Genomic DNA, 72,089 nt, shown 5'->3' on the forward strand with positions numbered 1-72,089 from the left:
GTCTCTAGTTGCATCCATGTTGCTGCAAATGGCATTCTTTTGTTCTTTTTTATGGTTGAGTAGTGTTCCCTAGTGTATGTATACCATGTCTTCCTAATCCAATCATCTGTCCATGGATGTTTGGATGGTTTCCATGTCTTTGCTTTTGTGAATATTGCTGCAATGAGCATGTGGTTGCATCTGTTTTTTTCAAGGAATGTTTTGTCCAGATATATCTCAAAAGTGGGATTTCTAGGTCATATGGTAGTTCTATGTATAGTTTTCTACTGTTCTCCATAGTATTTGTACCAGCTTATATTCCCACCAACAGTGCAGAAGGGTTCCCTTTTCTCTGCACCCCCTCCAGCAATTGTTATTTGTTGACTTATTAATGATGACCATTCTGACTGGTGTGAGGTAGTATCTTATGGTACTTTTCATTTGCATTTCTCTAATCAGAGATGTTGAGTCTTTTTTCATGTGCTTGTTGGCCATCTGTATATCTTCCTTGGAGAAATATCTATTGAGGTCTTTTCCCGATTTTTCACTTGGGTTGTAGACTTTTTTGCTGTTGATTTGTATAAGTTGTTTGTATATTTTAGAGATTAAGCCCTTGTAAGTTGCACACTTTGTTTCCATAATTAATTTTGTTAGAAATTATCCTTCAGAATCATCTTTGTATATGTTTCTAAACCTTCTAAGTAGTGGCAAATTGTCTCATTTAAGTAATGTGAAAAGACAGATAGGAATTTTAATAAAACCAATAATAAAATGCTGTCATATTTTAGGAAATTATAATTACATAATAGTCATTTTATTTCTTTGACAGATTTAGCAGGTATTATTTCCATTAAATACTCTAAAAACTATTAGGATGCCAACTAAACATTTATATTTGTGAATAACTGCTTGTTGTCATACAATTATTTTCAACTAAAAATAAAATGCACAGTTATATCCCTTTTATCAATTGAAAAGAGCTGCTGAGGAGTTCCCATCGTGGCGCAGTGGTTAACGAATCCGACTAGGAACCATGAGGTTGCGGGTTCGGTCCCTGCCCTTGCTCAGTGGGTTAACGATCCAGTGTTGCCGTGAGCTGTGGTGTAGGTTTCAGACACGGCTCGGATCCCGCGTTGCTGTGGCTCTGGCATAGGCCGGTGGCTACAGCTCTGATTCGACCCCTAGCCTGGGAATCTCCATATGCCGCGGGAGCGGCCCAAGAAATAGCAGCAACAACAACAACAAAAAGACAAAAGAGAAAAAAAAAATAAAATAAATAAATAAATAAATAAATAAAAAAGAGTAGGAAATCTTTAAAAAAAAAAAAAGAGCTGATGATTTAATAATTTGTAAAATACTTAAACACAAATGGAAACTTCATATATAGAAAATGTTTTGCAAATTGAAAATTTACATAAGTTGTAAATATTATTTAAAAACAAACCTCTCTTGCATGAATAAGCAAATATGCCTCTAAAATATTAATATTTGTGAAGTTCTCATTTGTGGCATGGCTGCTAACAAACCTGACTAGCATCCATGAGGATGCAGGTTTGATCCCTGGTCTCCATTAGTGGGTGGGGTCCACTGTTGCCATGCTTGGACCCGTGTTGCTGTAGCTATGGCATAGACTAGTGGCTGCAGTTCTGATTGGACTCCTAGCCTGGGAACCTCCACATGCTGAAGGTACAACTCTAAAGAAATTTATTATTTTTTAATTATTTTTAAGAAAATTAATAATTAGCACTATATATTAAAAAAAAATTCCCAATACACTGATGTTTAGATATCCAACTGGAGTGGAAGCAACACAAAAGACCATCAATGAAATTAATTAATAAGTATGATGTAATCCATGCATATAAAAGAGCATTGGTCATCCTTAAAATGGAAAGAAATTCTGACATATGTTAGAATACAAGTAACTTTGAAGATATTATAAGTAAAATAAACTACTGAAAACAACAACAAAAAAATGCTGCATGTTTTCACATATCTGATGTTGTTACTGTAGTTAATTTTATAAAGACAGAAAGTGGAATGGTGATTGGAGGGACTGAGAAAAGGGGTAATGAGGAATTATTGCTTCTCAGGTAATCGTTTTGGTCAGAGATGATGAAATCTAGGGATTAATATTGATGATGTATATAGAACAATATGAACGTATACTTAATGACACTGCATTGACAGTGTCTTTAACTTAAGATGATTACACAAAACCCTACAGTTACTAAACTACTTATTGATTTCTCAATGAGTTTAAGGTTCTAGCAATCTTCAGCAATAAAAAGAGATGTAAGTAATGGGATATAAGGCCTCAGATCAAAGAAATAATTTAAGAGGGTTTGAGAGCTTCAGAAGAATGATGCTGATGACTCTAATGAAGAATTCCATGTAGTTACTAGTAGTTCAGACTGCATATTAGATATATGAGGATGTGCAGAACACCATGGTTTAGCAAATCTGAAATGACAAGAAGGAAGTTTATTTCCTTGATGTCTAACTTAAAAAAAAAAAAAGAAAAAGCTAAAACCTGCAACTAGAATGCTTCTAATACAATGATGATGCCCAAGCAGTGAAATTAAGGATAGAGTAGGTCTTTTTCAAAGACTTTCTCCTTCTTAATTGGCAGTCTAGTGTGGGATGGATGTAATAAGTGGTGGTAAAGGGAGTGACCATGGAAGAGGTGAACTCATTCTGCCATGTACCTTCATTGAATCATACTTTACTTTAAAGACTGAATAAATAACCTCATCTCTGCATCTATGGTTGTATTTATTCAACAAGATAGAACAGTTTTGACTCCAGGATATCAGAAGCGAAAATGACTCTAAGGACTTAGAGCCTCTTGGAACTAAAGATGAAATTAAATTATCTCTATGGTTGGGTGAAAAAGTAAGAAATTTTATTTTTCTTCTTTATGCAATAAAGGTTGTATTTCTGTTACTTTGCTGGGGAACCTTCTCTCTACACAAAATGCCTTTTGCAGTTAATGAAAGACTACATCATTGTGTTACATTTGGGGGAGGGGACATTTCTAAGAAATTCATTTCCATTTTCAATGTATGTCTTGGCACTTTAAAGTAAATGCATTTACAATTTCAAAGTAAGTTATGTTTTTACCACCAACCTCAATTATTCCAGGTCCTAGGCTTAAGAAAACAAGTCCCCTCATAGTCAGATTAGTGTGGCTTTAAGGTCATAGGCTTGTAGTGAAACTCATTGGTGTTTAATCTTGGCTTCTAATATTTTTGAGCTGTGTATATTTTTGTGTATGTTATCTAACTAGAGCACAGTTTCCTGTCTTGTTAGGAGTTAATAAAACAATCAAGAAGAAAGTTTCTTAAGACAGAGATTTTCCAAGTCTGTGAACTATTACCTCTTCAGGTAAAGGACATTAAGCCTTTGTTATCTGGTCACTTAGCATTCTTTTGATTTTTAAGGTGCAGCTCTTAGAAGTTTCAATTTATTTATTATGTAAATTATAACTCAAGGGCTGAACTCATAGCCATTTATGATGGTATATAAGACTTTATATTTCCCCCATTTATCCCTAGGTTTGCTGATTTATCTCCATAGGAAATAGAAATCTATAAATTTAAATAAAAAGCAAACAAATAACCAAACAAAAAACCAATTGATTATTTTCAGATTCTATTCAGGTCTCCATTAGGTATAACTATTGGGACCAACTTGCTATCATCCTTCAGCCACCTTGTGGATAATTAACAACATGGCATTATTCTAAAACTTCACTATAACCATTGGTGTATTCTTTAAAGTAGCATACATGATTACGGGGACAAAACATACAGAAGGAAAAAAAACTTCCAAAAATAACATTAAGCATAACTTTGAAAGGTTGATATTGATTTTGTTTTACATAATTTATTAAATATTTTCTGCATTGAGCAGCTTTTTGGTTAAATACTCATTATTGTAAGAGTCAATATTCTGTATTTAAGAGCACTGATAAGCATCTAAACCCCAACTTTACCACTTATGACCTGAGGAGTAGCAAAAATTAACCTCTATCTGTGTTCTGACCTGAGGGAGGGTCTCTCTGTACAGATGTGGTTGGGGTCTCCCAGGCCCCCAGGAAGGGAAGTATGTGACCTCCTTGTTTTTATATCCAAGCAGGGTTAGCCCCTCTTTTGACCCTGTTATCACCATTGTTTAACAGTTCACAGAAGACAAGGACCAGTTATTTGCCTTGTGTCTATTGTTATCTATATCTTTGGGAATAGATAAGTGGCTGGTTGTACATGCTGTAAAGGTTCATGCTGGAGCCCTCCCATCTCTTTCTCAGGAAATATAAACAAGAGGCTAGTTGTACCAATTTCCTGCCTCAGGATGTGTAAATAAGTGGCTAATTGCAATTGTCTACCTGAAGCCCATCTATCTCCAGCCTCACTCTAACAGAAGAGGAAGTGTTGCTGGTACTATGAAAAGAGGAGAACCTATAATGCTTCATGCATAACAAGTCAGGATTAGGGAAATGTTACAGTCACTCAAGATGGGACAGAAAAAGAAAATCAGCACAGTGTTGGTATTAAAGGAGAAGTATTAAAATCTCTGAGTACTTTAAAATAAACAAAAAACAAAAAACAAAACAACAAACAGCATCTTGTTAATGGTATCATACAGAAACCCATTAAAGAGTCAAGTAAATAGAAATCAAAACAGACATCTGCCTCCAAAGACAATTTCATTGCATACAGTTGAAATTCCAGAGGAATATAAACTAACCAGCCACATAGAATTACTTATTATGCATTTTTCTAGTGTTCCAAGTTCATGAAAAATCCTTATTTATACAACTTATACCAATATTAGATACCTAACTTTCAGTACTACATTACTCATTGATGATAGCTTAGGACAATACCAACATAATTCATTCAGGGCTTTACTATGCAAATGGTGTAGTAATGGGACATACATACCATGCCACTTATTTATTCTGTCATAGTGAAGAGGCTAGAGGACACTTACATATAGATGAGAAAATATTTGCATTTGCATGGAAAATCAATCTCAAAGTTTATCATTTATTATGTAGGAGGATTTTGAGATTCCATATACTAATGCAATTTGCCAACTCCAACCAAATGCACAAGCAAAAAGATATTTGTTTCACTTTTCACAGTCATTGTGACAACAAATATGAGAGTATATGACAACAAAAAGTGACACTTATAAGTTGTGCTTCCATGTTGTTTGGATTTCCATTTGTGTTGTGGAAGATGTAAGTGAAACTTTGGAGTACATTGTGGAGAAGGCTGAGGAAAATTTAGATGACCTAATGGATTATGCTGAGAAAGTGTACGTCTATGGGAAATGTGGTAGAGGCATAAGAAGACCAGGAGCTCCAAGATTTCACCAGATGGCTTAGCTGTTTAAGGACCTGGCATCACTGCTTTGGCTGGGGTCACAGCTGCAGTACAGATTCTATCCCTGGCCCAGGACCTTCTGCATGCTGTGGACATGGCCGAAAAATATTATATAACTTTGTCTTTTAGCAGTTTGAGGACAATATGTTTAGTTTGAAGTCTCTGAATTTATTCTACTTAGACTTCATTGAGCATCTTGTATTTGTATATTCATGTTGTCCCTCAAATTTAGCACATTTCCAGCCATTATTTCTTCAAATAATCTCTGTTCTTATACGCTTTTCCTTGTAAGACTCCTGTAATTCATGCATTGGTCCATGTGATAGTGACCCACAAGTTCCTTAGGTTCTGTTCAACTTTTCTTCATTCCTTTTACTTTTTGCTCCTCAGATTTGATAATTTCAAATGATCTGTCCTTAAGTTCACAGATTCTTTTTTCTATCTGCTCAAGTCTGCTGTGGAATCCCTCAAATGAATTTTTCAGGTCAGTTACTGTATTTTGCAGCTCTAGAATATGATTTGCTTTTATAATTTCTGTCTCCTTGTGGATTTTCTCATTTTGTTCAAATGTCATTTTTATAATTTCCATTGGTTCTTTGAGCATATTTAAGATATTTCTTTTAAGGTCTTTGTCTAGTAAGTCTAAGGACTGTTTCTCTTCAGGAATGGTTTCATTTGATCCTCTAAATAAACCATGTTGCCTTTTTTTTTTTTTTTTTAAAGATGTCCACCAGAGTCTTGGAATGTTTACACATCAGTACTGAATGGTGATCACAAAGTGAACAATGCAGTGGAAGGGTGTCAAGGAAAATTTCAAAAGCTGATGATTTTGGATTATTCTTCAATGTGGAGTGTTACTGCAGTGTTAACAGATAAATGACAAGGCAATAAACAGATTCTAAGCCAGGTTCTTTGTTATCACAGTTAAATTCGGCTAGCAAATTCATGATGATTCTGCTGAAATCAAATGTGTATAAATAGAATTGTTAACATACATAAAGCAAATTATCAGGTTGTTAAATACTTGAGAGCAATTACTCATTGACTTAAGACAGACCCTGCCAAACTTCATGAAGGGGACAATCAGAATAAAATTCATCATGAATTACAATGAGAATAACATGAAATAGTAACACACATAAACTATTTTTTTTTCTTTTTGCTATTTCTTGGGCCGCTCCCATGGCATATGGAGGTTCCCAGGCTAGGGGTCCAATCGGAGCTGTAGCCACCGGCCTACACCAGAGCCACAGCAACACCAGATCCGATCCGTGTCTGCAACTTACACCACAGCTCACGGCAACACTGGATCGTTAACCCACTGAGCAAGGGCAGGGACCGAACCCGCAACCTCATGGTTCCTAGTCGGATTCGTTAACCACTGTGCCACGACGGGAACTCCCACACATAAACTTTTGATTTATACATGAGATCATGGGCCAAATGTTTCAATGACTTTCAAGGATCTTTTTGTCATGGACCAAATATCCCAATGGACATTTTAGACATGAAAAAAAAATATAGGATCTCTTGAAGTTTCAGTGTTTTAGACAGGACCAAAGGTCCTCAAAAAAAAAACAAAAACAAAACAAAACAAAAAAAAACCTCAGAAAAACTTAGGGCTTAACTTAGACATGGTATGTGACCCTAGTGGGAACCCAACTTGTCATCAGAAAAACCATCACAAATGCCAGATTAAAGCTTGGATATATGTGTGTATGTGGGTAGGTGTTACTAACTCTTCAGTAACTGTGATGTGAGGGACATGATGCTACTTTATGATTCTAAATCACATCATGCTATAGAAGCTCCAAAAGGTAAGAATATTAAACAGGCTTTAACACCATAAAGAAAACATTTCATTGAAACAAACTATGAACAACTTTTACATGTTGAAATTTCCAAGCATTGAAAAAATATATAAATGAATATAGAGTGTTTTCTTACCTAAGATATGCAAAGTCTGTAGAAATGGTGATTACAGCAGTTATTCCAGTCATTCTGGTCATTGTTGTTGCCACAATTAATTGTATGTAACATACTACATGTTCACTTATATGACTATAAGTACTGTATGTGGAGTACACCTGTTGGACAATCCGAAAAATATAGTTCTGCTAAATTTAAACTCAACCCTGAAAATGGGTCTTGTGACTACCTTACAATCTTAATATTCCTTCTTTGTTCATTTAACAACATGTTTCCCAAATACCTTTCTTTTCTTCTCAGTTATTTTTATTTTTATTTTTTTATATAATGATTTTTTTTCCAGTATAGATGGTTTACAGTGTACTGTCAATTTTCTACTGTACAACATGGTTACCCAGTTACACTACACATATAAATCCATTTTTCTCACATTATCATGCTCCATCATAAGTGACTAGACAGAGTTCCCAGTGTGACACAGCAGGATATCATAGCTAATCCATTCCAAAGGCAATAGTATGCATCTATTAATGCCAAGCTCCAAATCCATCCCACTGCCTTCCCCTCCTGCTTGGCAATCACAAGTCTATTCTCCAAGTCCATGAGTTTCTTTTCTGTGGAAAAGTTCACTTGTGCTTAGATATATTAGATTCCAGATATAAGTGATATAATATGGTATTTCTTTTTCTGACTTATTTCACTCAGTATGAGAGTTACTAGTTCCATCCATGTTGCTACAAATGGCATTATTTTGTTCTTTTTTATGGCTGAGTAGTATTCCATTGTATATATGTCCCACTTCTTCCTAATCCAATCATCTGCTGATGGACATGTGGGTTATTTCCATGTCTTGGCTCTTGTGAATAATGATGCAATGATCATGCGGGTGCATGTGTTTTTTCAAGGAAAGTTTTGTCCAGATATATGCCCAAGAGTGGGATTGCTGGGTCTTATGGTAGTTCTATGTATAGATTTCTAAGGTACCTCCATACTGTTCTCCCTAGTGGTTATACCAGTTTACATTCCCACCAACAGTGCAGAAGGGTTCCCTTTTTCTCCACACTATGTTTTCTCTCTTCCTAAAATTATAAATTATATGTATACAAAATATTTACTTTCAAGTCAAAGAATAGGTCTCATATTCACATCTTGGGCCATAAAAACATATAATTTTACACTCCTCAGTCATTAAATATCAGTAGGATTACTAAGCTGGCAAAAGTTTACACTAGAATGCTATTCATATCTGCTCCTGCAATCTAGAACAGAATTTTTTCTGATTCCTTCTTCTTTTAAGCCTCCATAACATAAGATACCATAAGATGTCACCTAAAGTAAATGCTTCTCTTATTATGATATGTACTAAGTTATTGCACTCCATAGTTAAATTTTAAGGAATTCTCTCACAAACATATGCACACCAAAAAAATCAGAAAATATGAATTTGAAAGCATACAACATATTAGAAAAGTAAAATACTTTTTTCACTATGGGGGGGAAATGCATATGAAAGAATGCCCATAAATAATAAAGACACCTATTGTTGTAAACAACTCTATTTCGCTAATGTGAATGTCCCAGTTTTCTACATTCCCTTCAAATTCTAAGATGTCACTTTACCCTTTGCTCCTCACAGAGTTTAATCATATTCTTCTGTAGAATGTGCATCTCTCTGCCTGGTGGGGAAAATCAAGGGCCTGAAAAATAGTTATATGATGCTGGGAAAGTCAATCTTCCAAGTGTCTCATTGGCCAAAATGTTAGAAGAGCAAACCCTATCTTCAAAGTTATAGGAGGATTTTTTTTGAAGGCCCTCATGATTGGAACCAGGTATCTAATAATGTTATCAAAATGTTGAGGATCTTCTCTCACTCAAGATAAATTACTCTTTATTTTGGTAACTGTGGAAGTAGGACAGGTTCCAGAATGAGAAAATGGTATTAGTTTCTGAATTTGAACATGATCAGCACATACAATTTGTTTTAGTCACTTTAATCCCTATAGCAAATTTTCCCTATATTTAAAGCAAACATGATACTAAGAACAATTATAAAATTTATGATTTTTAGTTTATTAATCTAAGATTCTAAAAGCATTTATTTTTAATTAAAAATAGCACTGACTAGTTCTCTATCTTGAGATTGAAACAATTTATTACATACACAGCATATGTTCTGACCTTGTTCTTAAAAGTACACAGAGATAAAGATTTTTACAATCTTTCAAATTAGAAGGGACCTATTTGTTGGGAGACATGTTTCTAAATCTTTTATTAGTCTCTCTGCTTCTATTTTCTATGCTGAAAACTCCATCTTGTCCTGTTTACTTTATCCCATATTCCTGCTTGAAAAACAGTTGCAGTGCTGGTAAATGACTTAAGCTTAAGAACAAAGACCAAAAGGTGTAAGTTATTCATGTGGTCAGCTGAATGAGGACATAATGCCTTGGTCTAGGCATGCCAGACCTGTGCAGATTGGCATGCCATTTGTACAGCATGATATGTCCTTTTAAGAATAAGAGGAACATGCAGCTCATGGCCCCAAGGGGTTTGTGAGAGGTCGTTAGCAGAATATGCATCAGCAAGGAGAATGAGGTACAAACCTAGGCACACAGGTTTGCCACAGATAGGCATGCTGTCTGCAGAAGCACAATGATGATTCTCTAGATGCTGTGCATAGTCAGCTAAGGCCAGGCTTCCTCAATGCTAATGATTGTTAAATGCCTAAAAATCAGAATAAAAGCTTAACCAGCTACCAGCTATGTGGCTTTTAAAATAATAAAAGAACTATATGCTGCACCTACAACCCTCTCCTCGCTTGAGGTAATCCGAAAGAGCACAATAAAAGCAGTGTGGTTTCTTGAGGTGGCGCTCTAGGTCCCTGAGAACTTGAGTTTCCTGGTTCCCAGCTTTGATTAAGATAATTGTCTCTGGGTCTTGTTTTATGTCAACTTAAGTTTCATAGCACCCATTCTTCAACCCTCACCTGTTGAGCTGGTCTTGGACCTATTATTTTCAGGGAGCCCTGAAATACACCAAATTTATGTTCATCTTTCTTTCATGGAAGTTTTCCCACAGTTTATCCAGGATGTAGAGAAGCAACTGACCCTGTGGCAACTTCATCCACTCTGCAGAAGGTGAGGTCCAGAGACAATGATTAGTGTCCCAAGATGGTTCCCTACTTTATCTTCTTACGGTTATTGGCTAATGATAAAAATCACTGCCCTTTGCAGGTAAACACTATAGATTTAGGAAAGGTAGAAAACAATATCAACAGGTATATATATAATCCTAAACCTTGTTTTAATAACTAAGTTTTTACTCAGTATGAAAAAAAATAACCTACCTGTGACACTTACCTCTTATTTTCTCCAAAGAAGAAAGGATATCTATGACAAGCTAGCAAAAATCAATACTTTTTCTTTGCAGGAGTCACCATTTTAAATGCTTAAATTGGAATAACATCAGAATTGGTGAAATTGGAAAGAATTTAAGGATGATTCTTTTGGTCCCAGCTTCACCCTTAATAGGAAATTCTGTGTGAGCTTATGAAAGTTACCTCATTTCTTTCATTTTCAGTTTGCATTGTAACTCTTCAAAACTGTATTTCCCAGGGAAAAAAAAAATGAAGAGGTCTTCTAAAATGAAATGCCATTCATTTCTAAAAATTCATACTATTTTATACGATGAAAAATTCTTAGTACCTGAGATGCATCAGGGGAAAAAAAAATCAAGATCCCTGTCCTTGTTTACATGATGAGTAAAATCTAAGGTTATGGAATAAACATCAAAATCTAATTAATTAAAAGGATATAAACAAAATTGAAAAACCAACAGTTTATGACACAGATATTTATTTATCACATAATATTTTTAACTAATTATGTAAACAAAGGTGATATAGTGGAACATAAACCTTAAAAATATTCATGGCATTTAATTCTCTGGGATTTTTGAAGAAGTACTTACTGGATGTTTGGCAAATATTTTGAAAAACCTTGCTAGACCTGGGGATTTAATCAGAGCTATCTTCAAAATAATGCAACCTGAAAACAAAGCATTACAAAACAACGTAAAACAAACAAGCCAAAAAACCCAAAGAATCACTTCTGGTGGTATTAATTATATATGAATCAGCCAATCATTTTAGTTATATTACCTTTCAATATCATGACATTATTCATTATTACAATTGTCCTGCCTTATATCATTCACTTCTATATAGAGTATCTGAAGATTTAAATGTTTTATTTTCACATAGTTATCAAAGCTGTCAACAGGACTTCGTGCAATTTGAGTAATTTTGCTTGTCAGGGATGTGCTCTCATTTCCAGGCAATATAGATATGCATACTCTCCTTCACATTGAATAATTCTCTATTTTCTTTTTTGACTAACATTCCTTTATGTCTAAAACCTTTCTTGATATTCAATAAATGGTTAATAAAATATTTAACAAGTAGCATTTATATCATCCATGTTACTATTTTATATTTACATATTTTTTCATTTATTATGTAAGTGAAATAAATGGAAGAAATGGTTCAGTTAATTTTATGCATATATACCTCACCCTCATAGATACCCCAGAGGGGATCTAACTGCCACTCAATGTGGAAAGTCAGATCCTCTGTAGAGCAGCCTAGCAGGCATATAGTAGAAAATGAACATAGATGTTCAGCATGCTACTCTCAGAGGGACATTTTTCCCCAGGTCATTACCAGGGTTAAAAAGCTGGCAGCTGCATATTGTGCCACATGCTTCCCTCATTTGGAAAGTGATCAACTAATAACAAAGTTTGGCATAAAATCACAGGAACAGAAATCTGAAGACATGGTTTTCAGGTTTTCATCTGCCTCTTTCTTGCTTAGGATAGGCAATAGTTTGCTCTAAACATCAACTTCTCTATCTCCCATGAGCTAATTCCTTCTCAAAATATTTGGCAGAACTTTTTTTTTTTTTTTTTTTCTTTTTGTCTTTTTGCCATTTCTAGGGCTGCTCCCAGGGCATATGGTGGTTCCCAGGCTAGGGGTCGAATCAGAGCTATAGCTGCTGGCCTACGCCAGAGCCACAGTAACGTGGGATCTGAGCCACATCTGCAACCTACACTACAGCTCACGGCAATGCCAGATCCTTAACACACTGAGCAAGGCCAGGAACCGAACCCGCAACCTCAGCATTCCTAGTTGGATTTGTTAACCACTGAGCCATGACGGGAACTCCCTTGGCAGAAATTTTTGAAGATCAAAATTAAAATGAGATAAGGCATTTGAACATGCTTTGCAAAATGGCAACCATCTTTTTTCTACAATAAAGTATAGTACCTGACATCTTGCAATTATACAATTGGTATTTTAAATTAATTTTTAATCACTATAATTTATTACTTCCATTCTCAAATTAATACATTATATTTTCATAAAGATCAAAAAGTGATGACCCAAAATTTTCTTATATATGAATTTGTTATTATAACTGAGAAAAAAATTCCCAGTCATTTTCATAAAATAGAATGTGTCCCTTGAGTGAGAAGTGAGGACATGCACTATATATGATATGATTTAATTGTTTAAATTGTATTAAAGTATAGCATACAATAGCAAAGTACACACATAACAGGTGGCAAGATAAATCATCACAAATTGAACATACCCATGCAACAACCACCTATATGTGGAATAGACTCTTGTTTTGGCCTCTTTTAATTCTTTTTTTTTTTAAATTAAAATATAGTTGACTTACAGTGCTGTACCAACTTTTGCTGTGAAGCATATATTTTTTTTTTCTAATTACTATTTTCCATCATGTTATATCCCAAAAAGCTGGATATAATTCCTTGTTCATTATAGTTCCACCTCATTGCTTATCCATTCCAAATGTAAACTCAAAGTCCCCTCTTCCTATGTCCCAATCCCTAGCTTTTATAATATCTCTAGGAAGCAAATACATCTCCATTACTTGCTGTTTTTCAAATACTTCTTTATCAATAACCCATGTTAATTGTAACTTTTAAACATGAAAATGATTCATCTTGGAAATGTAGCAACAAAAGTCAAATGGCAACACAGATCTGACAGGACAGACTGAGAGGAAATTAGAAAGAAGGTACCAATGCCCAGGACTGAAAGGACATGTGAATGATTAAGTGAAAGATTTTGTGGATAGAGAGATGAGAAGAGGGCCTAACAAAGGCAGGGAGGAGAAAGTAGTAAGTATAATTGGCAGAAATTCAAAGGAATTAAGAATATGAAATTGAATTGAAATGACATTGAGGGTATTTTATAAATGAATCCTGGCTAGTTACTTTACTTGAAGAGATCAGTTCATACAAGTCATTCTTCCATCTCTTTTCTATTTGTTTTAAGGTGAGATCCAGTTTGTGAGAGCCTTTCCAGGCAAAACTAATCTTGTGATTATCATTTTGATGGCAGTATGTTTGACTTGCATCAACATCTATGGAGGAAATGTTTTTAAGTCTGTGTTGACACTAGAATAACATAATGGTGAGTAACCTTTTTATAATCTTTTGTCAACTGCAAAACCACTAAAAAGTGAATCCAACATAGTCTAACTCCTATTGATAGACAAAATAAATTCTAAGTAAATCAAAACATCTTTATTTTTCGTATTTCAACATCTTACACACAGTAGGAAGTTAAGGCTAGGTAAATAATTGGTGAATCATGAATGATTGCAGTCTTATTTAATAAATATTCTTTCATAATCATGCATCTATCAAAACACCACCCTTAACCAAAAGCTAATTAAGATAAGAAATATGGAGTTCCCTTCCTGGCATACCCAACTAGAAACCATGAGGTTGTTGGTTGGATCCCTGACCTCAATCAGTGGGTTGGGGATCCAGCATTGCCCTGAGCTGTGGGGTGGGTCACAGACATGGCTCGGATCTGGCATTGCTGTGGCTGTGGCACAGGCCGGCAGCAACAGCTCCGATTAGACCCCTAGGCTGGGAACTTCCATAGGCTGTAGTTGTGGCCCTAAAAAGGCAAAAAAAAAAAAAAAAAAAAAAAAAAAGATGAGAAATTTTTGTGTTCCAGTCTAATTGATGGAATATTGAAAGACAGGAGAATTGACCAAGAGAGCTGGGTTTACTAATGAAAGCTCTTGGCTTATACATTCTCTGCTCATCTATATCCATCTTATTAGGGAATGAATGGAAGTTCCTTAAGTAGAACTGTAGAAATGCTACTATCTTAGTAATAGAAGTCAATTTTAATCAATCAGTACATATTTATTGATTTCCAGGCACACAGTAGACTCCATGTACATAACTACCTATAGTTTAATTTCAGAGGTTAGAGAACACAGACCTACATAATACATAAATAAGAATACAGAACCCCAAAATCAATTGAATTGTCTTCACAAGACTATTTAAAATAAATCTGGTCCATATTATCACTAGAAAAAAAATTATTTTGGATGTTTGACATTATATCAGCAAGGACATGACAGTAGTTCCTTGCAGTCTCTGTTCAAAAATTTGTCAGTAATTCAGACACAAAAGATACATGAACTCATGTAATATATAAAAATACCTACTTAGGACATTCAAAGGTATGCTTGGCCTGCCTCGGATGATATATTTTGGCCATGCCTTTCAGCAGGGAGAAGTTCCCTGGGCCAGAGATCAAACCTGAGCCAGAGCAGTAACCAGAGCCACAGCAGGGACTACACTGAGTTCTTACTTGCTGGCCCCCAGAGAACTCCAGGCCTGGGATAATTTACAATGTTACTTGAGGAAAATGCTTTCATGAAGATGTCTGCCAGTGAATTCAATCACAAGTTGGCTGATCCTCAGATACTGACTGTCTTCAGCTATAGTTCTTAAATGATGCTGACAAAGAGATAATTTTGCCTGATGTAATTTAGGATTGTCAAAATTATTATATTTGAGAACCAAGAACATCTTCTCTGGAATGAATATGTGCCATTGGTCAGAGCACAAAGGATGTTTGTACCTGGTCTCTGCTCATATTTCCTGGGCACATCCTCCACTCTGACTTTCTAGGAGGAAGCATATCTCCCCATTTCCTTAGAGCTGTGGACACGTCTTTATTTCTTAAGCTGTAGATGAGAGAGTTGAGCATTGGGGTAAAAATGGTATAGAAGTCAGATAAAACTTTGTCCTTCTCTGGTGTGTAATATTAATGTGGCAGCACATTGGTGTAGAAGGCTTCCCCATAGAAAATGATCACCACCATAATATGGGAGGAACAATTTGCAAAGGCTTTGTGCTAGCCCTCAGAGAGTTCATCTGGTGTACAGTGAGCAGGATTCAAGAGTAGGAGACAAAGATGATGGATATAGGGATGAGCAGCATCAGTATACAGCAGGCATACATCAGGGTCTCCATAGAGCAATGCATCAATGCATGATAGCTTCAGCCCTGCTGGGATCTCACAGAAAATGTGATTAAACTTTTGGGACCCACAGTAGTGGAAACTAATAATAAAGGAAGAAGCATGAATCCATCTAGAGAACTGCCAACCTAGGAGCCCACCAAAGTAAACAAGCAAACCCTGTGGTTCATGAGGAAAGGGTATCGAAGAGGGATGAAATAGTCACATACCAATCATAGGCCATGAGGCCCAGAAGGAAGAATTCCCCTCCAATCAGGGTCAGGTAGAGGAAAATCTGAACTTCACAGCCCAGGAAGGACATGGCCTTTTCCTTGGACAAAAGGCTTGCAGTATACTGGGGACAGTGATGCAAACGTAGACAGTCCATGATGGAGAGATGGCTGAACAAGAAGCACATGGGTGTGTGAAAACAGGAATCTGTGTGGATGAGCATAATCATGACCACATTGGCTGTTACAGCCACCAAAAAGATGGAGAAGACCACTGCAAAAATAAGCCCTGGGAATGTAGGATGTGTGATGAGGCCCAAGAGGATGAAGTCAGTGGAGTTCTGGTGAAATACTGCCATGTTCACATCACATGTTAGCTCTAGAGCTGTAAAGACAGAAAGTTGTGGAGTTAATGAATAAACCAAAATAGGAGTTCCTGTCATGGCACAGTGGTTTATGAATCCGACTAGGAACCATGAGGTTGCAGGTTCTGTCCCTGGCCTTGTTCAGTGGGTTAAGGATCTGGCGTTGCCTTGAGCTGTGGTGTAGGTTGCAGACATGGCTTGGATCCTGCGTTGCTGTGGCTCTGGGGTAGGCTGGCATCTACAGCTCCAATTAGATCCCTAGCCTGGGAACCTCCATATGCCATATGCCATGGGAGCAGCCCTAGAAAAGGGAAAAAGATAAAAAAAAAAAAGGAGGAAGAAACCAAAATGTAATACATAGACATTCATCTGTTATTTCATTAGCTGATAGAAAATAAACATGAGGAGGAGTTCCTGCCATGGGTCAGTGCAAACGAACATGAGTAGCATCCATAAGGACACAGGTTCAATCCCTGACCTTGCTCAGTGGGTCGGGGATCCAGTGTTGCCGTGAGCTGTGGTATAAACCACAGATGCGGCTCGGATCCCACGTTGCTGTGGCTGTGGTGTAGGCCATCAGGTCCAGCTCCAATTCGACCCCTAGACTGGGAACCTCCATATGCCATAAGTGCAGCCCTAAGGAGCCAAAAGACATTAAAATAAAATAAAATAAAATAAAATAAAATAAAATAAAATAAAATAAAATAAAATAAAATAAAATAAAATAAAATAAAATAAAAAGAAACATGAAGCCAATAAACATAGGTAAATTTAATCTTTTTTGACTTCTGTTGTTATTAAGCTGCTCTGCAAATGGTTGGACTATCAGGGATTAACAAAGCAGTACTACAAACTTTAATTAAGGAGCAGGATATACTGGCCTATGGACACATGTTGTTCTACCAAGAAATCTCAAGTTTAAGGCACAGTTCACAATGTGGACTTGGATTTGTTTTTCTCACAGGATAATTTGTGGTTATAAATCTCGTATGAGGACCACCTTAACTTTATTACACAAACAAGGCTTTGGGTTCTTCATAAGGGTGGTCTTTCTGATTGACACCATTGAGTAGGTTGAGATTTTATGACTTAGTATGGCCTCAAATCATTTCATGGTTTAAGCTACTCTTAAATAATTGTTCAGCCAAACATTAAGAGAGTTTCTCTGACATTATGAAGTTATCAAAATGTTATAAAGTCCTAGGAATTCATCGTTAGTTTGCTTTTAAAATATTCCTTATTTATTGTTCTACCTTGTTAGTTGTTCTTTATTTAATCAGTAAAGGTAACTCCAGATGGAAAAGAGATTCCTTAATGTAGAGGGGAAAAAATACATTAATATTAAAATTCCCTTGAATAAATTGAAATACTTCTTATAATTTTTATTCTTGAGAAATTTAATGTCCATTAATTTGATATATTCAGGGACATTTAAGGATGAATTTATTATTATTATTATTTTTTTATTGTTTATTATTTTCTACTTTAATCTCTCTCCTTGTTTCAGTGACTGAATTACTGAAGTAATATATTTTCATAAAATCCACTCCCTACATTGAAGTATCAAGAACAAATAAACCCTCTTTTTTGCTGAGGCAAAACTATTAGGAATAATAGACATTTTTCTCCAGTGAGTTATTCAAACATGGAGTCAAACTATGAGTAATATTCTAGATAAGTAAAATTCCATAAGGGGAAAATAAAAAGCAATTTTATGTTGGGCTGTGCTGAAACTTAAATTTACTCAGTTGAGGGGGAGAAAAACAAATGCCTGCATGCTTAATAAAATCTACCTGAATATCAAATATTGGATCTCAACAAGTTTGATGAAAGTTAGCTACTTCTGCCTTTATTTTAATTTATTTTATTTTATTTTATTTTATTTTATTTGCTTTTTAGGGCTACACCCTAGGAGTTTCCCAGGCTAAGGGTGGATTCAGAGCTACCGCTGCTGGCCTACACCACAGCCATAGCAACACATGGTCTGAGCCTGGTCTGCAAATTACACCAGAGTTCATGTCAACACCAGATCCTTAACCCACTGAGTGAGGCCAGGGATTGAACCCACAACCTCATGGTTACTAGTCAGATTCATTTCTGATGTGCCAGTTCACCTGAAGAAAGGGCTCAAAATTCAACAATAATTTCATATGCTCACTGTATATTGATCCTTCTCAAAGAAAATATGGCCATACACCAGAGTGGATTTTTCAGCTTTTTAGCTTGTTACTTAACAAAATATCATAGACAGGGTAGATTAAAAAAACAAACAGATATTTATTTTCTCAGACTTCTGGATGTTTGCAAGTCTAAGACCAACGTGCTAGGTAACTTTGTTCTCAGTAAGGCCTCTTCTTATATTTTAGAAGCCTTCCTTATCTCTATTTCCTCACATTGTCTTTCCTTAATGTTGGTAAAGAGAGAGAAAGGGTGAACCCTGGTTTCCTTCTTCTTAGATCAAAGACCTACCTTTATGGGATTTTGGGTTTAGGATATCCAATATAGTAATGAAATCCAAGCCATAGCACAGAGAATGTGCACTCTAGGGTAAGCAAAATCCTTATATATTTTTATAGGGATCTTTTACAGTCTAATTAGCCCTAAAGTGTGCTGTTATAATGCAATGCAGTCCCTTGCTACACTGACTCACTACAATTGGTACTTTCTATTAAGTTTACTTTAATCTCTTTAGGATAGAATTCCAGGTTCCCAGTTTAGGACTGATGTACTTATCAGAGGCACATAGCAGTCTCTCTAAATCAAAAGCAAGGCCTGCCAGATGATGCTTTGAACTCCTCATTCCAGCATGCTCCTTGTGGGCAGGTGGAAAACTACTGCGAAATTTTATACTGGAAGGAAACTATATCTTTATTGAGCTCATCAACTCATTAGGCATGTTCTGTGAGCCCCATCATATGATTCACCTGGTATATGCTACAGGAAACCAACTTCTATGACTGGCAATCAAGGGACCCCTTCATTTAGAATTATTATTCAGTGTGATTCATGGATTATTCCATTGATTACCCCCTCTGTCCCCTTTCAGTACTGAAGTATATGTTCTCCAGTTCCTTGCTATTATTTATGCATTTTATTATATAAACACAAATAAATGTATACATATAAAATTATAAAATATAGATGCAAATTAATTGAAACTCATAACATTACTAATTCTCTCAAAAAGTTCAAAAAGGAAAAATAATAGCTGAATTCTACCTGGATTTGACAATATGTTGTCTTTCAACACTTTTAACCCTTATGAAAGTTTAAGCAACTAAGGCCAGAATCAGATTAGACTCCCCCTTAGTGTATTTTTACATCATCTCTTTCCAAATATTTATTTACATTTTTTATAAATAATTCTCTCTTATTTTAATGAATCATTATATTCTGAAATGCTGTATTTTGAAGTGTTAAGAATCTGTAAAAATCCTTGAAAATTAAACATCCCTGAAATCCAAAGAGTCATGCTGATGCAGGTCTGACATTTAATAGGATAGTAATTTTAGAACAACATGGCAAAAGGCCACACCCCTTAAGAGGTCGCTGCAGACACTCATATGAGCAAGACCAGAGGCTGCAAGACCAAAAGAGCCTTCGTGCACTCAGAGGCACATTAGGAGGATGTCCTACAGAGGGGATGCACATCCAAGTTATTGGAGTTCATCATCTTATGTAAGTTGTACTAATCTTTTAATATTTATTAGTTTTGCTTATGGTGTTTGAACTCTAGAAAGTCCGTATTTATACCTTTTCCTCTGTATTTTCCTCCAAGTAAAATCCATTGGACTATCTATTCTGCAATCTGAAGGATTTAAATAAAAGTTGGCTGACCAAGTCATCAGGTTAAAACACTTGTAATAACTTGCCAATTCCATCAAATAAGTGATTTGTCTCTTTTTTCATAGAAGATTGATTAATTATCAGTATTTCAGGGGGAAATTTATAGTTTTCATTGTGAGGGCACAAAGGATCAGAAAAATATAGAAAGAGGAGTTCCCGTCCTGGTGCAGTGGTTAACGAATCCGACTAGGAACCATGAGGTTGCGGGTTCGATCCCTGCCCTTGCTCAGGGGGTCAAGGTTCCGGCGTTGCCCTGAGCTGTGGTGTAGGTTGCAGACGCAGCTCGGATCCTGCATTGCTGTGGCTCTGGCGTAGGCTGGGGGCTACAGCTCGATTCGACCCCTAGCCTGGGAACCTCCATATGCCGCGAGAGCGGCCCAAGAAATGGCAAAAAGACAAAAAAAAAAAAAAAAAAAAAAAAGAAAAATATAGAAAGAAAAATTATAGATAGTTTTAAATAGTCTATGATTACTCTATGAAAAAAAAGAGGGGTTATATTTACACCTTCTGGTAGTATTGCAAAAGAGATGAGTTTGTAATTTAAAGTAAAAATATCACAATTTCAGCATTGTCCTATGTGAACAACTATGAGACAGAAGAAAAGATAGAAGATATCTAGTGTTCTGAAACTATAGCGAAGAAAGAAGAAAATATTCATTTTTACTGTATTAAGTATTCCTACTCCTATTCTAATAAGTTAGAAGTGAGCTTTTACACTTCTACCTAATGTTACATTCATTATTTTACTTTCAAGATGACTTAATTACTCTTTTAAAAGTTTTACCACACTTTGTATCATAATTAATTTTGTCAGAAATTTTCCCTCAGAATCCTCTTTGCATAGGTTTCCAAACATTCTAAATTGTGACAAATTGTCTCACTTAAGTAATGTGGAAAGATAGATAGATAGCAATTGTAATCAGACAAATAATAAAATGCTATCATATTTTAGGAAAATAAAATCATCTCCCACTCATTTTGTTTAATTGACCTATTTAGCTAATATTTCCATTAAATAATCTAAATCCTATTAGAATGCTCACTAGTCATTTATATTCATGATGAACTGCTTGTTTTTCATACATTTATTTTCACCTAAAAAAACAGTGCAGTTATATCACATCAGTTGAAATGTTGAGCTAATGATTTAATATATTTTAAAATACTTAAAAAACACAAGTAGAAATTTCATGTTAAGAAAATATTTTGTAAACTGAAAATTTATGAGATTATAATTTTATCTAAAAATGTAAACCTCTCTTACATGGTATAAGCAAAGATTCATCTAATTCTTAATTGACAGTCTAGTGTGGGATGGATGTAATAAGTGGTGGTAAAGGGAGTGACCATGGAAGAGGTGGACTCCTTCTGCCATGTACCTTCATTGAATCATATCATACCTTTGAGACTGAATTAATAATCTTATCTCTGCATCTATGGTTGTATTTATTTAACAAACTAGAACAGTTTTGACTCCAGGATATCAGAGCTGAAAATGCCTCTAAGGACTGAGTACTTCTTGGAAATAAAGAAGAGATTAGTTTATTATCTCTATGGTTAAGTGAAGAAATAAAGAGTTTTATTTTTTTTCCTCTTTACCCAGTAAAAGCTGTATTTCTCTTACTTTGCAGGAAAACCTTCTCTCTACACAAAATGCCTTTTATGGTTAATAAAAGTTTGCACCATAATGTTACATTGGGGGGTATTCTAAGAAGGTCATTTTTATTCTCAATGTATAGCTTGGAAAGTTTAAATGAAATGCATTAACAATTTCAAAGTAAGTTATATTTCTACCAGCAGCCTCAATACTTCCAGCTACTAGGCTTAAGAAATTCCTTAGTAGTGCAGCAGGTTAAGAAGGATTGTCACTGCAGTGGCTTGGGTTCCTGCTGTGGTGCTAGTTTTGTCACTGGCCTGGGAATTTACACATGCTTCATGTGGGGGGAGGAAGAAAGAGTTAAGTCCTCTTGTTGTTTAGAACATAACAATACCTCCATGGATTAATGAATGTCAAAAAATTTATCTGATTTTAAGAGGTTTTAATACATTTTGGTATGTTATGTACATTTAATCCTCATCTATTTCTCCATTTGCAGTGTCACTCTTGTTTGAAATCATGGAAAACTGGAATCTCACTTCAGATTTCATTCTCCTAGGACTCCTTAACCACACAGGACCACATCTATTTCTCTTTGTGATGGTTCTGACAACTGCCTTCGCCTCCTTAGTGGGCAATGCCCTCATGCTTCTTCTGATTCTCCTGGACCCCCAAATCCACAGGCCCATGTACTTCCTACTGAGCCAACTCTCCCTCATGGACATGATGCTGGTTTCCACAATTGTACCCCAAATGGCTGCTCACTACTTGACTGGCAGGAATTCCATCTCCCCTGCTGGCTGTGGGTTGCAGATCTTTTTCTTCCTCACCTTGGGAGGGGGTGAGTGCTTCCTCCTAGCAGCCATGTCCTATGACCGCTATGTCGCTATTTGCCACCCACTGAGATACCCAGTCCTCATGAGCTGGCAAATATGCCTGAGAATGATTTTGGGGTCTTGGTTCCTGGGTGCAGCTGATGGACTCATGCAGGCTGCTGCTACCCTGACCTTCTCATACTGCAGTTCACATGAGATCGATCATTTCTTTTGTGAAGCCCCATCTCTGGTGCGTTTGGCTTGTGCTGACACATCTCTCTTTGAGTCTGTCATGTACATATGCTGTGTGTTAATGCTCCTGGTTCCCATCTCCCTCATCCTGATTTCCTATAGTCTCATCCTTGCTACAGTTCTCCAGATGCGCTCTAATGAAGCCCGCAAGAAGGCTTTTGCCACCTGCTCCTCTCATCTGTCTGTGGTAGGACTCTTTTTTGGAGCAACCATTTTTACCTACATGAGACCCAAATCATACAGATCAGCAAACCATGATAAGATTGTGTCAGCAATCTATACTATCTTCACCCCAGTGCTGAACCCCCTCATCTACAGTCTGAGGAACAGTGAGGTCAAGGGAGCTCTCAGAAAATGTATGGGTCAGTGTGTTGCTTTAAATAGTGATTAAGATTACATTGATTTGCCCAAAAGTTCAAAGCTATGCACTTACAAGGTTTTTATACAAAATTTCCTTGAAGGAGGTTATGTACACATATCTATATCTCATTTCTATTTTACTTTGGAATACTTATGGGTCGCCATACTTTGGGATTATTTATGAAGCAGCCATCAATAAATCAAACTGTTGATTGCTAAAATCTGTTATTCACAAATTCTTGTTAAAATGTTTCTGCACCATACCTCACAAAAAATAATTGTTCAAAGAATGAACAAAGTAGTGAAATAATGTTGAAGTTCCCTCATTTTAAAATTTGAATTAAAATTTATAAACACTAGAATACTCAGATGTGAAGGCTGCCTTTCAACCAGTTGAAATGTACATGCGCTTACACCCACTAACAAGAGAAAAAACTTTGCCAGACTAGAAATACCCCTCAGACATTTTTCCAGTAAAATATCTCAACCTAGAGACAACCACTCTTCTTCTTTTTCTTTTTTTTTATTTTATTTTCCCACTGTACAGCAAGGGGGTCAGGTTATCCTTAGATGTATACATTGCAATTAGTTTTTTCCCCTACCCTTTCTTCTGTTGCAACATGAGTATCTAGACATAGTTCTCAATGCTATTCAGCAGGATCTTCTTGCAAATCTATTCTAGGTTGTGTCTAGTAAGAGCTTCTGATTTAGATCTCTCTTTATTAGTTTAATTTATTCTAGAATTCAAATCATTGAAAATATATAGTAGGTAATTTTGTATGTATCTTCGGTCTTTCTCTCAACATAATATATATTTTTTTAAATTTTACATTTATTGGTAGTTTGTTTTTCTCATTGCTAAGTAGAATTTTCTTGTCAGTATGCATCATCATTTTTTTATGCACTGATTTTTTGATAGACGTCTGGGGCTATTTTCAGTCTGGAACTGTTATGCCTAAAGCTCATATTTTTTGTCTGTGATCATGTTTTTGCTGCTTCTGGCAGATAAATGAATAACTTTTTAGTAATCTGTGGTATTTGATTTTAAATTCCCACCAGCAGAGTGCGTAACAGCTGCTCCAAATTGGCCACAAATGAACCAGTTTTCATTTTATCTATTCTATTTACTGTAGTAACTCATTTGGATTTAATTTGCATTTTCCTGATACATACTGATGATACAAAATTTGGCATTAGTTTATTGCCTATTTGTGTTGTCTTCCTTTGTAAATTATTCTTTCAGACTTTGATAAAAGGCAAAAAGAAAAAATACATGTGCTTTTTTTAAAGCAAACACAACTTGATTGTTTATTGATAGACAATATTAATAGACACATGATGTTTATAGAAATATTTGAAATTTTAAATGAAATTGTATTGGGTTATTTGCTAATATTTTATGTTTTGTAACATCTATATTTCCATTCAATTCTTGAAGATTAATGAATTTCTTTGATCTGGAATCTCTTCTACCTCCTCAATTGGGCTTGGAATTGTAAGCTTGTTTGTTTTAATTATGTAGTGTAACTAAATGTTGCAATTACACTGGTGCAATTGTGTTATTCTTAAACTAAAAATGTTTTCCTAGTATGTACTCATTACCTAAAGAAGGAAAATAAAAAACAGGTACAAAATCAAAGGTTTGGCCCCTCAAGCTATTGTGCACAAAAAAATAATTAATAGTCAATCTAAGAGAGAAATAGACAATTTTATTCAAGCCAATCTTAGGATTATAATGTCTCAGAGATCTCTGAGGACTGATCCTATGAGGTAAAGTTTGATGTTACTATATATATGATTTTGATGAATGTATACATGCAATCAAGCAAATATCATGGTAGAAGTTTGCTGCTTTTGCAAGGGATAGATCTTTTAGATAAAGATTTTAGTTCTTTTCTTACTATAGGAGGATGGGAAAATGGAAGAATCTGCATTCATTACATTTTTTTCCTAAAAAAAAAAAAAAAATAGCTCTCTGGGGCCCAGTTCTGACAGTTTTCTCAGAGCACAAGTTTCCACATCCTGATCTCCACCCAGAAATCCCTTTCAGGATGTAGGGTATGTCAGCAATAGCAGTGGTTAATGACTTGATTCTTATATAACTGGATGTTGAGAAACATTCTTTAGTTGATAATTCACTCCCTTTTGATGCTACCTTGGTCAGGTTTTGGAAGGCATTTTATGATCAGTTTGTCTCACCGTGTGAGGAATGCAAATTCCCAGGTCACAGAAGTATTTCATTGATAAATGATTTAATGTGCTATCACTGGACCCTGACCTTTTAACAGTAGCCGAAATCTTCTGGACTGCCTATCTTACTAGTCTGCTATGATCCAGGGAATGATTCAACCTTGGTGCGTCTTACCATGTCTGAAGTTGTTCTAAAAGAATCATTGATCTTTTACAACTATGTCTTTGGTCATTTGTTTTAAGTTGCCTAGTCATCCTTATTATTGTCAGAGGCCCAGTCACACATCTGATCATGCAAGAAACAATAATCTTGTAAAATAGGCATAATTCAAGTAATATAGCAGGTAACATCAATAAGGTCCATAAATATATATATACATGTATTTTTTTTTTTGTCTTTTTTTTTTTTGCTATTTCTTGGGCCGCTCCTGCGGCATATGGAGGTTCCCAGGCTATGGGCTGAATCGGAGCTGCAGCCACTGGCCAGAGCCATAGCAACGCTGGATCCGAGCCGCGTCTGCAACCTACACCACAGCTCACGGCAAGGCCGGATCGTTAACTCACTGAGCAAGTGCAGGGACCGAACCCGCAATCTAATGGTTACTAGTTGGAATCGTTAACCACTGCGCCACTATGGGAACTCCAACGTCCATAAATATTTAAGCTAAGAACTTCCATTAGGTGCTTAGTATCTCCCTAGATCATATCTTCCAATCTGTTCTGAACCAGCTACTATCTTTAAGGGTAATAATATTTTGGCATCATATATAAAGTTTACTAAAAATATCTATATTTACAGGGTAAATAGTGGCTCATCATGACTCCTTGAAAGATTGGGAAAGGAATGTTATCTTCTAAGGAGTTACATAGCTGGCATCAGAAGAAGAATACAAAGAAAAGCTCTTTATATTTGAGCAGGTATTTCTTTGAGGAGGTCTGATTAATGTGTAATGCAGATGCACAATAAATTCTGGAGGGATGGGTGAAGGTCCAAATGGGCAGAGGAAAATTTCATGCCCCAATTTTTTCCTGTATTGCTGTAAAATAGGAATTTTATTTTATCAGTATATTTCTTATTTTCTCTGGCTAAGTGAGTATATACCTACAATTACATTCAGCCCATAAATTTGGCAAATGGTTTTTTTGTATTTTTTTTTTTTTAAGGGCCACACCCATAGCATATGGAGTTTCCCAGGCTAGGGATTGAATCAGAGCTGTAGCCGCCAGCCTATGCCACAGCCACAGCAATGTGGGATACTAGCTGTGTCTGCAACCACAGCTCAAGGCAATGCCAGATCCTTAACCCACTGAGCGAGGCCAGGGATCAAACCCACAACCTCATGTTTCCTAGTGGGATTCATTTCCACTGCGCCACAATGGGAACTCCAAATTTGGCAAATTTAAAGAAACAACTGGTTTTGCAAAGAAAATATTTACAAATATTTTTTATATATCTACATATTTATAAATATATACATATACCTTTCAAAAACAAAGTAAATTCAAATGCAAGACAATAATTAAAATAACTTGTTTAGAAATTATATTTAGAAATTTAATGTATTTTGCAAATTTTGCTTGATCTTAATCCCACCTTTCACAACATTTTGTTGTTGTTCCTTCATATTTTTGTCCAAACTCTTTTCCCTATCTCACATGAAAAAGTATGGCCTAAAGAAGACAATATCAAGGAGCATAGGATAGAACCAGTTTTGAAAGTTCCTATGATATTTTGGAAGTGACATTAAGAGATTTAGAACAAAGCCAGATGATGAATTTATCTTAAACCTGAATAAAATATTTTGCTATCTCTGTCAAAATTCAATCATTTATTGCATTTTAAACCTATTTGATCCCCTAAACATATTTTAATCAAAGGACATTTTCATTAAATATTTTGTTTCCAGACCCTCCTTAAAGTACATTAGGTAGGTTATTTACATCTTCACTGAAATGAAGTAAGCAAAATTTAACATCAGAAAATAATTTTAATAACAAGAATAAACATAGTATGAATACAAAATATTTTTCATTCATGAATTATTTTTTCACTGAATTTCGCTTACCATTTCATTTTCATGTTCTTATAATACTTATATTTTAATCTTATGAGGAAGGTTCAATCTTAGTAGTTTTATTTTTGAAAAATTTATATTGGGAAATATTATTGTCCACCTTCCAAAATTCTGAACTTAGCAGTTTGATTTTATAAAAGCTTATGCTTTAGTGGGATGAAAAGCATTGGTAGATGCAAAGTATTGCATTTATTATGGGTAAGTAATGATATATAATGAGGTCCTACTACAGCACAGGGAACTATATCCAATCTCTTGGGATAAAACATGATGGAAGAGAGCATGAGAAAAAAAATGAATATATATGTATGACTAGGTCACTGTTTTTACAGCAAAAATTGGTACAACATTGCAAATCAATGTTTTAATGAAAAAAAGAAAAAGGCTTATGCTCAAGAAAGGATCAATTTTAAAAACAAGACTAGAGAAACACAACCTATGTGTACTTATATGTGAAATAACCATCCTTGCCTTTCATAAAGAACAAGAGTGTCATGTTATATAGGGCAAAATAGATTGTAGGGAAGCACTAATTTAGAATGTGAGTTCTGACACTAGAACTGAAGACCTGAAACTTTGGATAGTCTGCATAACATTGATAATGCTGCTTAACATCTATAGACCCCATGAGTTCTCTGATAATTAAAAAAAAAAAATTGTAACATGCTAGTAAATACAAGATGCTTAAAATTGTGACTAATATTGACAGCTGTGGCATGGGTTGGATCCCTGGTCTGGGAAGTTCTGCATTGGCCAAAATAAAATAAAATACTCAATAAAAATTACTCAATAAGTTTTGACTGTGAAAATAGTTGTGCAAATACAAGTATTAGCTGATGGTTTTTAGCTACACTCACTTATATATTCAGTCTATTTGGTATAATTTTATCACTCATGAATTGTTCAAAAAGGAAAATAAGCAGAATCACTTAGGCGAAGTAAGCCCATCTTTTTAAGTGTCCTTCCTAGGAATGTGAGGAATGATTAGGTTCTGTCAATGCCCAAACACTCAGGAGACTTTCCACACATCAGCAAATGAAGTGCACCAAGTAGTCTGTTCTGACTCATAACCATAGTGTAAGAGACAGGTCATACACAGAAAACTTAAGAGACATTATATTCTCAAGCACTGAAGATTGGGAATAAAATATGCTTAGGGAGGAGGAACTGATGGGAAAGAGGTCAGAAAACACAGTTTCCATCTTTCATCAGATGTTTAATCTCATTTTGTACAAGCAGAACTGATGTATATTAACCCCCTTATCCCTGTCACACCAGACCTCTTTTTTCTGCACCCAGAGGAAATTGTGGTCTGTCCCAGTGACAACACTTTTCTCCACATAAACTATTTCTTCATGTTTTTTTTACTTCCTTCTTTGGCTCTCCCATGGGGACACACTTTCCCATGTTACCTTATCAAATTGTGGCTATTGTCCTCTCCTAGGTGCCACACATGCCTGGACTTCAAGAAGTAGGTGTCCTCTCTGTTTCTCTTTACTTCTCTTAAGTCATTTTTCCTCCATGTCACTGCAAACCCTCAGCTACATTGAAGCAAATACCTGGAGAGAGACATCACCTCATGTCTCTCAATTTCTCTGAAAGCAGTGCTATTAAACAGACACCTGAATTTTGTAAGCAAAAGCCAGTCACCATAGAGGAGAATACTTCTTATAACTTCTGAGGCACTGGTCAGGCTAGTGTGTTATGTGTGAAAAGACTCACCAAGAATGTCCTGTCCTGGGTACTGTGAAACTGGTATGTATGGTCGAATGGAGTGGGGAGAATTCATGGGGAGAATACAGGCACTAGGTTAAGAAGGAGTGTGTAGGTTATGTACAATATGTGTAGAGTACAATTAATCACAAAGAGTGACATTGTAAAGCAAATATTGAATACTGACAGAGGTATCTAGTTCTGAGCAGGAAAAAGAAGCAAGTAAGAGAGGTCTGAGGAGAGCAAGGAAGACTCCATGGAAAGAGAATTTAACATAAAAATCTTAAGAGTGAAAGATCTCAAAGTCCTTTAACTATTAAGTAAGAGTGTTTATGTGGAAGAAAGAATATGGATGTGGGCAAAAATGCATGAAAGGAAGAAAAACAAGGTTATAATTATGTGTATATGTACATATACCTATACAAATGTATACAAGACGTATCAACATGTATATATATAGATGTGTGTCTATATACATATGTGTGTTTGTATATACAAATACATATACTTACACATGTACCTTCTTTATCCACTCATCTCTTGGTACATTAGATTACTATCACATTTGGCTACTGTAAATAGTGCTGCAATAAACACTGGGGTGAATGTATATTTAAAATTGTGTTTTTCTCCAGATAGATGTCCAGGAGTGGGATCACTGGATCATGTGGTTGTTCTCTTTTTAGTTTTTTTGGGAACCTCCATAGTGTTCTCAAGAGTATTTGTAACAGTTTATATTCCCACCAACAATATAAGGTGTTCCCTTTATTCCACACCCTCTTCAGATGTGCAGAGAGTACAGTTAAGCACATACAGTGATGTTGTAGAAAAAATGTGATGTCCTGACAGAGCAGTGTAGCTCTGAACAAGAAAGAGAAGAATGGGAAACATGTCTAAGGAGAGCAAGGAAGTTTGCCCACAAGGAAGATTTAACATAAAATTCTATGGAGTGGAAGACCTCCAAGCCCTGAGAAAGGGTGGAGAAAACTTTCCCTGGAAGAAAAACTATGGATGTGGTGGGAAAACATGCAAAAACATAAGAAAAGAAATATTACATAAAATGAATAATTTGGTTTATAGGCAATAGGAATTGATAAGATATTATTTTAGTTTATTTATTTGCTTATTTAATGTAATGAACATGGACTGTAGCCCAGTGGATTATTTGCATTTAAAACTATGTTCTAGGAAAAATAACCTAACATAGGACCAAAAAAGTATATTTATGTGGGAAGAAGGTGAAGGCACGGGATTAAATGAATTATACTTATTATAATACTTTCTATCTCATAAAACAATGGTTAATCTTTTTGGATAAAATATACTTGAATAATACTACATCTGCTACCTCCAAAAATTTATAATTAAAAAGGAATTATATAGATAGCAAATAAATTTGATTGCTTTTTCCCTTTTCCAGGCAAACTTTTGGAAAAACTTGGTGAGTTATTTCATACTAGGACTCTTACGTTGTGATGATCAATAGTAAATTGCATGGCATCTCTCAGATTTCTGCTCCTGAATCCTGCAATTTTGTTCCCTCTGCAACTCTTCCAGGAAGAATGCGGAACCAAGCATCATCAAATGCAGATTCTAATTATAAGAATGAAGGAACAAAGAAGGTGTTGCTGCCAGTCCTAACATCTTTCTGTTGTCCAAATGTACTTAATTGACCATGCTCCACTCGCTTCAAGGAGAGTTGAGAAGTATGTGATAATATGTGGGTAGCAGTGTGCTCATACAGATCTATTTAATTAAAAGATAAGAGTATGATCAATGCCTTGGAGCCACCATGGCCACATATGGTATGCTATGAGAAGTTTCACATGGAATAGGTAGAGGACGGTGTTGGAGATTAGCACACTGAAGAGGGCAGAGATGAAGAGAGGTCAGGATGATTTTCTGATTTCTGGTTGGGATAATTATACATGGCGATACCGTTTATTGTTTCAGAGGACTTACTTGGCAGCTCATTGTTACACATGATGAATTTGATATCTCTGTGAGACACTAATCACAAGATTCTCTTAATTGAAGAATCATCAAAAAGAGGCAGAAGATCACCATCAGTAATTCCCTTGGACATGATCCAGTACCTTGAAGTCTGAAGGGCAAGAATTTTGAAATGAAAATATCATTGGTTATTACAAAATGTAATTATGAAGAGATCAGCGGAGTGATTTCAGAATAAGAAGCAAAAAAGGAACATTGCTTTGCTTTTTCACACCTGACTCAATGTGTGTATATGGGTGAGGAAACCAACCAATCCATTTTTATTCAACATGCTGAGATTGTTTCTCTCCCGGGGAGACTTATGGATAAATTTAAACTCATCGTGAGTACAACTGAATTTCTGATTCACCTCATTGAAATTTAATTCTATTTACTTTGTTATATTCTCTCATATCTCAATATTTCTCTTTCTCTCTCTCTCTTTTTGTCTCTTTGATATATAACAGCTTAAATGCATATTTTCAACATGAAGAAATCAGCATAATGATACCTTCATTCTAAAAATACTAATAGAATAATTGTATATAAAAATTCTAATAATAGAAAAAAACAATAACCATTAGTTTGAATGTTTGATATGTTCTGTGTGTGTGGATATATATATGCATGTGTGTTTTTTAATGTTCCTTATAGTTTCTCTTTTAATTTTCTAAAGAACCCTATGAGACAGGTAACATTATCATCCTGATTGAATAGAAATTAATTGCAGATATCTTAATTTCGGATTTGTGTTTTGTATCCTGATGAGATATAATATGAAATATTTTAATGGTGTGTATATTGTATTTTCTTAGCTTTTCAAGGCACTGGAAATTTTTTTTTGGTATAATGATTTTTCCATTATGGCTGGATTACAGTATTCTGTCAATTTTCTACTATACAGCATGGTGACAACAAATAACAAATAGCAAATGCTGAGGAGGATATGGAGAAAAGGGAACCCTCCTTCACTGTTGGGGGGACTGTAAATTGGTATAACAACCATGGAAAACAATATGGTGGTACCTCAGAACACTTAAATACAAAATACCCATATAATTCAGCAATCCCACTTCTTGGCATATATCCAGACAAAACTCTCATTGAAAAAGTTATCTGCATCCCTACGTTCATTGAAGCACTATTCACAATAGTCAAGATATGGAAAAAACCTAAATGCACACCAACAGATGAATGGATTAAGAAGTTATGGTGCATATACACAATGGAATATGACTCAGCCATAAGAAAGAACAATATAATGTCATTTGCACAACATGGTTAGAATTAGAAACTCTCATACTTAGTGAAGTAAGACACAAAGTGGAAGACATAACATATGACGTCATTTATAAATGGAATCTAACATATGGCACCAATGAACCTATGCACAGAAAAGAAATGAACTCATGGTCATGGAAAACAGACTTGTGGTTTTCATGGGGTATGGGAGGGGGTGAGATGGACTAGGAGTTTGGGGTTAGTAGATATAAAATTTTGCATTTGGAGTGGATAAGCTATAAGACCCTGCTCAATAGCACAGGGCACTATATCTATTCATTTGAGATGGAACATGATGGAGGATAATGTGAGAATATATATATATACACACATATACATATACATATACGCATACACACACACATATACATATACATATGTATAACTGGGTAAATTTGCTATATAGCAGAAACTGACAGAAAAATTTAAATCAACTATAAAAATTAAAAAAGAAAAATGCCTGAAAAAGATTTCAGAATCTTGTTTTAGCTAATATCAAACAAGTTTAGCTAAAAGAGGATACAAACAACTAAACAAAATCAGAGAAACAATATCAGAAAAAAATGAGAAGTTTAACAAAATTTGAAACCATAAGAGCACCAATCAGAAATTCTAATTCTATAATACTGTGAAATAAAAAAATAAATAAATACAGACTAAATAGCATACTTGATCAAGCAAAGGAAAGAACCTGTTAGATCAAAGACCAATTATTTCAAATTATCCAGTTAGAGTAACAACAATAAAAAAATTAGATGATAATGAAAGGACCCCATTTTACTTATGGGATTTTATAAGACAGAGATATATGCATTATAGGAATCTCAGAAGGAGCAAAGAAAAAGAGGAAAGAAAAAGAGGAAAGAAAAAGAGGAAAGAAAGCTAATTTTTAATAATAACTACAGCAACAACAGAATCCCAAATCTGAGCAGGGAAATGAACATCCTGGTCCATGAAACCCAAATGAAACAAAATAAATTAAACATGACGTCATCACTGAGACACACTGTAATTCGAAAACCATATATTTTTAAAATACCATTTTAAAATGTAAACTGGATCAATGGTATACTTTCCCATGTAAAAAGTATAATTAACTCACTTCCTAGAAATTATTAGAAATATAAGAACCCTTAAGTTATAATCTGCATTACCATTGCATTGTTGAACATTCTTTAAATGTTATTGCACCAAAGTAAGTAATATCATCATTTTCACTGTTTAGCTTAATACATGAAAAGTCCGTGTTTTACTTTATTTTTTTCCAAAAATGGAAGACATTTGAATTTATGTGAACCTAAAATAAATTAGCTAGCTTCTCATAAGTGTGGTGTTTAAAGAATCACTGCTCATATCTTTTTTTATTATTACATTAACCACAATCCATTGGATTTATTAATTTTTGGCCAAAATAATCAGAACTGAGAAATAAAATAATATTTGCAGACATATCTTTACTGTATATTTACTGAACAAACATACATAAAATATGTGATCCAAAGAGTTTAAAGACATTTAATATTGGAAGAATCTGAATAAATAACTTGTTTTTGTTTCCCCAAAGAATTGAATCTAAACACACCAGAGAAAACTTCTACAGAAGTAATCAAAACTCCTTCCTCAATTTGGCTTGTGGCCATCCCAGGCTATTAGTGACTTAACCTACATTACATAAGTCTCTGTGGACATAAGGACATTCCTAAGTGTATAAAGAAAAAAAAAAAGGGTTTCAATTGAACCTCAAGAAAAAAGACTAGAAGTTAATTATTGCTGCTCCTGAGGATCCATTAAAATACTTAAAATAACAACTGCAGAGAGGGAGTTCCCTTTGTGGCTCATTGATTAATGAATCTGACTAGGAAACATGAGGTTGTGGGTTTGATCTCTGGCCTTGCTCAGTGGGTTAAGGATCTGGTGTTATCCTGAGCTGTGGTTTAGGTCAAAGATGCGGCTTGTATCCCACATTGCTGTGGCTCTGGTGTAGGCGGGCGGCTACAGCTCCAATTAGACCCCTAGCCTTTGGGAACCTCCATATGCCGTGGGTGCAACCCTAGAAAAGAAAAAAAAAAAACTGCAGAAATAAAAATATTGATATGTATATTTGTTTAGAATTTTTTAAAAGAAGTTTGCTCAGAAAATGATTTTGCTTATATGCAGTATGGGCTGCTTTTAGGAAATCAAGCAAGTGAGTGTGAATGTACGGATATACTAAAATGTACTAATCCTAATTTTATGTTTATTTCTATTCACCACAGAAAAGGAAGGACACATTAAAAACTATTTAAAAAAAGTTATTCAGAATTAAGTATTTTTGTTTATACTAATCATTTACTACATCCAGCCACATCCTTAGCCAGAAACTCCTAAAAGAAAACTAACTTTATTTAACTGCAGTTAGTTTTAAAATTTACATAAATAAAATATACATACATATATATATATATATCCATAAAACTAAAAAAAAAAAAAAAAAGATGGGCTACTTAAATGCTTCTTCTTTTTTTTTTTTTTTTTTTTTAAGACAGGAATCTCTTTTTGCTTTTGCTTTTGTTTTGCCTTTTGCAGGCTGCAACTATGGCATACGGAAGATCCCAACCTAGGAGGTGAATCACATCTATAACTGATGGCTTATGCCACAGCAACACAGGCTCTGAGTTGCCTCTATGTCCTATGCTACAGCTCATGGCAATGCCAGATTCTAAACCAACTGAGTGAGGCCAGGGATCAAACCTGAATCTTTAGGCATCCTTGTCTTGGTCGTAACCACTGAGCCACAAGAGGAACTCCCTCAAAACCCAAGTTATCTTCTTTAGACTCTAGAAAATTATTTATGTTCAAGGCCTCACTGTTTATTTTGTTTATTTTTTTACCTTTTATTTTTTTCCTACTGTAAAGCATAGTGACCCAGTTATACATACATATATACATTCTATTTTTTCACATTATCATGCTCTATCATAAGTGACCAGACATAACTCCCAGTGCTACACAGCAGGATCTCATTGCTAATCCATTCCAAAGGCAATAATCTGTATCTGTCAACCCCAAGCCCCCAGTCCATCCCAATTCCCTCCCCCTCCCCCTTAACAACCACAAGTCTATTCTCCAAGTTCATGATTTTCTTTTCTGTGGAAAGGTTCCTTTGTGCCATATATTAGATTCTAGATATAAGTGATATCAAATGGCATTCATCTTTCTCATTTTGACTAACGTCACTCAGGATGAGAGTCTCTAGTTCCATCCATGTTGCTGCAAATAGCATTATTTTGTTCTTCTTAATGGCTGAGTAGTATTTCATTGTGCATATATACCATATCTTCCTAATCCAATCATCCGTTGATGGACATTTTGGTTGATTCCATGTCTTGGCTGTTGTGAATAATGCTGCACTGAACATGCAGGTGCACGTGTGTTTTTTAAGGAAAATTTTGTGTGGATGTATGCCCAAGAGTGGGCTTGCTAGGTCATATGGTAGTTCTATACATGGTAGTTCTATATATTGCTGGTCATATGGTAGTTCTCTAAGGTAACTGCATACTGTTCTCCACAGTGGTTGTACCAGCTTACAGTCCCACCAACAGTACAGAAGGGTTCCTTTTTCACTCCCTCCAGCATTTGTTTTTTGTGGACTTATTAATGATGGCCATTTTGACTGGTGTGAGGTGCTATCTCATGGTAGTTTTGATTTGCATTTCTCTAATAGTAAGTGATGTTGAGCATTGTTTCCAGTGCTTCTTGGCCATCTGTATATCTTCCTTGGAAAAATGTCTATTCAGGTCTTTTGCCCATTTTTCCGTGGGTTGTTGGCTTTTTTGATGTTGAGTTGTATAAGTTGCTCTTATGTTTTAGAGATTAGGCCCTTGTCTGTTCCATCATTTGAAACTATTTTTTTCCCATTTGGTAAGTTGTATTTTTGTTTTCTTTTTGGTTTCCTTTGCTGTGCAAAAGCTTGTCAGTTTGATTAGGTCCCATTGGTTTATTTTTGCTTTTATTTCTGTTGCTTTGGGAGATATACCTGAGAAAACACTTGTAAGGTTGATGTCAGAGAATGTTTTGCCTATGTTCTCTTCCAGGAGTTTGATGGTGTCTTATCTTACATTTAAGTCTTTAAGCCATTTTGAGTTTTTTGGGGTTATTTTGTGCATGGTGTGAGTGTGTGTTCTAATTTTATTGATTTGCGTGTCACTGTCCAGGCTTCACTGTTTAGAACCTACCTTGAGAACAGAAGAGCCCTATTTTGGAAACATCCTCCATTTCATACCTTCCTATTCACATCACCAAACAAGGCAAATGATACCCTGATAAATTAGAGAAGTACATATTTCAAAGAGAAAACATGGTGTTCATAATTTTATTTCAAGTATTTTAGACAGCTACTGCATACATGACTAAAAGAACAATCTGAGAGGAACATGAGTAGTATCTAAGGTGACTATATGAGGGTTTCAACTGGAGATGTTGTGATTACAGATTCTGGAGATAAATCTCAACATTTTTTTTAAAATCCCTTTCATAGTAAACTCACATCATTATGGAAGAGAGATTTTATCTATGGGCCTAAGGTAAGGAAAAGTACCTATATATCCCTTTTTCTAAGACTCTTTGGAAAACTAATAATGCTTACCATCTCTAAATAAATTGAAATATTTTTTTAAAACTCATTCACTAAATCTTACTTATAGTTATGTCCAAAACCCAATGCCAAAAGCAACAGAAAAGACCAAAAAGTTTTCCCAGTGGGATTTATATTTCTTGGCTACTCTGAATTTCCTCAGGTAGAAATGACTTCCTTCAGGATCGTGATCATCATGTGCACCAGGATCATTGTCTCCAACTTGACAATCATCTTGATCTCTTGCTTGTACCCTCAACTTTACACCCCCATGTACTTGTTTCTTAGTCATCTTTCTTATTTGGATTTCTGCTTCACCACAACCATTGCATCCCAAATGTTGTTCAATGTGTGGGGGCCAGATAAGAGCATCACCTATACAACTGTGTCATCCAACTGGGCACATTGCTCTGTTTTGGTGCCTCAAAAGGCTTCATGCTAGTGGTGATAGCTTTTTACCATTATATTGCTAAATGCCAGCCCCTGCACTATCCCATCACCATGCATCCTCAGTTCTGTTGGAAGCTGGTGTTTATGTCCTAGCTGTCTGGGCTGACTAAATCTGTAACCCAAACTCCCATCACATTCAGGCTGCCCTTTTGTGCAAACCACTGTCTGGATGACTTTCTATGCCAGGTCCCATCCCTCATACAGTTGACTTGAGAAGATATTTTCTGCTCAACATCGCTGATTATAAGAGAAATGCAAATCCAAACTACCATGAGATACCACCTCACACCAGTCAGAATGGCCATCATTAATAAGTCCACAAATAACAAGTGCTGGAGGGGCTGTGGAGAAAAGGGAACCCTCCTGCACTGCTGGTGGGAATGTAAACTGGTACAGCCACTATGGAAACCACTGTGGAGATACCTTAGAAATCTATACATAGAACTTCCATATGACCCCGAAATCCCACTCTTGGGCGTCTATCCGGACAAAGCTCTACTTAAAAGAGACACATGCACCCGCATGTTCATTGCAGCACTATGCACAATAGCCAGGACATGGAAACAACCCAAATGTCCATTGACAGATGATTGGATTCGGAAGAAGTGGTATGTATACACAATGGAATACTCCTCAGCCATAAAAAAGGATGACATAATGCCATTTGCAGCAACATGGATGGAACTAGAGAATCTCATCCTGAGTGAAATGAGCCAGAAAGACAAAGACAAATACCATATGATATCACTTATAACTGGAATCTAATATCCAGCACAAATGAACATCTCCTCAGAAAAGAAAATCATGGACTTGGAGAAGAGACTTGTGGTTGTCTGATGGGAGGAGGAGGGAGTGGGAGGGATCGGGGGCTTGGGCTTATCAGACACAACTTAGAATAGATTTACAAGGAGATCCTGCTGAATAGCATTGAGAACTATGTTTACACAGACTTTAAGATACAGTTTGCTTCAAAACGTGGCAAGTTGGTCTCCTTCTTCACTGAGATCACACCATTGCTGAACCCTTTCATCTATACCCTGAGAAACAAAGAGGTGAGGAGTGCCTTGCAAAGGGTGATGAAGAGGGAATTAGCATCAGGAAAAAAAAATGATTTTTTGAACCAGAACATGAGTTGCAAATAATGATGTCCACCCACTCTATCTAAGACAATCTTTGAATTATCCTTAAAACTAGATGGGGTTAGGACAAAGTTAGAAATGTATTAATTATTCTTTATGCCTATTGTTTTACAATTATCTTTTGTAAAAAATAAAAGTCTGTGTAAATTAATTTTTTATCCACCTATTAAATGTTTAAAATAGATCTGTCTATGGAGGTATACTATTTGCAAAATTAAATTTGAAAAATTTATATTTCATAAACAATTTTGGCAGCATGAGCTGAACATTTTAAAATTAGAAAGTCAAAAACTTACAAATTATCTTATATGTGTTTTAAAAAATGTAAAAGCACTATATGTCACAACTTCTTCCAGACAAGCTTAAAATGAGGTAAATATTCCTTGAGTTTTCCTAAGTCCTTTCTGTGCATGAAGTCTGTCTTCTTTAATTTGACTGTGAGAATGACATCTTAGGTATAAACAAGAAATGTTCCTTGCATATACTCTATTACATTTTCCTTTTACTTGAAATTTTTTTGAGATGAGCTCAGAAGAGTGAGGTGCCTTTGAGGTGTTTAAATACATAAAATATGTTGGTAAAATTATTTAAATTTAACCCATACTTAATTAATTTATTTTTTTGCCTGTGCCCCAGCATGTGGAATTTCCTAGGCCAGGGACTGAACCCATGTCACAGCAATGACCCAAGCCACTGCTATGAAAATACCAAATCTTTTACCTGCTGCACCACAAGAAAACTGCCCTCAATTTGTTCTATATATTCAAATTAAATTACAAATTTATCTAAATTAAAATTCTCCTAAATATTTAGTCAAATCTATTCTTTGACCTACAAAAAAATCAAGCTATTTTAAAATGAAACATAGTCTTTAAAACATTGTTTCTCCTGTTTTCTGTCCTGTAAAGCTGTACAAAACACAACTCAGCCAAAATACAAGTGGATTTTCATAAAAAGATCTCAGATATTAAATGGTTGTCCCAGCAAATTTTAGCAACATAAATTGATTTTGTAATTTCCATTAAGGCTTTTTAAATTTTTTGATAGGCCCTTGTGCTATTATGTACACCAAAAATATCATGTGATTATAAGAAGCTGTGAGACACACAGGAATACCCTGACTTATCACATTATTTGTAGTGGTTGCCAGATGTCATTAATGAGTCAGTTGGAATATAATGGAGTTTTGGTGAATAGTGGAATGCACAGCACACACAGAAAAGAGAGTCATGTGAAAATAATAAATCTTTATTAAAAGTTTTTTGTTTTGTTTTTTTTTTAATTTGTGATGTGGAATTTCTTTCTCAAAATATGATCATGGAAAGGGTGGGTATTTTTGTTTTTGTAGGGTTTGTTGTTGTTGTTGTTAAAGCCTAAGAATACTTAATAGAAGGAAGAATTGTGGGACTATGTGAAATATTTCTTTTTGTGTGTTAGCTGATAAGATATTTTCAGATTATGTTTTTGGACATCATTGTTTACCACTGACTGAAGGACTGTTGAGTTCAAGCATAAGTACACAAGGATACACAGATTGGGACCGAAGACCACTGCAGTAACATTTTGTAAGCTGAAAAGTAAAAGAATAACCAGTATTTAACTTACTAGATTTTAAAAAGCAGGTAATTAAACTACATATGAAAAGATCTAAGAAGCAAGTTAAATCATAACATAAGAACCCCTCCAGCAGCTTGAAGATGGAGTAACAGGCATTTATTTTTTTTTCTGAGTGTTTTTTTTTAATTGTTATTTCCCCAGTACTTTTTTTTCCTACTGTACAGCATGATGACCCAGATACACATACATGTACACATTATATTTTCTCACATTATCATGCTCCATCATGGATGAGTAGACATAGTTCCCAGTACTACACAGCAGGATCTCTTTGTTCATCCATTCCAGAGGCAATAGTTTACATCTATTAACTCCAAGCTCCCAAACAACCCCACTCTCTTCCCCTCCACCTTGGAAACCACAAGTCTATTCTCCAAGTCAATATTTTCTTTTCTGTGGAAAGTTTCATATGTGCCATATATTAGATTCCAGATATAAGTGATATCATATGGTATTTGTCTTTCTCTTTCTGACTTACTTCACTCAGTATGAGAGTCTCTAGTTCCATCTGTGTTGCTGCAAATGACATTATTTTGTTCTTTTTTTATGGCTGAGTGACATTCCATTGTTTATATATACCACATCTTCTTAATCCAATCATCTGTCAATGGAAATTTTGGTTGTTTCACTGTCTTGGCTATTGTGAATAGTGCTGCGATGAACATGCTGGTGCATGTGTCTTTTTTAAGTTTTTTTTTCCCCTTTTTTAAAATTTTATAGAAGTATGGTCGATTTAGAAGGTTGTGATAATTTCTGCTGTACAACAAATTAATTTAGTTATACAGATACACATATTCCTTCTCTTTCATATTCTTTTCCCACAGAGATTATAACAGAATATTAGATGGAGTTTTCTGTGCTATAAAAAAGACCCTCATTGGCCAATCATTCCATATACCTCAGTGTGCAAAATTAGGCATTTCTGATGCCAGGAAGATTTTACCAGAATCCAGCTTCTTGTTCACGCAGTCAAAGAATGAACTCTGTGAAGACACAGGCAACAAGCAAGCAAAGTCTTTATTAAAGGAAAAAAAAATAGCTCCCAGGGCTCCTGAGAGGGGGGAGAAATGCCCCCCTTCTTTATTGTCCTTTAGGGATTTTTATCCTTTAAAGATAGAGGGTACCAACATGGGGTCTAGAAAACATGTTTTTTGTTTTTTGTTTTTTTTCCCTTTGGCTTTGCCCAGTTACCTATATCAGTCCTTGTTGAGTAGGGGTTTTAGGGGTGGAAATGTCCTGTAAGTTTTAGGGTTTCTTTGTCCTTCTCTTCCCTTAGATTGTCACCATTCCTCTCATTCCTTTTCTATCAGTGGAGGAGTGGTTTAGAACTTAAGGTCCATGTGAGGAAGGCACATTTCCCATAGCAAACAAGGCCTGTGGAGAAGGTACACTTTCTATAGTAAACAATGCCTGTGGGGAAGGCACACATCCCATAATAAAACAAGCCCTGTGGGGAATTACTCTCTGGAGCCCTTAAACCACAAATATAAATCAATAACCTTATCAAAGAATGCATCCAAGCCCATGCTCCTACACTGACTACCTGAGTTAATAGTCCATCTCATTTCTAAACATCACATTTGGTACTAAAACAAAGGGATTGGCTGAAAAATTTGTATGGAAGTCTTTTAAATCTTAGATCTTCAAACCTACTTTGTTTAGCTGTGCTTCCCCAAAGTGGTACAGATGTATTCCTTTACTTTATGGATATATAGATCACAAGGCACTCTAGATTTGGGGAAAAATTGACAGAATATAAATGAGTAAGTGGAATGTTTACATATAGAATTGTGAAATATTCCACCAGCTCTTTTTTTTTTTGGTTGTCAGAAATTTGTCAGCCAGTTATGCCTCTAACACATATTAGAGAATTTTCAGAGGAAACTAGATGTCCAAAGATAGAGTTTCCCAAATAAATTTATTTATTTATTTATTTGTTTGTTTATTTATTTATTTATTTTAACATAGGTCAGTAAACCTCATGGTTATTAAGATTTACTATTGTCCAAAGACCTTCGCAACAGCAGAATGGCAGGGACCAACTAACTTAAACGTTGTCTAAAATAAAATATGGATAGAAAAAGAGGAAAAAAAGAATAAAGAGGGAACAAAAATACTATTTCAAAAGGAACTATGGTTTATCTAATCCAAGAGATAAAACATAAGAATTAATAGTAAACCAGAACAGGATATGAACAAAAGAGCACTAGAAAAATTTTAAAGATTTCTAATTACATGAAATATTTAACTGTAATAATTTTGTAAATTTGTTGAGGAATAACTGACAAACATAACTGAAACCACACTTTTTTTTTTTTTTTTTTCTTCCCACTGTACAGCAAGGGGGTCAGGTTATCCTTACATGTATACATTGCAATTAGTTTTTTCCCCCACCCTTTCTTCTGTTGCAACATGAGTATCTAGACATAGTTCTCAATGCTATTCAGCAGGATCTCCTTGTAAATCTATTCTAAGTTGTGTCTGATAAGCCCAAGCCCCCGATCCCTCCCACTCCCTCCCCCTCCCATCAGACAACCACAAGTCTCTTCTCCAAGTCCATGATTTTCTTTTCTGAGGAGATGTTCATTTGTGCTGGATATTAGATTCCAGTTATAAGTGATATCATATGGAATTTGTCTTTTTCTGGCTCATTTCACTCAGGATAAGATTCTCTAGTTCCATCCATGTTGCTGCAAATGGCATTATGTCATCCTTTTTTATGGCTGAGGAGTATTCCATTGTGTATATATACCACTTCTTCCGAATCCAATCATCTGTCGATGGACATTTGGGTTGTTTCCATGTCCTGGCTATTGTGCATAGTGCTGCAATGAACATGCGGGTGCATGTGTCTCTTTTAAGTAGAGCTTTGTCCGGATAGATGCCCAAGAGTGGGATTGCAGGGTCATATGGAAGTTCTATGTATAGATTTCTAAGGTATCTCCACAGTGGTTTCCATAGTGGCTGTACCAGTTTACATTCCCACCAGCAGTGCAGGAGGGTTCCCTTTTCTCCACAGCCCCTCCAGCACTTGTTATTTGTGGACTTATTAATGATGGCCATTCTGACTGGTGTGAGGTGGTATCTCATGGTAGTTTGGATTTGCATTTCTCTTATAGTCAGCGATGTTGAGCATTTCTTCATGTGTTTGTTGGCCATCTGTATATCTTCTTTGGAGAAATGTCTATTCAGGTCTTTTGCCCATGTTTCCATTGATTGATTGGTTTTTTTGCTGTTGAGTTGTATAAGTTGCTTATATATTCTAGAGATTAAGCCCTTGTCAGTTGCATCATTTGAAACTATTTTCTCCCATTCTGTAAGTTGTCTTTTTGTTTTCTTTTGGGTTTCCTTTGCTGTGCAAAAGCTTTTCAGTTGGATGAGGTCCCATGGGTTTATTTTTGCTCTAGTTTCTATTGCTTTGGGAGACTGACCCGAGAAAATATTCATGATGTTGATGTCAGAGAGTGTTTTGCCTATGTTTTCTTCTAGGAGTTTGATGGTGTCCTGTCGTATATTGAAGTCTTTCAGCCATTTGGAGTTTATTTTTGTGCATGGTGTGAGGGTGTGTTCTAGTTTCATTGCTTTGCATGCAGCTGTCCAGGTTTCCCAGCAATGCTTGCTGAATAGACTTTCCTTTTCCCATTTTATGTTCTGGCCTCCCTTGTCAAAGATTAATTGACCATAGGTGTCAGGGTTGATTTCCGGGTTCTCTATTCTGTTCCATTGGTCTGTCTGTCTGTTTTGATACCAGGACCACACTGTTTTGATGACTGTGGCTTTGTAGTATTTCTTGAAGTCTGGGAGAGTTATGCCTCCTGCTTGGTTTTTGTTTCTCAGGATTGCTTTGGCGATTCTGGGTCTTTTGTGGTTCCATATAAATGTTTGGATTTTTGTTCTAGTTCTGTGAACAATGTCCTGGGTAATTTGATAGGGATTGCATTGAATCTGTAGATTGCTTTGGGTAGTATGGCCATTTTCACAATATTGATTTTTCCAATCCAGGAACATGGAATATCTTTCCATTTCTTTACATCTTCTTTGATTTCTTTGATTAAAGTTTTATAGTTCTCGGCATATAGGTCCTTTACCTCTTTGGTCAGGTGTATTCCGAGGTATTTGATTTTGTGAGGTGCAATTTTAAAAGGTATCCTATTTTTGTATTCCTTTTCTAATGTTTCATTGCTGGTATACAGAAATGCAACTGACTTCTGAGTGTTAATCTTATATCCTGCCACTTTGCTGAATTTATGAACCAGTTCAAGGAGTTTTGGGGTTGAGTCCTTAGGGTTTTCTAGGTATAGTATCATGTCATCTGCATACAGTGACAGTTTGATCTCTTCTCTTCCTATATGGATGCCTATGATTTCTTTGGTTTGTCTAAGTGCTGTGGCTAAGACTTCCAAAACTATGTTGAAGAGCAGTGGTGAGAGTGGGCCTCCCTGTCTTGTTCCAGATTTGAGTGAGAAGGCTTTCAGTTTTTCCCCATTGAGGATTATATTTGCTGTGGGTTTATCATAAATGGCTTTAATTATATTCAGGAATGTTCCCTCTATACCCACTTTGGCGAGGGTCTTGATCATGAATGGATGTTGGACTTTGTCAAATGCTTTTTCTGCGTCTATTGAGATGATCATATGATTTTTGACTTTTTTTTGGTTAGTGTGGTGTATGATGCTGATTGATTTGCGTATGTTGAACCATCCTTGTGAACCTGGGATGAACCCAACCTGGTCATGGTGTATAATTTTTTTGGTATGTTGTTGGATTCGGTTGGCTAAGATTTTGTTGAGAATTTTTGCATCTATATTCATCAATGATATTGGCCGATAGTTTTCTTTTTTGGTGGTATCTCTGCCTGGTTTTGGAATGAGGGTGATGGTGGCCTCATAGAATGTCTTTGGGAGTATTCCTTCTTCTTCAACCTTTTGAAAGAGTTTAAGGAGGATGGGCACCAATTCCTCTTTATATGTTTGATAGAATTCACCTGTGAAGCCATCTGGTCCTGGACTTTTATTTGTAGGGAGTGTTTTTATGACTTCTTCAATTTCATTTCTAGTGATCGGTCTGTTCAGTTGGTCTGTTTCTGCTTGATTCAGTTTTGGCAGGCTGTAAGATTCTAGAAAATTGTCCATTTCTTCCAGATTGTCAAACTTGTTGCCATACAGTTGTTCATAGTATTCTCTTATGGTTTTGTGTATTTCTGCTCTATCCGTTGTGATTTCTCCTTTTTCATTTTTACTTTTGGTTATTTGGGTTCTTTCTCTCCTCTTTTTAGTGAGTCTGGCCAGGGGTTTGTCAATTTTGTTCACCTTTTCAAAGAACCAGCTCTTGGTTTTATTAATTTTCTCTATTGTTTTTTGAGTCTCTATTTTATTTATTTCTTCTTTGATCTTTATAATTTCCTTCCTTCTGCTGACTTTAGGACTTTTTCGTTCTTCTTTTTCTAATTCGTTTAGGTGGAGGGTTAAGTTGTCAATTTGGGATCTTTCTTCTTTTTTGAGAAAGGCCTGGATTGCTATAAATTTCCCTCTGAGCACTGCTTTCGCAGCATCCCATAGATTTTGAGAGGTTGTGTCTTCATTATCATTTGTTTCAAGGTAGTTTTTAATTTCCTTCTTGATTTCCTCCTTGACCCATTGGTTTTTTAGTAGCATGTTGTTTAGTCTCCATGGAGTAGGTTTTTTCTCTTTGCTTTTCCTGTGGTTGATTTCTAATTTCATGGCATTGTGGTCAGAGAAGATACTTGAGATAATTTCTATGCTCCTAAATTTATTGAGATTCACTTTGTGTCCCAATATGAGGTCGATTCTTGAGAATGTTCCATGAGCATTTGAGAAGAATGTGTATTCTGATTTTTGTGGATGTAGTGTGCTGAAGATATCAATGAAGTCTAACTTTTCTATTGTTTCCTTTAGGATCTCTGTTGCTTTATTGGTTTTCTGTCTAGAGGATCTGTCCATTGATGTGAGGGGGGTATTAAGGTCTCCTACTATGATTGTATTCTCATCAATATCTCCCTTTATGTCTGTTAATATTTGTTGTATGTATCTGGGTGCTCCTATATTTGGGGCATATATGTTGATGATAGTAACATCCTCTCCTTGGATGGATCCCTTAATCATTAAATAGTGTCCTTCTTTGTCTTTCTTTATGGCCTTTGTTTTAAAGTCTACTTTGTCTGATATGAGCGTTGCGACTCCTGCTTTTCTGTCATGTCTATTGGCGTGAAATATTTTTCCCCACCCTTTCACTTTCAATCTATATGTATCTTTTGTCCTAAGCTGAGTTTCTTGAAGGCAGCATATTGAAGGTTTTTGCCTTTTTATCCACTCAGCCACTCTGTGTCTTTTGATTGGAGCATTCAGTCCATTGACATTTAAGGTGATAATTGATAGATGATTATTTATTGCCATTTTGAAGCTCGTGTTCCAGTTGATTCCATGGTTCTCCATTCTTCCTTTCTTTTCTTTTTTTTTTTGGATGGATGGTCTCCTGTTATTATCTGCTTGAGTGTATTTTTTTTTTTATTTTTTGCGAATGCAATATTTGGTTTTGGCTTGTGGTTGCCCTGTTTTTTAAGTATGCTAACCCCTTCCCATAATTGTGTGTTTTAGCCTGATGGTCCTGTAAGTTCAAACACTTCATTACTATATTAAAATTAAGAAGAGAAACATACAAAGAAACAAAAAGGGTTATTTACTTCCTAACATCCCTTGCCCACATTTTATGGTTTTGATGACTCGTTTTTATTTTTTTCTTTTTAATTTTATTTTGTTTGAATCATGTTCATGATTAAATCTGTATGCTGGCTTATTTGAGTGACTGCTCTCTGATTGCAGTTTCCTCAGTCCTACTTCTTCCTCTTCTTCTTCTTCTTCTTTTTTTTTTTCTTTTCTTTTTTCTTCCCTTTCCTTCCTTTCTTTTTGGTTTAGAGAAGCCCTTTCAAAATTTCCTTTAACCTGGGTTTTGTGTTGCTGTATTCTTTTAGCTTTTGTTTGTTGGAAAAAATTTTTATTTCCCCTTCTATTTTAAATGATTTTCTTGCTGGATAGAGTATTCTAGGTTGCATATTTTTTCCTTTGACCACTTTAAATATCTCTTGCCATTCCCTCCTGGCCTGTAGTGTTTCTGTAGAGAAATCAGCTGATATTCTTATGGGGGTTCCCTTGTAGGTAACATTCTGTTTTTCTCTTGCTGCCTTTAGGATCCTCTCTTTATCACTAACTTTTGCCATTTTTATAATGATGTGTCTTGGTGTGGGTCTGTTTGGGTTCAGTTTGTTTGGGGCCCTCTGTGCTTCTTGTATCTTGAACCCAGTATCCTTTATATTTGGGAAGTTTCCAGCGATAATTTCTTCAAATATATTTCCATTCCCTTATTTTTTTCTACTCCTTCTGGAATTCCTATTATGCGTAGATTGGCCTGCTTTATTTTATCCCATAGGTCTCTTATATTGCTTTCCAGTTTTTTGATTTGGTTTTCTGTCTGTTGACCAGATTGAGTGATTTCCATTATTCTATCTTCCATATCACTGATTCGTTCTTCTGCATTATTCATTCTGGTTTTTCCTGCCCCTAGTTCAGTTTGCATCTCTGCAAATGAATGTTCTAGTTTTTCTTGGCTCCTCCTTCTATTTTCTAGTTCCTTTCTGAGGGTGTCTGCATTACTGTTCATATCTTCTCTTAATTCCTTCAGTATTTTCACTATTTCTCTTTTGAATTCCAGGTCTGTCTGACTGCAGAGATCTGTTTCATTGTTGACTGTTTTAGGTGAGTTCTCCTGTTGGTTTGACTGGGGGTGGTTTCTCAGCTTCTTCATCTTGCTTGTTGTTTTCTTTCACCTGAGGGAGTTGTACTCTCTGTGACTGGGTAGTGTTTGCCTTGTCACTGCCGTGGATTATTTCCTGAGGGCTGGCGTTGTTGGTCAATCTTTTTTGAGGCAGTGTGGCTTTTCTGGAGTGTTGATGGGGCTGACAGTGTTTCTTTGAAGCAAAGGAGGACTTCCTGAGGGCAGACAGGACTGGGAGGTCCACACCACGATGGTAGCAGATTTCACTTGGTCATGCAGAGCTTGCTCTGGTGTTTTTAGGCTGTGGGGTTCTTGCAGGGGGTTGGCGGTGTTGGGCAGCTGTTCCTCAGGAGTGCAGCACCCCCTGGGGGCTGGAGCAGCTATCTGGGTCACTAAGAACCTAAGAGGCTCTTCCCTAGGGCAGCCCAACTCAGAGGGACAGCCTGTGAATGTAGGCAGATCTTTTTACAGTCTGGCCGAGCTTGTTGCAGCTTTTCTGGGCTGCGGGGGCTCTTCCAGGGGGCTGGTGGTGCTGAGCAGTTATTTCACAGGAGTGGGGCACCCCCTGGGGGCTTGGGCGGGTGGCAGGGCCGTTGGAGACCCAAGAGGCTCCTCCCCAGGGCAGCCCAACTCAGAAAGACCATCTGAGATCTTTTCCCGACTCAGCCAGGCTTGTTGCAGCTTTTCTGGTCTGCAGGGGGTCCTGCCTGGAGCTGGCAGTCCTATGCAGCTGGTCCACTAGAGCATCCCCTGGGGGCTTGGGTGGGTAGCAGGGCCGTTGGAAACCCAAGAGGCTCCTCCCCGGGGCAACCCGACTCAGAAAAACTGTCTGAGAATTAGAGAATTAGGCCGATCTATTCACAGCTTGGCTAAGCTTGTTCTAGCTTTTCTGGGCTGCAGGCCTTTTCTCGGGGGCTGGTGGTGTGTGGTGCTTCTCTGCGGACGTGTAGCCCCTCCAAAGGGCAAGCAGCCCTGTGCAGGGACAGCCCCTGTGGTGGTAGGCTTCAGGCAATTGTTGAGTCCAGCCCTCCTGGATGGCAGGCAGCCCCAGGTCTGTGAGAGCATAGGGCGTGGCGGGGGTGGGGGGAGGGGATGCACTGGGAAGCACAGATTTCAGCTGGCTAGCAGGCCTGTAAGCTTGCTGTGGCGTGGGTGGTATTCTGTGGGGACCCACCCCTTCTACTCTCCCCTCCCCTGCTTGGGCGCAGACCAGGCTCTTCTCCAGGTTCCCTCTGATTCGGCTTTCCACTTCCCCGCTCCTAGAGTATTGCTCCCTTCCTCTGCGACAGCCTTGTTTTCTAGTCTCCCAGGCAGTCTCTGCCCCATCAAATGGTTTCTAGACCTCCCAAGCAGTTTCCGCTCTGCCCCGCCCTCCTAGCCCGGGGACTAATCTCTGGAGCCGAGGTCTCGGTGCCCAGCCCCCACCCAGGCATCCCCCGGCCCCCTCTCGGGGACTAACCTTCAGAGGCGAGGTCTCAGTGCCCAGCCCCCACCCACGCATCTCAATTTTTGGTGACTTTGCCCGTAGTTCAGATGGTCCGTTGGGTTCTTGATTGGCTTTTCCGTACTCCAACTTACTGCTACACTCTTCTCTGCATCTGGAGATTCCTCCAGTTCGTTTGATCTTTCGCCCGGTAGGTGACTTTCCAGGGTGGGGGATCCCTTTCTCCTCCGCAGTTCCCTTTCGGGAGCGCCCATCCAGCTCAGATTCACCTTCTCTTACTTTCCTCTTTTCTCCCATTCTGCCCAATAATGTCACAAACTTCTTGCCGTTATTGGAGTTTAGGTTCCTCTGCCAGCGATTGGTTGCTGTTCTGTGCGAGTCATTTATTCTGCAGATGTGCTTTTTTTTGTTGTGTTTATGGGAGAGGGTGAACGTGTCCCCCTACTCCTCCGCCATCTTGTCCTCTCTCTCAAGAGAAGTATTTTAAACATGATTTTATTCACTTTATTATTTTTAGCAAATATATATATTAAACCTACCTTGGATAAGTGATAGTTTTCTTGTAGATGAAGCAATCATAATAAAGCGATGAAAATTTTTTAAAAAGGAAATATTATTTAAATTCTGCATTTTGGAAAATTGGGGTTTGCTGTAACCTTAGAGATGATTGTGCCTAACCTTTGTACTTAATGATGAAAAAAAAATCTCTGAGAAGAAAATCCCACTTCCAAAGACATACAGAACATGGCAGAAGCGTGGCAGTAACCCAGGTATTCTTCTTCCAAGTTCAGGATCTTTAGCACCTCCCCTGAGGCTTTTTATCATTCCTCCAAGGAGATGCTTGAATTATATGATTTATGAGTCATTGTTTAGAGTTGATATTCTATCATCTCTGAGATTATCTCCTCCCAGTTCTCTCTGTCTCCATGGATTTTACCTTCATGTTTGAGGTTCCAGTTTGGAAATCTAATATATGTCACTATCTTTAAGGAACATTAGAGTTAAACTCTTTAGAAATGTAGAAGGAATTTCCTAAAAGTATATTAATTTAGGACCTAATAATAAAAAAATAGGATTTTTTCCAAAAAGTATGTGATCAGGATAGAGTAGGATAATCAAATAGTCAGTTTAAAAATCCCTCTGGGGGAGTTCCCACTGTGACACAGTGGATTAAGAGTCTAACTGTTGTGGGTCATGTTGCTGTGGAGGTGCATGTTCAATTTCCAGCCTGGGGCCAATGGGTTGAAGGATCCAGTGTTGCCACACCTATGGTGTGGGTCATGACTGGTGCTCAACTTCAATCCATTGCCTGGATACTTCCTGTGGATGCAGCCATTTAAAAAAAAAAAAATTCCACTAAGGCATTAAAGACAGAAAAGAGAATTTTAAGGGAGTTTGGGAGACTGCTGTCAGCTAATGCCCATCCAAGAAAAGAATTCAGTAAACTAGCAAAAACACTACCTGTAAGGAAGTCCAAGTGCATCTAAATGCCAGACACACTCAAGCCACAAACCCTGACATTTAAAACACAAGCCAATAGATATGAGGTCTGAATCTTGTTATATGAAGTCAGGCAGTTAATAGTCCTTGAAGAGTAGTATTAACCATGACAGAAGTAATAGATGAGAGGGTAAAAACTAGGTGAAAGGGGACATTATTCCAAAACCTGAGATGACTTACCACCCATTCACTAATATACATATGATTTACATAGTGACATAATTGTGCTGATTAAACAATATAGGATCAAGGAGGACATATGATGTAAGCTTTTATATCTATCTTAAAATGAGGATGAAAGTGGTCTTCTCCCCTTCCCACTTTTTCTTTTTATAAAAATGTAGCCCTCTTTGTTTTCAGGGCTGCTGCATTCCTTTGAAAGCCTACTTGTTTCTCTCACAAGCGCCCTGTTATAATAAACTCTATCTTTCCCTGCTACATTGCCTCCTGCTGAATTCTCTACACGAGGAGACAAAAAAAAAAATCTGAGCTTAAGTAAGTCCTGACAATAGGTGAGAAGTTTTAATTAAGACAGTGGGTTTAAGGCCCCTCCAATACAGGGATTGTTAGGGATTGGATTAAAGTCCCAATCTGACTTTTAGCTGAGTTTGAGTCCCAGCTGAGGAATGTGGTTTCAAATTCACTCTGTGTCAATAGGAATAGGGTGATCAAACAGAATTATTTGAAATCAAACCAAACATCCAGAATTTGAGAATAGCTATCTTATGATATAGAGCTATGCCTATTTTTACCACTGTGTAAGGAATATTATTGGAAAGGGCTGAAGGAGTTGAAGGGGAGGAGGCAGGAAAGTGCTAAAACAGAAAGATGAGCAAAAAAATTAAAAGGGGACATTGAGAAGTCATGAAATATCCATTATATATTAATAATTTAGACTCTGTAAAATAATTTCAACAGCAGATGAAAAATTGTGTTCATCAGCCATTTTGCTTTGCAAATGTAATAATAATACCAGAAGACCAACTTAATTGTTACTGCAGTACTTCTCAACCATTTTCATGACATGGATTATAAAAATAATGATACTATTGGAGTCCTATAATGGCTCAACAGAAACAAATCCGACTAGTATCCATGAGGACACAGGTTCAATCCCTGGCCTCGCTCAGGGGGTTAAGGATCTGATGTTGCTGTGAGCTGAGGTGGGGGTTGAAGACATGCTTGGATCTGGCATTGCTGTAGCTGTGGTGTAGGCCAGCAGCTGTAGCTCTGATACAACTGCTACCCTGGGAATATCCATATGCCATGGTCATGTCCCTAGAAAGACAAAAATAAATTAATAATTAAGTACATAAATTAATTAATAATGGTAGTCTTATGCTCACTGGGGTAAACTGGCATGACTGTTGACTGATAAATCAACCTCTTGGTAGCTATAGCTGCGCAGGTATTATCAAACTCATTTAGGACTAAGACCAATATCCAGTTGATCTTGGTGGGACTTTAGTGAGCAGTGTCACAGTAGAAGGAAAAGTATATTCAATGCTATTTTATATCTAATTGAAAGACTTCTACATTTATAGATAATTCCAATAAAAAAATCTTCAAGAAGAATTAGCTAGTTAATGAATAACATTCTAAATTGTTGGAATTTTTTCATCTGCACTACAGAGGGTATGAGGTATAAGATCTACACTAATAAATTTCTGATGTTTAGAAATTTTATAAGTAATATAAAGCTTGGGAGGTGGGGATTAACAGAAGTATATATCCTAGATACTATAGGATTATCCATTCTATAGTATATATAGGATGGATAATCAACATGGTCCCACTGTATGGCACAAAGAACTATTTTCAATACCCTGTGATATACCAAAATTGAAAATAATATGAATATATAAGTAATATATAAAACTGAGTCACTCTGCTGTACAGCAGAAATTAACATGTTGTGAATCAATTCTATGTCAACAAAATTTAAACATAATAATAAGTAACATATCCATCAGCAGGCCTAAAGTGTGAAAACAATTCAGTCATGATATTATCTCATCGTAGAAATTATTATTAGTTCAGCTGTTTATCTTTCAAAAAAGACCATTTACCTTTCTAGAGAAATTAAATGATTTTGTTTTATAAATTTTATCACATCTTTAATATCTTAATATAGTGATGCAAAATAACTTTTAGAAAACATTTTTTGTTTTACTCCATCACATGTTTCTTCTTTCCCCTCCCTTCATGTTTGCCTTCCTACTTTCTTCTCTTTCTCTGCCTTTTCTTTGTTCTTTATAATGTCTCCTTTATTTCATATTGCATACAAATTCCTTCTCCACTACTCACTAGATGAACGACTACGAAGAAACAATTAACCTCTGTATTAAATACACATCTTTAATATAACTGTCCCCAAACAAAATAGGACAATGCCATGAAAAAGAGGAATTTTTTTTTGTTTGTCCCAACCCATTTTAGAATTTTAAGCTTTAATTTTAAACTTAGAATGAATCTTATTGTCATATCCATATTATATTTTTTTATTATTCTGAGAGATGCCAGGATTAGATAAGTAGTTTTATGAAGAATTATCAATAAATGATTACAACCTTTCCCTTGAGAGAAGAAAGAACTCTGTGGTAAGAGGGCTGGACTTTGGCTGATCCTCCTCTAATGAACAAGATGAACCCAGGAACCATAGCTTAATTACTAAACTAGGGATTGCTCCTGCAGGATGCTGAAATCCGGTATTAATTAAAAGCTTACTTTTAACATAGCCCCACCTCCATATCCAAGAATTTAATAAGTCTGCCATTTCACTTTTGCCTAACTAAGGCTTGGGCTCAGCTGCTCTGAGGTAAGAGCTAATGTTTTCATGGAAAACACATAGAACTTTTCTTACAACCTGGAATGTTTTCTTTAGGCATCATTCTGTGACTATTAGAATGTATCATCAAAATTAAGAAGGATAAATTTGATTAGGAAATACAAATTTATACATTCACCTTTGGAAGAGGATAAATTAATTTGATGCCAGAAAGCTAAAGAGAATCTGGTAATAGTGTAGAATGGCTTGAATGTATTTAAAAAGAGAAAAAGTGTATGTAAGAGCTCATGATTGGAAGATGCAGTGTTTTTAGACCTTAATGGCTAGGATATATATTTCTAAAGGAAAAACAAGGATTGCCCTCTGTATAGGGCAAGTGTTATCCTCTTTGTATGTAGTTAGTTGTAGGTGGAGGTTTTTTGCATCATTGGGAGGAAATGAAAATGCACTGAATTAATTATTTTTTTCTGATTATCTTCTAAGTTCCCTTTTCCCTTTCTTACTCAGTAGGCAAACTCATGTGTTCTAAGAGTGCCCCCAAATAACATATCTTTGTTTTTTGTAGACAAACAACATTTCTTAAAAAAATCTCCTGAGAATCCTCCTACCATGGGCATATCAGAGACCATTGAGCTGAGCAACTGTAGTGGAATGGCCTTATGTCTACATTTCAGATATTTACTTGTACCATGCAATCATAAGCACATTATATTAGGAGCCAGACATGTCAGCTTCGTATGATCCCCTGACACTCCTAGTTTTATGCTGTTGTTCTTTCCCTCTGATCCTTTACTCATTTATGGCATTAGTATAGTGGAGTAGATTTTCACTATGGCTGATTCTTTTATTTCTATTTATCATTGCACAAACTGACACCACTGTTCAGAAGGTTATATCTCTGAATTGAAACAGTAGCTATCCTTCTGGCATCTGATAACTTTAAATTTAATACTCCAGGAACACAGTCGTACTTTTTTTTGTGGACCATTTATGATATCCTTAGCAATATTTATTAAGTAAATTGATATCTGACTTTAGAACACATGCTGCTTCTACTGAATTAATTCTTGGTGCCTTATATGTTCAATGAATGTTATCTACATGCTACTATAGTGTAAATTTTTAAGCAAGGAAAGGCTTCTCTCTTTTTCATATTTGATTTCCCATTTTGAGTATTTCCAAATTGACTGTGAGAGTGGTAAGGGAAAGTAGAGGGTTGGTTTCCATTCCATTGATTAAATCAGTTACCATCTGGATGAACAGAGCAGGCAAAGGGTATTTATGGACATGTATGACTATGAACATTAGAGATAAAGTATAGAAAAATAAACAAATTTACATCATTGGATACTAAGTTTCATAGGGATAAACAGGGAGAATCTGATTATTCAATAACTGAAACAATGCCCAACAATTTCCTAGTATATAAAAATAGATAAATGAGTATAGGTCTAAGTGGTGTAAGTAAAGAAAAAAGAAAAAAAAAAGTAGTTCATTGGTCACAGCCTAGTGAGGCTTCAAAGAAATTATTTACAGTATATAATATTAATCAACTTGCTTTCAACCTTATAAAACTGTCCTATACCTTTACTATTTCGCCATGTATAATGGTTTATCAAACAACTTACATTTGTAATTAATTTCCAAATGAATCAAAAGTCTCTCAGCCTTTACTTCCAGCCCCAGAATAAGCCAACCCCAGTCTATTCTACACACAGTAGCTCTCCAAGGCACCCTTTAGCTACAGTTGTACTGGGCATTTCTGTACCCATTTATTCTTGCTTGCTATCTTTTTTCTGACATTGTTTACACCATTGATGATGCTTTTCTCTCTCCTTTCCAAATTGACTTTAAAATCAGCTCAGCTTCCATCTCTGATATTGTAGTTTTTTTCTAACCAAACTTATTCCAACCTTCTCTTGGTTCTTATTGCATACTACCATTTTTAAAGCAGTTATCACTTATGTGCTCATTAATGCTTCCTGCTTTAAGCATTCAATCTGAGTCTCTTTCTGCTTGAGGTGGAGAATTACACAGAAAGAATAGCCAGCTTTTATCCTATATCTATAGCATGCTAGATTCATGGCAGGGAGTTTATTTTGCATTTTTCCATGAGATGGTCAGTGAACCGTGGCAACTAGAGGAGACAGAGGAGAGATTCAATAAAAGTAAAATTTGTTATATTCAAGATCCTATAGGAAGGAGACACAGCATACCAAACAAGGGCAGGAAAAGTCACCAGGATAGTTGGAGGCAAAAAGCAGGAAGGAGCAGGGAGAAAGCATTGGGCCACAGCTATTATTGGGAATTTCTCTGAAAAAAAAAAATAAGGCAAGGCAGTGGAAACAGTTTAGGATTAGATGGTTGGAATAATTTTGGCTGGCTTCGGAGTGATTTCTGTTTTCCAGGTACTTAGTTCTGGAATGATTCAGGTAGAGAAAATTGCCTCCAGGGGTGCACAAATGCCAGAGAGGAGGTCTGTCTCAAAACTGATAAGTTTGCACATCAAAGACATGCTGAACACTTCTCTATCTCTAAAAACTGGCTAGCCCAGGGAGGGCAGTCTCTCCTTAGGTTAAAGTGTTTTCTAAGATGTCAAAACATCATATGATACAGATGATTTAAATATGTACCTATAGTGAATAAGACGGGATTGTCCCAAGACCTCACCATTTTAGACATTCCATCTCCCTGGTAGGATATCACCTAATTCTTTTTATAAGAGGATCTCTTTTTGCAAAATGCTCTAGAGTCTGAATTGTGTGTGGATTCCTGTAGCTTCTCCCAGAATAATTCCAGTACTACTGTCCTAAAAGAGGCAGCTTCTATCAGGTGGTGCTCTGCACAGAGACCCTCTTTGACGTCCTTACCTCTTCTCGCCACGTGGTACATCAGAGACGAAATCAAGATGTCTTGAAATCTTGCCCATTCTTTCCCATGACAGAGATCCAGAGTTTGGATCTTCCACACTCCATCCCCTTCCCTACCACCAGGTGACTATGTAGCCATGGTGGGTGATTTTTTGATTAATCCTGGAGATCAGGAGATTCTCTGACTTGAACAGTAGTAAAGCCTGTGACTGAGATCATGAGATTCAAGTTTGTTTAATTTTTTTTAAGAAGGGCTCTAGTTATAGAGTGAAATAGGAGAAGACACAAGAGAAGGGAATAATGATAATAATGATGATAGTGGTAGAAAGATTACTGATGGGGAATGGAATCCTGGATTTTGTATGTGAAAATAAATCAAATCACAAAAATCACACATAACATAAAACAATAATATTGACACTAATGTTAAAATTAGATGCTGGGAAATTATGTACATGGAAGTAAATAATAAAATGTTATTTTGTTCATAATGTGGATATTGTCACTGCTTAATTATTGTGTCAAATATGCCACAGCACTATTAATTTTATGTTTCAATCATGTGTCAGTAGTTTTATATATTTGATTCATTGACTAAAGTAAAATATGAACCTCTGTATTTAGGCCTCTTATAGTGCTATGACTCTCACAGGATCTGTTTCTTTCATGCAAATATTCTGTCCCTTACACAAACACAGACATACACACACAGACCCACACACACATGTACATACAAACACACACACACCCAAGCACCCTGTATCCAATGTGTGGCTCTTTTATTAACTGAGTCTCTGGTTGTTTTAAAAATAATGAAGATGTCTTTCTAAGGTTCTTTTTTCTCCTTCAGCTTTCATATTCTACTATTCTAGGAACTATGCCGAAACAGGATCTAGGAAGTAAAAAAAAAAATGTGCATTCCAGTATTTTTTTCTCATTAGAAAAGCTTTTTATTTTATAATTTTTATTTTTCTATTATGGTTTATTTACACTGTTCTATCAATTTTTACTTTACAGCAGAGACCCAATCTCATACAGATAGATATATATAATTTTTTCATATTACCCTCCATCATGTTCCATCACAAGTGACTGGATATAGTTCCCTGGGCTGTTCAGCTGGATGTCATTGCTTATCCACTCCATATGCAATAGTTTGCAACTATTAACCCCAGACTCCCAGTTCATCCCACTCCCCACCTCTTAGTCAAAGATATTAAGGCAATGAGAAAGCTTTATTTTTTTGATTATTTTGTGGAGTCTAATCTGAGTGTTTCTATGAAGTAAAATCATTTGGCCCATATTTTGATTGTAAAGCAACTTTATACATTTTCTTAGGGAATTTTCCAAATAGTTACTTCAGTTTTTTCAGTATATTTGCAAAATATACTGTATTTCAGTATTTTTCCCATCTGGAGTTACCTTTATTGATTAACATAAATGATCAATTAACAACATAGAACAATAAATAAGAAATTATTTTTAAGGCAACTAGTAATGAATTCCTAGGACATTATAACATTTTGATAACTTCAGAATGTCAGAGAAACTCTGTTGATGTTTGGCTGAACAATGATTTAAGAGTAGCTTAAGTCACCATGAAATTATATGAGGCCATACCAAATCATAAAATCTGAACCCGCTCAATGGAGTCAATCAGAAATACCACCCTGATGATGAAAGCAAAGCCACGCTGTGTAATAAAGTTAAGGTGGCCCTCACTTGAGATTTATAACACCAAATGATCCTGTGAGAAAAACAAATCCAAATTCACATTGTGAACTGTGCCTAAGACTTGAGCTTCCTTGGTAAAACAATATCTGACTACAGGCCAGTGACTCCTGACCCTTAATTAAAGGTTATATTACTGCCTTGTTAATCCCTGATGGAGGGATTAACATTTGCAGAGCAGCTTAATAACAACAAAATCCAAAAAAGATGAAACTTATCTATACTTATTGGCTTCATGTGTCTTTTCTATCAATTTATGAAATAACAGATGGATGTCTATGTATTATATTTTGATTAATACATAAATTCATGAATTTCTGAATTTGGTTAATTCATAAACTCAACAACTTTCGGTCTTTGCAGCTCTAGAGCTAGCATGTGATGTGAACATGGCAGTATTTCACCAGAACTCCACTGACTTCATCCTCTTGGGCCTCATCACACATCCTACATTCCCAGGGCTTATCTTTGCAGTGGTCTTCTCCATCTTTTTGGTGGCTGTAACAGCCAATGTGGTCATGATTCTGCTCATACACACAGATTCCCGTCTTCACACACCCATGTACTTCTTGCTTAGTCAACTCTCCATCATGGACACTGTCTACATTTGCATCACTGTCCCCAAGATGCTGCAAGACCTCTTCTCCAAGGAAAAGACCATCTCCTTCCTGGGCTGTGCAGTTCAGATCTTTCTCTATCTGACCCTGATTGGAGGGGAATTCTTCCTGCTGGGCCTCATGGCCTATGACCGCTACGTGGCTGTGTGCAGCCCTCTTCGATACCCTCTCCTTATGAACCGTAGGATTTGCTTGCTTATGGTGGTGGGCTCCTGGATTGGTGGTTCCTTGGATGGATTCATGCTGACTCCCTTTACTATGAGTTTCCCCTACTGTGGGTCCCGAAAGATCAACCACTTTTTCTGTGAGATACCAGCGGTACTGAAGCTATCATGTGTTGACACATCACTCTACGAGACCCTCATGTATGCCTGCTGTGTGCTGATGCTGCTTATCCCTATATCTGTCATCTCTGTCTCCTACACTCGCATCCTGCTCACCGTTCATCAGATGAACTCTGCTGAGGGCCGGAGAAAAGCCTTTGCAACCTGTTCCTCCCATATTATGGTGGTGATCATTTTCTATGGGGCAGCCTTCTACACCAATGTGCTGCCCCATTCATACCACACACCAGAGAAAGACAAAATTGTATCTGCCTTCTACACCATCCTCACACCAATGCTCAACCCACTCATCTACAGCTTGAGAAATAAAGATGTGACCACAGCGCTAAGGAGGTTGATGGGGAGATATGCTTCCTCCCAGAAAATCAGAGTGGAGGATGTGCCCAGGAAATACTAGAGGAACCCAGGGACAAACATCCTTGATGCTGTGGCCTACAGAAATTCCAGTTCTGAAAAATATCAACTTCACAATTCTGAATTATATGAGGCAAAATTACCCCTTTGTTAGCATCATTTAAGAATTACAGCTGAAGACAGACAGCATATGAGAATCAGCCAATTTGCTTCTCCAAATTCACTGGCAGACATATTCCTGAAAGCATTCTCTTCAAGTAGCATTATATATATTATCCAAGGCCTGGAGTTGTCTGGTGGTCTAGCTGTTAAGAACTGGGTGCCATCACTGCCATGGCTCTGGTTACTGCTCTGGCTCGGGTTTGATCTCTGGCCCTGGGAACTTCTGCATGCTGCAAGCCATGGCCAAAAAAAGAGCATCCCAGGCAGGCCAAACATCCTATCGAATGTCCTAGGTAGATTTTTTTATGAGTAACATGTGTTCATGTATCATCTCTGTCTGTATTACTGACAAGTTTTTGAACAGAAACTGCAAGGAAAAACTGCCGTGTCCTTGCTGATATAATGTCAAGATCCAAAATAATAATTTTTTTTTCTAGTGATAATAGTGGAACATCTTTATCTTAAAGACTTTTGTGAAGACAATTGAGTTTGGAGTTCTGTATTCCTATTTACCTATTATGTAAGTCTGAGTTTTCTAAACTCTGAAATTAACCTATAGGTAGTTATTTACATGGAGTCCACCATGTGCCTGGAAATCTGTAAATATGCACTGATTATTTAAAATTGATTTCTATTATTAAGATAGTAGCATTGCTCTGATGCTTAAATAACTTTCAATCATTACCTAATAATATGAATACAGATGAACATAGAATGAATAAACCAAGAGCTTTCATTGGTTAACTCAGCTCTCTTGGTTAATTCTCCTGTCCTTCAACATTCCATCAAGAGGACTGATAGACAAATATTTCTTCTCTTAATTAGCTTTTGGTTAAGTGTGGTGTTTTGATAGACTCAGGATTATGAAAGAATATTTACTAAACAAAGACTGCACCCACTGATGATTCTCCATCTATTTACCTAATTTTAACTTCCCATTGTGTGTAAGATATTGAAATATGACAAATAAAGAAGTTTTGATTCACTCGGAATTTATTTTGTCTATCAGTAGGGGTTAGAATGTGTTGGAATCACGTTTTAGTGGTTTTGCAATTGACAAAACATCATGGAAAGGTCACTCACCATTATGTTATTCTAGTGTCAACACAGAGTGAAGACTATTTCCTCCATAGATGTTCAGGCAAGTCAAACACGCTCTCATCCATATACTAGTTACAGGATTTGTTTTGCCTTGGAAAGCTCCCCCAAACTTGATCTTACCTTAAAATGAAAAAACAAATAGAAAAGAGATGGAAGAATGACTTGTATGAAGTGACCTCTTCAAGTAGAGTAACTACTAGCCAGGATTCATTTATAAAATATCCTCAATGTCATTTCAATTCAATTTCATATTCTTAATTCCTTTGAATTTCTGCCACTGATACTTACTACTTTCTCCTTCTTGCTACTGTTATCACCTCTCCTTCTTGGAGGGCACTGAACAGATGAACTTTACAGAAGGCAAATATCTGTGGATGCAGAGTTCTAAAGTACAAGGTCTCTTTCAAAGACAAGATAGTCATGTTATTCTATAAACAACTTAATCAACTGCACTATATCATGCAGGTACCCCCTTTGATATCACTAAGAAGATAACCTCAACATTGCCTATGCCTGTTCTTGCCACTAATCTCGTCACCTTCCTTAAGCCCACTAATAATAATCTCATCATCTTCCTCAATAAAAGTCATGTGGGCTAAAGCCTAGGCTTTGTTCTGTGGAACAGAGTGCTTCCTGGTCCCCACACTTTCTAAATGTAAAGTAGCCTCATGTGCTTTGTTATACTGGCACAATCCTTCTTCCAATATTCCCCATTTCCCTGAAGCACTGGATGTGGTATCTCCTGGTCTCTCTATCTGTAAAATATTTCACTTAATAATTCCCATTTCCCTTCTACCCTGAGCATGGGTGTCTTTTTCATTTCCTCTGAGTTGGTCCTGCCAGACCTGGATGGCCATCTGGCTTTTGTTCTTGCATTTCCTAGATGAATCACCTTCATGTTTAACAAGGACATTTAACATGGGTTATTGATAAAGAAGTAATTGAAGAACAACATGTAGGAGAGATGATTTGCTTCCTAGAGACATCACAGAAATTAATGATTGGGGCAAAGAAAGAATGGACTTTGAGTTTATATTTAAAATTGATAAGGACTCAACTCCAAAATTACTTGAACTGATCAACAAATTCAGCAAAGTAGCAAGTTATAAGATTAACATTCAGAAATCAATCAAATTTCTACATACTAACAATGAAATATTAGAAAAGGAATACAAAAATACAATACCTTTTTGAAATTACATCCCAAAATATCAAATACCTGGGAATACACCTGACCAAACAGGTAAAGGACTTGTATGCTGAGAATTATAAAACATTAATCAAAGAAATCAAAGAAGATACAAAGAAATGGAAAGATATCCAATGCTCCTGGGCCAGAAAAAAACTAATGTGATAAAAATGGCCATACTACCCAAAGCAATCTACAGATTCAATGCAATCCATATCAAATTACCCATGATATTTTTCACAGAACTAGAAAAAACAATCCAAAAATTTGTATGGAACCACAAAAGACCCAGAATTGCCAAGGCAATACTGAGGAACAAAAACCAGGCAGGAGGCATAACTCTCCTAGACTTCAGGCACTATTACTAAGCCACAGACATCAAGAAAGTATGATACTGGTACCAAAACAGACATACAGACCAATGGAACAGAATACAGAACCAGAAATAAACCCAGACACCTATGGTCAATTAATCTTTGACAAAGGAGGCAAGAACATAAAATGGGAAAAAGACAGGCTTGGCAGCAAGCATTGCTGGGAAATCAGGAAAGCTACAGGCAAATCAATGAAACTAGAACACAGCCTCACATCATGCACAAAAATAAACTCAAAATGGCTGAAAGACTTAAATATAAGACAAGACACCATCAAACTCCTAAAAGAGAACATAGGCAAAACATTCTCTTTTTTTTTAACTTTTTTTTTTTTCTCATGTTATTTTAGTGATACTGTATTTCTCATTTTTGAGAGATGGTTCCTCCCTTCTTTTCTTTTCTTTTTTTTTTTTTTTGTCTTTTTTGTTGTTGTTGTTGTTGTTATTGTTGCTATTTTTTGGGCCGCTCCCACGGCATATGGAGGTTCCCAGGCTAGGGGTTGAATCAGAGCTGTAGCCACCGGCCTACGCCAGAGCCACAGCAACATGGGATCCGAGCCGCGTCTGCAACCTACACCACAGCCCATGGCAACGCCGGATCGTTAACCCACTGAGCAAGGGCAGACACCGAACCCGCAACCTCATGGTTCCTAGTCGGATTCGTTAACCACTGCGCCACGATGGGAACTCCCCTTCTTTTCTTTTATTTTATTTTACTTTTTGTCTTTTTGCTTTTTCTAGGGCCACTCCCATGGCATATAGAGGTTTCTAGGCTAGGGGTCTAATCAGAACTGTAGCTTCCAATCTACACCAGAGCCACAGCAATGCTGGATCCGAGCCGCGTCTGCGACCTACACCACAGCTCATGGCAATGCCGGATCATTAAGCCACTGAGCAAGGGCAGGGATTGAACCCACAACATCATGGTTCCTAGTCGGATTCATTAACCACTTCACCACAGTGGGACCTCCAGGCGAAACATTCTCTGACATCAACCTTACACATGTTTTCGCAGGTCAGTGTCCCAAAGCAACAGAAATAAAAGCAAAAATAAACCAATGGGACTTAATCAAACTGACAAGCTTTGAATAGCAAAGGAAACCAAAAAGAAACTAAAGAGACAACTTACAGAATCAGAGAAAATAGTTTCAAATGATGCAACGGACAAGGGCTTAATTTCTAGAATACATAAGGAACTTATACACCTCAACAGCAAAAAAGCCAGCCACCCAATGGAAAAATGAGAAAAGACCTGAATAGACATTTTTCCAAGGAAGATGTACAGTTGGCCAACAAACACATGGAAAAATGCTCATCATCCCTGATTATTAGAGAAATCCAAATCAAAACTACCACAAGATACCACCTCACACCAGTCAGAATGAGCTTCATTTATAAGTCCACAAATAAATGCTGGAGGGAGTGTGGAGAAGAGGGAACCCTCCAGCGCTGTTGGTGGGAATGTAAGCTGGTACAACCACTGTGGAGAACAGTATGGAGGTACCTTAGAAATCTATACATAGAACTACCATATGACCCAGCAATCCCACTCTTGGGCTTATATCCAGACAAAACATTCCTTGAAAAAGACACATACACCTGCATGTTCATTGCAGCACTATTCACAATAGCAAAGACATGGAAACAACACTAATGTCCATGGACAGACGATTGGATTAGGAAGAAGTGGTATATATACACAAGGTAATACTACTCAGCCATAAAAAAGAACAAAATAATGCCATTTGTAGCAACATGGATGGAACTAGAGACTCTTATCCTGAGTGAAGTAAGTCAGAAAGTGAAAGACAAATACCATATGATATCACTTATATCTGAAATGTAATATAAGGTACTAATGAACCTTTCCACAGAAAAGAAAATCATGGACTTGGAGAACAGACTTGTTGTTGCCAGTGGGGAGGGGAGGGAGGGGAGTGGATTGGGAGCTTGGGGTTAATAGATGCAGATTACTACATTTGGAATGGATAGGCAATGAGCTCCTGCGTATAGCACTAGAAACTATGCCTAATCACCTGTGATGAATCTATACATGTATGTGTAACCAGATCACCATGATGTGTAGTAGAAAATTGACAGAACACTGTAAACCAGCTATAACGGAAAAAAATAAAATCTTTATAACAAATAAATAATAACTCTGAAGTCAAAGAAAAAATATAAATTTTAGCAAGCATTGCAAATAGTAAATGATAGTTTCATTAAAATATTTTCAGTGTGGAAAAAAAAAGGATAAGCAATGACATCCTAATGTAAAGCACAGGGAACTATATCCAGTCTCTTGTGATAGAACATGATGGAAGATACTACCAGAAAAATTATACATATATATATGTTTGTGTATATATATATATATATATATATAGAGAGAGAGAGAGAGAGAGAGAGAGAGAGAGAGAGTTTTATTTATGACTGAGTCATTATGTTCTACAATGGAAATTATACAACACTGTAAATCAAGTACACTTTAATTTAAAAAAATATTAAAATTGGAAAAAACAAGTGTCTATTCCCCACCTCAGGGGTTGTTGCATGGGTATTTTCATTTTGATATGATTTTTCTTGCCACCTGTTATGTGTGTACTTTGCTATTGTATGGCATCATTTAATACAATTTAAACAATTCAATCACATCATATATAGTGCATGTCCTCTACTCTCACTCAAGAGACACATCCTATTTTACAAAAATGATCAGGGACTTTTTTCTCAGTTATGGTACTAAATTCATATATAAGAAAATTGTGGTCATCACATTCTGATCTTTATTAAAATATAATTTGTTAATTTGAGAATGGAAATAATAAATTATAACTAAAATCAATTTAATTTTTATTTTTTATTTTGTTTTCATTTTTTATTGCTATTTCCCCAATACAATTGTTTTTTCTACTGTACAGCATGGGGACCCAGTTACACACACATGCACACATTCTATTTTCTCACGTTATCATGCTCCATCCTAAGTGACTTGACAGAGTTCCCAATGCTACACAGCAGGATCTTATTGCTAACCCATCCCAAAGGCAATTGTTTACATCTACTAATCCCAAGCTCCCAATCCATCCCACTCCCTCCCCCTCCCCCTTGTCAATCACAAGGGTATTCTCCAAGTCCATGATTTTCTTTTATGTGGAAAGGTTCATTTGTGACATATATTAGATTCCAGATATAAGTGATATCATACATGCACCCGCATGTTCAATGCAGCACTATTCACAAGAGCCAAGACATGGAAACAATCAAAATGTCCATCGACAGATGACTGGATTAGGAAGAAGTGGTATATATGCACAATGGAATACTACTCAGCCATAAAAAGAATGACATAATGCCATTTGTAGCAACATGGATGGAACTAGAGACTCTCATACTGAGTGAAGTAAGACAGAAAAAGAAAGACAAATACCATATAAAATCAATTTAAAATATCAATTGTATACTCTCAATATATCAGGTACTATTCTTGATTATAGGGAAAAGAACTGATGCCATTTGCAAAGAATATTCACCTGCATTAACACATTTTGATTCTGATCTTCAGAAAGTACTACCAAATATTTTGAGAAGGAATTCACTTCATGGGAGAAAGAGAAGGTGATGTTCAGAGCAAACTATTGCCCCTCCCAGGCAAGAAAGAGGCAGATGAAAGCCTCGGAACTATGTCTTCAGGTTTCTGGTTGTGATTTTATGCCAAATCTTGCTATTAATTTATAGACAATTTCCAAAGGAGGGAAGCTTATGGTATAATATGCAGCTGCCAGCTTGCTAATCCTGGTAATGACCTGGGGAAAAATGTCCCTCTGAGAGTAACATGTTGATAAAAGTCTATGTTCATTTTCTGTTGTATGCCAGCTAGTCTGGTCTACCAAGGATTTGACTTTCCACATTGAGAGGCAGTTAGACCCCCTCTGGGGTCTCTCTACAGGTGAGGGATATATGTATAAAATTAACTGAACCATTTCTTCCACATATTTATTTCATTTACATAACAAATGAAATAGATACATGTATACAGTATAAAATTCTAATAATGGATGGTATAAAGTCTACTTGGTAAATATTTTGTTAAATAATTTATTGAATGTCAAGAAAGGTTTCAGACATAAAATAATGATAGTCAATACTGAAAATATTTGGGAAATTATTTAGTGTGGAGGAGAGAGTGCAGATCTCTATTGCATAGAAAGTGACAACACATCCCTGACGAGTAAAACTAATCAAAATGGACCAAGTAAGATTCCTGTTAACAGGTCTGATAAACATATGAAAATAAAACATTTAAAACTTAGAGATACTCTATTAAGAACTGAATTACATAAAGTAGGACAATTTTAATAATAAATAATATCATGATATTGAAAGGTAATTTAAATAAACTGATAGGCTGATTAATATGTAATTGCTACCACCAGAAGCGTTTCTTTGTTTTTGTGTCGTGGTTGTGTTTTTGTTTTCTTGTTTTTTTCCAGTTGGGTTTGTGTTGAGGATAGGTCTGAGTAAATCTCCAGGCCTATCAGCGTTTTGCCAAATATTTGCCAAAGATCCAGTGAGTGCTTCTTTACAAATCCCAGAGAATTAAATTTCAGGAAAATATTTAAGGTTTATGTTTCACTATATCACCTTGGTTTATATAATAAGATAAAAATGTTTTATGGTAATAAATATCTGTAGCATAAACTGCTGATTTTTCAACTTTGTTTATACTTTTTATTGAATTAGATTTTGAGGTTTATTTCATTACATTAGATTTTTTATCATCATAAAGCAAGGATGGTGATTTTGATGTTCCCTGGCACATGCCAAGTACCAAGATATTTTTATCATATAAAATAGTATTAGTTTGAATAAATGAATGGCATTTCATTTTAGAAGACTTCACACTTTAAAAAACATATTTTAATGTTTATATAATTCTTCATTTTTTTCCCCCGGGAAATCCAGTTTTGAAAATCAAAGAAATGAGATAACATTCATACTCTTACATAGAATTGCCTGTCAAGAGTGAGGCTGGGACCAAAGATCACCCTTAAGTTATTTACAACTTCACCAATTCTGATGTCACTCCTATTTAAGCATTTAAAATGGTGGCTGCTGCAAAGAAAAATTATTCATTTTTGCTAGATTTTTCAAAAATATCCATTCTTCTTTGGAGTAGATAAGAGGTAAGTGTCACAGGTAGGTCTTCACTCAGGTGTACAAAGAGGAAAGAATTTTTTTTTTTTGCATATTTACTGAGAATTTATTTTAAAAAGTCTTAGGATTATGTATACCTGTTGACATTATGTTTTGCCTTTCCTGAATCTATGGTGTTTACCTGCAAAGGGCATTGATTTTAATCAGTACCCAATGACCTTAAGAAGATAAAATAAGGAAGCTGTTTGAACATAGTTAATCCCTGTCCCTGGATCTCACCTTCTGTAGGGTGGATGAAGGTGCCTCAAGGGCAGCTGTTTCTCTGCATCCCTGGATAAATTGTGGGAAAACATCCATGAAAGAAAGATGAACATAAATTTGGTGTATTTCAGGGCTCCCTGAAAATAATAGGTCCTTTCTAATTTGAAAGATTGGAAAAACTATCTCTGAGTACTTTTAAGAACAAGATTACAACATATCCTCTGCATGGATTCTTTCAGTCTCAAGATAGAGAACTAGTTGGTGCTATTTTTAATAGAAAATAAATATTTATATAATCTAAAAAATTAGATTTATACTCTAAACATTATAAAGTTTATTGTTGTTCTTACTATCATGTTGGCCTTAAAATAGGGAAAATTTGGCTAAAGGGATTAAAGTGACTAAAACAAGATTATATGTGCTGACCATTTACAAATTCAGAAACTAATACCATTTTCTCATTCTGGAGCTTGTCTTACTTCCACAGTTACCACAGTAAAGTGTTATTTATTTTGAGTGAGGGAAGATCCTAAACATTTTGATAACATTATTAGGTACCAGGTTACAATCATGGGGGATTTTGAAAAATAATCTCCTAATTACTTCAAAGACAGGTGTTGCTCTGGTAACTTTTTGGCGAATAACAAACTTGGAAGAGTGATTTTCCCAGGGTCATACAGCTATTTGGCAGGCCCTGGATTTTCACCAGGGCACAGAGGTACAGATTCTACAGAGGAATCTGATTAAACTGTGCGAGGAGCAAAGGGTAAATTGACATCTTAGAATTCGAAGGGAATGTAGAAAACTGGGACATTCACATTAGCAAAATAGAGTTGTTTACAACAATAGGTAAGTCTTTATCACTTATGGGCATTCTTTCGTATGTATTTCTCCCCCTTAGCTAAAAAAAAAAAAGTATATAATTTTCTAGTATGTTATATGTTTACAAATTCATATTTTCTGACTTTATTTTTATGTGTGTTTGTGAGTGAATTCCTTCGAATTTAACTACAGAGTGCACTAACATACTTTAGTGCATATCATAGGAAGAGCAGCAGTTACTTCAGCTGATATTTTATGGTATGGAGGTTTAAGAGTCAGAAGGAATCAGACAAATTCTGTTCTAGATTGCAGAAGCAGATGTGGACAGTATTCTAGCATAAACTTATGTCAGCTTAGTCATCCTACTGATATTTAAAGACTAAGGAATGTAAAATTATATGTATTTATGGTCCAAGTTGTGAATACAGAATTATTCTTTTACTGGAAATTAAATTATTTGTATACATATAATCTATAATTTTAGGAAGAGAGAAAACAGAGTCAAGAAACTGATGTCACCTGAAACTCCACCATTAGTAAAACTTTAACTTCATAATTACATATGTATATGTGTGCATACACTTATATATGTGCATACATATTATATGCACATTAAATTATATATGTTTTGTGTGTATATATATCTTTACATATGTATATTGGTGATACTTATATCCTTACCATATATATATTCTACTGCATATCATTTGCTATATATTTATATAAAGTGATTACATGTATGCCACATTTTTTACTTAAGAATACAATTAAACTGTCATGCCATAGTGATTATAGATCCATATAATATCCTAAAAGACGCTTGTTGTAGGTAGCATAGTGGTGAGCATAGCTGCCTTACTAAAGGATATTTGGAATTCTGTTAAAAATTCTAATACTAAAGCCTAAATTATTTTCTGTGTCCAGTAGCAGATGCTTAAATTGCACTGCTTTCTCACTGATTTAAACAAAACAAGATGAATATTTATACAAATTAGCTCACTTATTTCTTAATTACTATATTAAGTTTCCTAGGAGTGAAGGTTTAAAGTTCTAATGTTGGCTTGCTGCACTAACAAAAATAGTACCTACTCCCATTCCCACCAGCAATGTATGACAACATTCCCTTGACAATCAGTGTTGATACAATCTCTCTCCCAAGTAGAGGTTGAAGTAGAGTAAGATTGGTAGCTCAAATCCAATTTCCTACCCTGTGGCCTCTGCAGCAGAAAAGTATACAGTGTTCTCCAGCATCTAACCTTTTGAGGAAACTCCTTTGTGCCTGTACTATAGGAAAGAGAGAAAGTTAAACTCAGGCTCCATCTCTTTAACTTTGGGTGTCCAATCTGATTACCCTCAGACTCTCAGCTTCATATTTCACCATGCATCATAGCTTCAGACAGTACATGAGTCAGAGGAAAGTGGTACGAAGTGTTCAGTGATTCATACATATTCAGAGGAGAAAGTTGTGGGAGTTGTCTTTATGGAATCTCTCAGCAAAATCCAGAGGGAATCACCTGGTTGGAAAAGAAGCTTGGGGATACATTTCATTTTCAAATGTTATGTAATAACTAACTCTGATCCAGCTCAAATAGGGAATAATTGTAATGAAAACATCTAATTCTATGTTACCCCTTCTTGATTCAGAATTCTCGAAGTACCACCATATGTAGGGAGGTTTTGGTTAAAGGGAATGATGCATTGTGTTTCAACAACAACCAAAAAAAGTAGATATTAGCATAAGAATAATGAGGTCTGATTGCAGAGTTAACATTTTACTGAATCTTTTTAAAAACACTGTTGAAAAAAATCTCTTCTCTCAATTTGGCAGCATCTTTATCTATGAAAATACAGTAAAGGAGGGGCTATATTTTTAAAATGTTTGATAATTTATGTTTATAGATTTATAAATCACTGGCAGGATTTCCCTAGGAATATTTCACTTTATTTCACAAGGCTTAAGCTGTCAGTGTTTTGAAATGCCTTTGCTGTTTATTCTTTATTCAAATTTAAGTAATAGTCTTGCCCACAGTGGTTATTTATTCTAGAGTGAACTCTGACCGTTCCATCTGACACATACTACAGAGGACTTTATTCAAACCTGGATTCAAAAAATAAATATTGTACCATATTTATGGGGCTGCATAGGTAAGAGTGGTTATATTCGTGAAAGATGAGAGCTGGACTTTTGATTGGGGCATTATTATGTCTCTTGGAGGTAAGAAGTTGCCCTCAGCAGTGGATTTTGGCAGTGAGATTTGTGAGTCTTGGGTTTGCAGGCTCTCTCTCATGGTACTTTTGGTGAGGACTTTGCTTTTTGTGGACCTCAATAGGAAGCCAAGTATCTGTATGTAGGTATATGATTATTAGAGATTGCCCAGGAGTTAGAGGGCATTTTGAATTTCTGAAAATAATTAAATTCATTTTCTTAATTTGTGGTTTTGTTAATTTTAACCAGACATTCAAAAAATTTTTGACTGTGAGGGTGGTCTTGCAGCCTATTTTCATTTGCCTTGTAGCTTGTTTTAAGCTCAACTCATATCCTTAGAAGGATGTTATGCATTTCATAGTCAGTGGAGTGTATCTGTGGGGACTATGGAAAACATAACCTGGTCTTGATCCAAGACACAGCTCTACCACTTGCCTTCTCTGCTTCAAGTTCTCCAATCATATGATGGTAATAATTACAGTAATTTGCCCCATAGAGGTGCTGTGAACTGTGACTACATCAAAACACCAGAGCATGTGCATAAGGAACAATACCTGGCCCAGAGTAAACACTGCATGGATGTTGGCTAATTTGTTTTTAGCAATATGCCTCAATTATGCTTGTGCTCAAAATGTAATAGTGATATAGGGTATATTAACTTCTTGTGGCTACTGTACAAATACCACAAATTCAGTGCCTTAAAATGACACAAATTATTGACTTTACATTTCTGGATGCCACACGTCCATTATTGGTCATGCTGGGATAAAATTAAGATGTCAGAAGGGCTATACTTTTTCTTAGGGCGAATTCCATTCCTAGCCTTTTTCAGATTCTAGAGACCACTCAATTCCTTGCCTCATGGTCCCTTTAATTTTCAAAACCATCATTTGAATTGATGGCCCTCTCTTCAGAATCACATCTCATCCTCTGAACCCTGTCTCCCCCTTTCCTGCCTCCCACTTAAAAGGGCCCTTATTTTTACATTGGGAACAATGGGACATTTCAGGTAATCTCATCTCATCATCCCTAAATTAATCACATTTGCAAAGTCTCTTGACAAATAAGGAACATGTTTATAGGCTGGAGATAAGGACATAGGCATTTTTGAATATTGGTGGGAACATTATTCTGCCTTTCACAATCGTTTTTGTTTAACACTAAGTTAAATCTCTAATTGATTTTTAA

The 72,089-nt window shown here is 36.2% G+C and overlaps 2 protein-coding genes and 1 pseudogene across 2 annotated transcripts; 2 read left to right on the forward strand and 1 right to left on the reverse strand.

Moving 5' to 3' along the window:
• Positions 1 to 11,234: 11,234 nt before the first annotated feature.
• Positions 11,235 to 16,249, reverse strand: LOC102167847 (olfactory receptor 2T2-like; annotated as a pseudogene).
• Positions 16,250 to 22,217: 5,968 nt separating this feature from the next.
• Positions 22,218 to 23,156, forward strand: LOC100520723 (olfactory receptor 2T8-like). Its single transcript, XM_003123581.4, has one exon. The coding sequence runs from the start codon at positions 22,218 to 22,220 to the stop codon at positions 23,154 to 23,156; it is 939 nt and encodes a 312-aa protein (XP_003123629.4).
• A 35,548-nt stretch (positions 23,157 to 58,704) lies between these two features.
• LOC110259584 (olfactory receptor 2T2) lies at positions 58,705 to 59,673 on the forward strand. Its single transcript, XM_021085068.1, has one exon. It carries the CDS (start codon positions 58,705 to 58,707, stop codon positions 59,671 to 59,673), a length of 969 nt encoding a protein of 322 aa, XP_020940727.1.
• The last annotated feature ends 12,416 nt before the right edge of the window (positions 59,674 to 72,089 follow it).

Source organism: Sus scrofa, chromosome 2 (assembly GCF_054392235.1).
Source record: "Sus scrofa isolate SSC_HxYL_T2T_F1_AM1 chromosome 2, Sscrofa_HxYL_maternal_Yorkshire_Landrace_v2.0, whole genome shotgun sequence".
NCBI classification, from domain to species: domain Eukaryota; kingdom Metazoa; phylum Chordata; class Mammalia; order Artiodactyla; family Suidae; genus Sus; species Sus scrofa.

Coding starts and splice junctions, on each gene's coding strand:
- LOC110259584 (XM_021085068.1), top strand. CDS start 58,705: ATGGCAGTATTTCACCAGAACTCCACTGACTTCATCCTCTTGGGCCTC.
- LOC100520723 (XM_003123581.4), top strand. CDS start 22,218: ATGGAAAACTGGAATCTCACTTCAGATTTCATTCTCCTAGGACTCCTT.